This window comes from Pelophylax lessonae (genome assembly GCF_965119305.1).
Source record: "Pelophylax lessonae genome assembly, chromosome: 7".
Classification (NCBI taxonomy): Eukaryota; Metazoa; Chordata; class Amphibia; order Anura; family Ranidae; genus Pelophylax; species Pelophylax lessonae.
Window position 1 is genome coordinate 149,746,607 of NC_138774.1, and position 72,089 is coordinate 149,818,695.

General features: G+C 40.9%; 1 protein-coding gene across 1 annotated transcript; it reads left to right on the forward strand.

Annotated features, from left to right (window-relative positions):
- Window positions 1-35,245: 35,245 nt before the first annotated feature.
- LHFPL1 (LHFPL tetraspan subfamily member 1) lies at window positions 35,246-54,333 on the forward strand. The gene is made up of 4 exons (XM_082264320.1): window positions 35,246-35,379; window positions 44,754-45,465; window positions 49,949-50,047; window positions 54,171-54,333. Exons 2-4 carry the CDS (start codon window positions 45,084-45,086, stop codon window positions 54,287-54,289), a joined length of 600 nt encoding a protein of 199 aa, XP_082120446.1. The 5' UTR covers window positions 35,246-35,379; window positions 44,754-45,083; the 3' UTR covers window positions 54,290-54,333.
- The last annotated feature ends 17,756 nt before the right edge of the window (window positions 54,334-72,089 follow it).

The following is a 72,089-nucleotide window of genomic DNA, read 5'->3' on the forward strand; positions in this document are numbered from 1 at the left end:
TTTTATCATCATATTATGTGGATCATATTGCAGGCATTGTGAAGACAACCTAACATTTGTCTTCAAGGCATGCATTGTAAAGACAATTTATATTTTTTCTTCAGGCCAGGTTCACAGTTGTCCATTGTGTTAATGGGCATCATAGTGCCCCAGCCAGATTGCCTTGGCAGGCAGGGTAACAATCTGGTGTCTGTTATTACACATGGGAAGTGTTACTGAGCAACATTAGGCATCGGAGGTTGTGTAACCTCTGCCAGTCATGACCTAAGTTGGCTATGCAGAGATTTGGCCCTGGGCAAGAGTGCTATCTTCTCCTCCTTTCCTTAATTGTATTTTGCTAAAGGTAAAAATAAAGAGAACAGAGCACATCCATCTCTTTGCATGCAAGGTCTGTATAGTATGTTCTGCACATTTATTGGTTCTTCATTCCAAAATGAGTTTACATTCTGCAACTACTTAAATCACATATTTATATTTGAAGCTTGGGATAGCTTTACTGTATATCTGAGTAATGCAAAATGAGAAGACCCCCTGACCTTTTTCTAACCATCTATTCATTTTCTGCTATGTAAATTAGAAAACAAGGGGAAAAAGGGGGAGGGAGCAAAAGGATTTTTCCTGGTACCGTCAAAAGCATTCCAGCCAAGTAAAATCCAGTTTCTTTATTACATAATATTGAAAGATATACAAAAGATAAAATTAAGGTAATTCATTAAAAATACATCCATTTCATTAGCCTTAACTGTGCATTAGATATTTTACCCAAATTCATGAATATAGCATTATATGCAGATGGAGTGTACAGTTGGTCAATACGCGACATGTTTTGCAGTTATCCTGCTTCTTCAGTCTGATTTTTTTTAACTGTCTGATTTTTAACTTTAAAGTGTTTTACCTTTTGTTCTTCCTCCAGCGAAATTACCCCAAAATACACAATGCGGCAGCTTACATGAGGTGATGATGTAATGCCCTCCATCAAGTTATAGTTGCATGTACTGAATGAAAAACGATATCATAGGAGAAGGTCTCCCTCATACACAGAAGCAGCAGGTATTTGGCAAGGGCAGAAATATAGGAAGAACATGGCCTACTTAAGTGCCGAACCCAAATTATGCCTTAGCTATAGCCTGCTGTGATCACAATCTGTTCTTGACAGGCTGGAAATGTACAAGTGGAAAGGATAATGAGAAATATTTTTTGTAAAAAGCTCAACTTCTTTTTGAAATCTCTCTCTCGGATGTACTCTTCTGCGGTGCCTAAAACAAAAAATAGCTTATTGATTAAAAGTAAACAAGCCACTCTTTATTACATCTATAGAGTATAGCTTTATTGTCTTGTAAAGCAGAAATCAATGTTAGTCAAATAACAGTTTATTATAATAGACTGTGTTTTTGAAACAGGGTAATAAAGTGGAGAAGTTAAGGCCATGCATTTCATTCTTGCCAGTAATATTACATTAAAGTATATCTGAAAGTCAAAACATTTTTTAAGTTTTTGCAAGGTCTCAGGAGTGAATGGGGAGCGGGTGTGTTACATTTGGTGTTATCGCTCTAACTCTCTCATACTAGTCACTGGAAGTTTAACATGGCACCTTATAGCAATAAAACTCTCTGAGGATCTGAAAAAAAGATTTTTTTGCTCTACATAAAGATGGCCTAGGCTATAAGAAGATTGCCAAGACCCTGAAACTGAGCTCGAGTATGGTGGCCAAGACCATACAGCGATTTAACAGATTCCACTCAGAACAGACCTCCCCATGGTAGACCAAAGAAGTTGAGTGCACGTGCTCAGTGTCATATCCAGAGGTTGTCTTTGGGAAATAGACGCCAGCCTTTCTGCAGAGGTTGAAGGGGTAGGGTGTCAGCCTGTCAGTGCTCAGACCATATACCCCACAACATCAAATTTGGACTGCATGGCTGTTGTCCCAGAAGGAAGCCTCTTCTAAAGATGATGCACAAGATAGCCCACACACAGTTTGCTGAAGACACGCAGACTAAGGACATGGATTACTGGAACCATGTCCTGTGCTCTGATAAGACCAAGATAAACTTATTTGGTTCAGATGGTGTCAAGCGTGTGTGGCGGCAACCAGGTGAGGAGTACAAAGACAAGTGTGTCTTGCCTATAGTCAAGCATGGTGGTGGGAGTGTCATGGTCTGGGCACTGGGGAGCTACAGTTCCTTGAGGGAATTAATGCTAACATGTACTGTGACATACTGAAGCAGAGCATGATCCACTACCTTCAGAGACTGGGCAGCAGGGCAGTATTCCAACATGATATAACGACCCCAAACACACCTCCAAGACAACCACTGGCTTGCTAAAGAAGCTGAGGGTAAAAGGCGATGGACTGGTCAAGCATGTCTCCAGACCTAAACCCTACTGAGCATCCATGGGGCATCCTCAAACAGAAGGTGGAGGAGCACAAGGTCTCTAACCTCCACCAGTTCCGTGATGTCGTCATGGAGGAGTGGAAGAGGACTCCAGTGACAACCTGTGAAGCTCTGCTAAACTCCACGCCCAAGAGGGTTAAGGCAGTGCTGGAAAATAATGGTGGCCACACAAAAAATTGACACTTTGGGCCCAATTTGGACAATTTTAACCTAGGGATGTATTCACTTTTGTTGCCAGTGGTTTAGACATTAATGGCTGTGTGTTGAGTTATTTTGAGGGGACAGCAAATTTACACTGTTATACAAGCTGTACACTCACTACTTTACATTGTAGCAAAGTGTCATTTCTTCAGTGTTCTCACATGAAAAGATATAATAAAATATTTACAAAAATGTGAGGGGTGTACTCACTTTTGTGAGATACTGTATATATACAGTATATATACTTTTTTGTAATTTGTTCCATCTAAATGTTCCATCTAAAAAGAAGATCATTATATTTTACCTCTGCAGTAGTTGGTGAGTTCTGTCTTCACTTTCTCGAATAGTTACAGGGCCCTAAGCATCTTTAGCATCGGACAATCCACCTTGTGTGTCGGATGCCCCAATGCCCATGCGTGTTGTGGTTCCATTCAGTGAACCCTCTGTCCTGTAATTGTTTAGGAGCTGGTGGATGAAACCGGAGAAAGAAAAGCAAAGCTAGAAGTCAAAGTCTGTTTGTGAAATATTCACTTAGCCGCCATACCGATATGGCATGTGGAGAATTCACATTTTCCAAGCTGGTCCATGGTAAGTTTTTAAAAGTGACAATTTCCAGAGTTCTTCTTTAAATCTTGAGCTATTGGTACTGTAAGGGCCAGTTCACACCACATGCAGTCCGGTGCGTTTTTTTTCTGCATGGAAAGTAGGTTATATGGTTTGCAATGGCATAGTTTACACCAGTGTTTGCAGTTCCAGTGTGTTCCAGTTCCAGGTTAAAAAGTAGAACATGCTGCATTTTTCCTGCACTGTGCTGGACTGTACTGGAAAACTGTAAAATGCATCAAAAACACACTGGAACTCACTGGAATGCACCTAAACGCACCAAAAACGCACTGGAACACACATGTCCTTATTTAAGGTTAAAAAAAATTGGGGGAAAATGCAATGGACTGCATCAAAAACGCACTGGAACGCATAACAAATGCATCAAATCCGCACATGCAGAAAAGCATCTGTAACTCATCCGGACTGCGTTTCTATGGTGTGAACTGGCCCTAACTCCTAATCTGTTTTTTTTTATGTAGCAATGTTTTTTTTTTTTTTTATATTTATATATATATATATATAAAAAAAGAGTGTAAGTAAAAAACTCATTGGTGTTCACAGTTTATATTTCTGCATTTTACAGCAGCAATGGTTGGACCATCAACTCCATCATGACGAGGAGTGGCATTCCTCCAGTATGATCGGCTTGGCCTCTGAAGATCTCATCAACAGATGCACTCAGCTTCTTCCAGAGAACAGTATCCGTCCTTTCCTAATGTTCTGTATCTTATAATGTAATATTACCTATGGGGAAATAATAATGAATCCACTACTACAACCCCCTAGTTGTCTAGCTGTAATTTGTATCTTCTTGCTTCAATTTCCTGAGTCTTTGACACAGGTTTGCAGATCAGGAGTTCTGAATTCACTTCACTGGCTACATGCTTGTTGTCTTATGGTGCGTTTTGATAAAAGATTAATTCGGTAGTTTGAATGGTTTTCATGGTACTGTTTTACCTAATAATAAAGCTGCTCTAGGGAATTTCAGTATTCATATTTTACCAAGAAACAAGAAAGTAATTCAGCAATTTCCCCAATTTATAAAGCATTGTGCTTTTTTTCTATTTTGGCTTAAATTTGTGTGACGGTGTCAGGTTATAGAAAAGGATGAGGATATCAGGATATAGAAAAGGGTGAGGATGAAAAAGGATGAGGATGTCAGGTCATAGAAAAGGGTGACGATGTCAGGTTATAGAAAAGGATGAGGATGTCAGGTTATAGAAAAGGGTGACGATGTCAGGTTATAGAAAAGGATGAGGATGTCAGGTCATAGAAAAGGATGAGGATGTCAGGTTATAGAAAAGGATGAGGATGTCAGGTTATAGAAAAGGGTGAGGATGTCAGGTTATAGAAAAGGATGAGGATGTCAGGTTATAGAAAAGGATGAGGATGTCAGGTTATAGAAAAGGATGAGGATGTCAGGTCATAGAAAAGGATGAGGATGTCAGGTTATAGAAAAGGATGAGGATGTCAGGTCATAGAAAAGGATGAGGATGTCAGGTTATAGAAAAGGGTGAGGATGTCAGGTTATAGAAAAGGATGAGGATGTCAGGTTATAGAAAAGGATGAGGATGTCAGGTTATAGAAAAGGATGAGGATGTCAGGTCATAGAAAAGGATGAGGATGTCAGGTTATAGAAAAGGATGAGGATGTCAGGTCATAGAAAAGGATGAGGATGTCAGGTTATAGAAAAGGATGAGGATGTCAGGTCATAGAAAAGGATGAGGATGTCAGGTTATAGAAAAGGATGAGGATGTCAGGTTATAGAAAAGGATGAGGATGTCAGGTCATAGAAAAGGATGAGGATGTCAGGTCATAGAAAAGGGTGAGGATGTCAGGTTATAGAAAAGGATGAGGATGTCAGGTTATAGAAAAGGGTGAGGATGTCAGGTCATAGAAAAGGATGAGGATGTCAGGTCATAGAAAAGGGTGAGGATGTCAGGTGATAGAAAAGGATGAGGATGTCAGGTTATAGAAAAGGGTGAGGATGTCAGGTCATAGAAAAGGGTGAGGATGTCAGGTTATAGAAAAGGATGAGGATGTCAGGTCATAGAAAAGGATGAGGATGTCAGGTTATAGAAAAGGATGAGGATGTCAGGTTATAGAAAAGGATGAGGATGTCAGGTCATAGAAAAGGATGAGGATGTCAGGTTATAGAAAAGGATGAGGATGTCAGGTCATAGAAAAGGATGAGGATGTCAGGTTATAGAAAAGGATGAGGATGTCAGGTCATAGAAAAGGATGAGGATGTCAGGTTATAGAAAAGGATGAGGATGTCAGGTCATAGAAAAGGATGAGGATGTCAGGTCATAGAAAAGGATGAGGATGTCAGGTTATAGAAAAGGGTGAGGATGAAAAAGGATGAGGATGTCAGGTTATAGAAAAGGATGAGGATGTCAGGTCATAAAAAAGGATAAGGATGTCAGGTTATAGAAAAGGATGAGGATATCAGGATATAGAAAAGGGTGAGGATGAAAAAGGATGAGGATGTCAGGTCATAGAAAAGGATGAGGATGTCAGGTTATAGAAAAGGGTGAGGATGTCAGGTCATAGAAAAGGGTGAGGATGTCAGGTTATAGAAAAGGATGAGGATGTCAGGTCATAGAAAAGGGTGAGGATGTCAGGTTATAGAAAAGGATGAGGATGTCAGGTCAAAGAAAAGGATGAGGATGTCAGGTCATAGAAAAGGGTGAGGATGTCAGGTCATAGAAAAGGGTGAGGATGTCAGGTTATAGAAAAGGATGAGGATGTCAGGTTATAGAAAAGGGTGAGGATGTCAGGTCATAGAAAAGGATGAGGATGTCAGGTTATAGAAAAGGATGAGGATGTCAGGTCATAGAAAAGGATGAGGATGTCAGGTCATAGAAAAGGATGAGGATGTCAGGTCATAGAAAAGGATGAGGATGTCAGGTTATAGAAAAGGATGAGGATGTCAGGTCATAGAAAAGGATGAGGATGTCAGGTTATAGAAAAGGGTGAGGATGAAAAAGGATGAGGATGTCCGGTTATAGAAAAGGATGAGGATGTCAGGTCATAAAAAAGGATAAGGATGTCAGGTTATAGAAAAGGATGAGGATGTCAGGTCATAGAAAAGGATGAGGATGTCAGGTTATAGAAAAGGGTGAGGATGAAAAAGGATGAGGATGTCCGGTTATAGAAAAGGATGAGGATGTCAGGTCATAAAAAAGGATAAGGATGTCAGGTTATAGAAAAGGATGAGGATATCAGGATATAGAAAAGGGTGAGGATGAAAAAGGATGAGGATGTCAGGTCATAGAAAAGGGTGAGGATGTCAGGTTATAGAAAAGGATGAGGATGTCAGGTTATAGAAAAGGATAAGGATGTCATGTCATAGAAAGGATGAGGATGCCAGGTCATAGAAAAGGATGAGGATGTCAGGTTATAGAAAAGGGTGAGGATGTCAGGTCATAGAAAAGGGTGAGGATGTCAGGTTATAGAAAAGGATGAGGATGTCAGGTCATAGAAAAGGGTGAGGATGTCGGGTTATAGAAAAGGATGAGGATGTCAGGTCATAGAAAAGGATGAGGATGTCAGGTCATAGAAAAGGGTGAGGATGTCAGGTTATAGAAAAGGATGAGGATGTCAGGTCATAGAAAAGGATGAGGATGTCAGGTCATAGAAAAGGATGAGGATGTCAGGTTATAGAAAACGGTGAGGATGTCAGGTTATAGAAAAGGATGAGGATGTCAGGTTATAGAAAAGGATGAGTATGTCAGGTCATAGAAAAGGATGAGGATGTCAGGCCATAGAAAAGGATGAGGATGTCAGGTTATAGAAAAGGATGAGGATGTCAGGTTATAGAAAAGGATAAGGATGTCAGGTCATAGAAAGGATGAGGATGTCAGGTCATAGAAAAGGGTGAGGATGTCAGGTTATAGAAAAGGGTGAGGATGTCGGGTCATAGAAAGGATGAGGATGTCAGGTCATAGACAAGGGTGAGGATGTCAGGTTATAGAAAAGGATGAGGATGTCAGGTTATAGAAAAGGATGAGGATGTCAGGTTATAGAAAAGGATAAGGATGTCAGGTCATAGAAAAGGGTGAGGATGTCAGGTTATAGAAAAGGATGAGGATGTCAGGTCATAGAAATGGATGAGGATGTCAGGTTATGGAAAAGGATGAGGATGTCAGGTCATAGAAAAGGATGAGGATGTCAGGTTATAGAAAAGGATGAGGATGTCAGGTCATAGAAAAGGATGAGGATGTCAGGTTATAGAAAAGGATGAGGATGTCAGGTCATAGAAAAGGATGAGGATGTCAGGTCATAGAAAAGGATGAGGATGTCAGGTTATAGAAAAGGGTGAGGATGAAAAAGGATGAGGATGTCAGGTTATAGAAAAGGATGAGGATGTCAGGTCATAGAAAAGGATAAGGATGTCAGGTTATAGAAAAGGATGAGGATGTCAGGTCATAGAAAAGGGTGAGGATGTCAGGTTATAGAAAAGGATGAGGATGTCAGGTCATAGAAAAGGATGAGGATGTCAGGTCATAGAAAAGGGTGAGGATGTCAGGTTATAGAAAAGGGTGAGGATGTCAGGTTATAGAAAAGGATGAGGATGTCAGGTTATAGAAAAGGATGAGGATGTCAGGTCATAGAAAAGGATGAGGATGTCAGGTTATAGAAAAGGATGAGGATGTCAGGTCATAGAAAAGGATGAGGATGTCAGGTCATAGAAAAGGATGAGGATGTCAGGTCATAGAAAAGGATGAGGATGTCAGGTTATAGAAAAGGGTGAGGATGAAAAAGGATGAGGATGTCAGGTTATAGAAAAGGATGAGGATGTCAGGTCATAGAAAAGGATAAGGATGTCAGGTTATAGAAAAGGATGAGGATATCAGGATATAGAAAAGGGTGAGGATGAAAAAGGATGAGGATGTCAGGTCATAGAAAAGGGTGAGGATGTCAGGTTATAGAAAAGGATGAGGATGTCAGGTTATAGAAAAGGATGAGGATGTCAGGTCATAGAAAAGGGTGAGGATGTCAGGTCATAGAAAAGGATGAGGATGTCAGGTCATAGAAAAGGGTGAGGATGTCAGGTGATAGAAAAGGATGAGGATGTCAGGTTATAGAAAAGGGTGAGGATGTCAGGTCATAGAAAAGGGTGAGGATGTCAGGTTATAGAAAAGGATGAGGATGTCAGGTCATAGAAAAGGATGAGGATGTCAGGTTATAGAAAAGGATGAGGATGTCAGGTTATAGAAAAGGATGAGGATGTCAGGTCATAGAAAAGGATGAGGATGTCAGGTTATAGAAAAGGATGAGGATGTCAGGTCATAGAAAAGGATGAGGATGTCAGGTTATAGAAAAGGATGAGGATGTCAGGTCATAGAAAAGGATGAGGATGTCAGGTTATAGAAAAGGATGAGGATGTCAGGTCATAGAAAAGGATGAGGATGTCAGGTCATAGAAAAGGATGAGGATGTCAGGTTATAGAAAAGGGTGAGGATGAAAAAGGATGAGGATGTCAGGTTATAGAAAAGGATGAGGATGTCAGGTCATAAAAAAGGATAAGGATGTCAGGTTATAGAAAAGGATGAGGATATCAGGATATAGAAAAGGGTGAGGATGAAAAAGGATGAGGATGTCAGGTCATAGAAAAGGGTGAGGATGTCAGGTTATAGAAAAGGATGAGGATGTCAGGTTATAGAAAAGGATGAGGATGTCAGGTTATAGAAAAGGATAAGGATGTAAGGTCATAGAAAGGATGAGGATGTCAGGTCATAGAAAAGGATGAGGATGTCAGGTTATAGAAAAGGGTGAGGATGTCAGGTCATAGAAAAGGGTGAGGATGTCAGGTTATAGAAAAGGATGAGGATGTCAGGTCATAGAAAAGGGTGAGGATGTCAGGTTATAGAAAAGGATGAGGATGTCAGGTCAAAGAAAAGGATGAGGATGTCAGGTCATAGAAAAGGGTGAGGATGTCAGGTCATAGAAAAGGGTGAGGATGTCAGGTTATAGAAAAGGATGAGGATGTCAGGTTATAGAAAAGGGTGAGGATGTCAGGTCATAGAAAAGGATGAGGATGTCAGGTTATAGAAAAGGATGAGGATGTCAGGTCATAGAAAAGGATGAAAATGTCAGGTCATAGAAAAGGATGAGGATGTCAGGTCATAGAAAAGGATGAGGATGTCAGGTTATAGAAAAGGATGAGGATGTCAGGTCATAGAAAAGGATGAGGATGTCAGGTTATAGAAAAGGGTGAGGATGAAAAAGGATGAGGATGTCCGGTTATAGAAAAGGATGAGGATGTCAGGTCATAAAAAAGGATAAGGATGTCAGGTTATAGAAAAGGATGAGGATGTCAGGTCATAGAAAAGGATGAGGATGTCAGGTTATAGAAAAGGGTGAGGATGAAAAAGGATGAGGATGTCCGGTTATAGAAAAGGATGAGGATGTCAGGTCATAAAAAAGGATAAGGATGTCAGGTTATAGAAAAGGATGAGGATATCAGGATATAGAAAAGGGTGAGGATGAAAAAGGATGAGGATGTCAGGTCATAGAAAAGGGTGAGGATGTCAGGTTATAGAAAAGGATGAGGATGTCAGGTTATAGAAAAGGATAAGGATGTCATGTCATAGAAAGGATGAGGATGCCAGGTCATAGAAAAGGATGAGGATGTCAGGTTATAGAAAAGGGTGAGGATGTCAGGTCATAGAAAAGGGTGAGGATGTCAGGTTATAGAAAAGGATGAGGATGTCAGGTCATAGAAAAGGGTGAGGATGTCGGGTTATAGAAAAGGATGAGGATGTCAGGTCATAGAAAAGGATGAGGATGTCAGGTCATAGAAAAGGGTGAGGATGTCAGGTTATAGAAAAGGATGAGGATGTCAGGTCATAGAAAAGGATGAGGATGTCAGGTCATAGAAAAGGATGAGGATGTCAGGTTATAGAAAACGGTGAGGATGTCAGGTTATAGAAAAGGATGAGGATGTCAGGTTATAGAAAAGGATGAGTATGTCAGGTCATAGAAAAGGATGAGGATGTCAGGCCATAGAAAAGGATGAGGATGTCAGGTTATAGAAAAGGATGAGGATGTCAGGTTATAGAAAAGGATAAGGATGTCAGGTCATAGAAAGGATGAGGATGTCAGGTCATAGAAAGGGGTGAGGATGTCAGGTTATAGAAAAGGGTGAGGATGTCGGGTCATAGAAAGGATGAGGATGTCAGGTCATAGACAAGGGTGAGGATGTCAGGTTATAGAAAAGGATGAGGATGTCAGGTCATAGAAAAGGGTGAGGATGTCAGGTTATAGAAAAGGATGAGGATGTCAGGTCATAGAAATGGATGAGGATGTCAGGTTATGGAAAAGGATGAGGATGTCAGGTCATAGAAAAGGATGAGGATGTCAGGTTATAGAAAAGGATGAGGATGTCAGGTCATAGAAAAGGATGAGGATGTCAGGTTATAGAAAAGGATGAGGATGTCAGGTCATAGAAAAGGATGAGGATGTCAGGTCATAGAAAAGGATGAGGATGTCAGGTTATAGAAAAGGGTGAGGATGAAAAAGGATGAGGATGTCAGGTTATAGAAAAGGATGAGGATGTCAGGTCATAGAAAAGGATAAGGATGTCAGGTTATAGAAAAGGATGAGGATGTCAGGTCATAGAAAAGGGTGAGGATGTCAGGTTATAGAAAAGGATGAGGATGTCAGGTCATAGAAAAGGATGAGGATGTCAGGTCATAGAAAAGGGTGAGGATGTCAGGTTATAGAAAAGGGTGAGGATGTCAGGTTATAGAAAAGGATGAGGATGTCAGGTTATAGAAAAGGATGAGGATGTCAGGTCATAGAAAAGGATGAGGATGTCAGGTTATAGAAAAGGATGAGGATGTCAGGTCATAGAAAAGGATGAGGATGTCAGGTCATAGAAAAGGATGAGGATGTCAGGTCATAGAAAAGGATGAGGATGTCAGGTTATAGAAAAGGGAGAGGATGAAAAAGGATGAGGATGTCAGGTTATAGAAAAGGATGAGGATGTCAGGTCATAGAAAAGGATAAGGATGTCAGGTTATAGAAAAGGATGAGGATATCAGGATATAGAAAAGGGTGAGGATGAAAAAGGATGAGGATGTCAGGTCATAGAAAAGGGTGAGGATGTCAGGTTATAGAAAAGGATGAGGATGTCAGGTTATAGAAAAGGGTGAGAATGTCAGGTTATAGAAAAGGATGAGGATGTCAGGTTATAGAAAAGGATGAGGATGTCAGGTTATAGAAAAGGATAAGGATGTCAGGTTATAGAAAAGGATGAGGATGTCAGGTCATAGAAAAGGGTGAGGATGTCAGGTTATATAAAAGGATGAGGATGTCAGGGTATAGAAAAGGATGAGGATGTCAGGTTATAGAAAAGGATAAGGATGTCAGGTCATAGAAAGGATGAGGATGTCAGGTCATAGAAAAGGATGAGGATGTCAGGTTATAGAAAAGGGTGAGGATGTCAGGTCATAGAAAAGGGTGAGGATGTCAGGTTATAGAAAAGGATGAGGATGTCAGGTTATAGAAAAGGGTGAGGATGTCAGGTTATAGAAAAGGATGAGGATGTCAGGTTATAGAAAAGGATGAGGATGTCAGGTCATAGAAAAGGATGAGGATGTCAGGTTATAGAAAAGGATGAGGATGTCAGGTCATAGAAAAGGATGAGGATGTCAGGTTATTGAAAAGGATGAGGATATCAGGATATAGAAAAGGGTGAGGATGAAAAAGGATGAGGATGTCAGGTCATAGAAAAGGGTGAGGATGTCAGGTTATAGAAAAGGATGAGGATGTCAGGTTATAGAAAAGGGTGAGGATGTCAGGTTATAGAAAAGGATGAGGATGTCAGGTTATAGAAAAGGATGAGGATGTCAGGTTATAGAAAAGGATGAGGATGTCAGGTCATAGAAAAGGATGAGGATGTCAGGTCATAGAAAAGGATGAGGATGTCAGGTTATAGAAAACGGTGAGGATGTCAGGTTATAGAAAAGGATGAGGATGTCAGGTTATAGAAAAGGATGAGTATGTCAGGTCATAGAAAAGGATGAGGATGTCAGGCCATAGAAAAGGATGAGGATGTCAGGTTATAGAAAAGGATGAGGATGTCAGGTTATAGAAAAGGATAAGGATGTCAGGTCATAGAAAGGATGAGGATGTCAGGTCATAGAAAAGGATGAGGATGTCAGGTTATAGAAAAGGGTGAGGATGTCAGGTCATAGAAAGGATGAGGATGTCAGGTCATAGAAAAGGATGAGGATGTCAGGTCATAGAAAAGGGTGAGGATGTCAGGGTATAGAAAAGGATGAGTATGTCAGGGTATAGAAAAGGATGAGTATGTCAGGCTATAGAAAAGGATGAGTATGTCAGGTTATAGAAAAGGGTTAGGATGTTAGGTCATAGAAAAGGATGAGGATGTCAGGTCATAGAAAAGGACGAGGATGTCAGGTTATAGAAAAGGATTAGGATGTCAGGTCATAGAAAAGGATGAGGATGTCAGGTCATAGAAAAGGGTGAGGATGTCAGGTTATAGAAAAGGATGAGGATGTCAGGTTATAGAAAAGGATGAGGATGTCACTTATCATGTCAGGTCATAGAAAAGGGTGAGGATGTCAGGTTATAGAAAAGGATGAGGATGTCAGGTTATAGAAAAGGATGAGGATGTCAGGTTATAGAAAAGGGTGAGGATGTCAGGTTATAGAAAAGGATGAGGATGTCAGGTCATAGAAAAGGATGAGGATGTCAGGTCATAGAAAAGGGTGAGGATGTCAGGTTATAGAAAAGGATGAGGATGTCAGGTTATAGAAAAGGATGAGGATGTCAGGTTATAGAAAAGGATGAGGATGTCAGGTCATAGAAAAGGATGAGGATGTCAGGTTATAGAAAAGGATGAGGATGTCAGGTCATAGAAAAGGATGAGGATGTCAGGATATAGAAAAGGATAAGGATGTCAGGTCATAGAAAAGGATGAGGATGTCAGGTCATAGAAAAGGATGAGGATGTCAGGTCATAGAAAAGGATGAGGATGTCAGGTTATAGAAAAGGGTGAGGATGTCAGGTCATAGAAAAGGGTGAGGATGTCAGGTTATAGAAAAGGATGAGGATGTCAGGTTATAGAAAAGGGTGAGGATGTCAGGTTATAGAAAAGGATGAGGATGTCAGGTTATAGAAAAGGATGAGGATGTCAGGTCATAGAAAAGGATGAGGATGTCAGGTTATAGAAAAGGATGAGGATGTCAGGTCATAGAAAAGGATGAGGATGTCAGGTCATAGAAAAGGATGAGGATGTCAGGTTATAGAAAAGGGTGAGGATGAAAATGGATGAGGATGTCAGGTTATAGAAAAGGATGAGGATGTCAGGTCATAGAAAAGGATAAGGATGTCAGGTTATTGAAAAGGATGAGGATATCAGGATATAGAAAAGGGTGAGGATGAAAAAGGATGAGGATGTCAGGTCATAGAAAAGGGTGAGGATGTCAGGTTATAGAAAAGGATGAGGATGTCAGGTTATAGAAAAGGGTGAGGATGTCAGGTTAGAGAAAAGGATGAGGATGTCAGGTTATAGAAAAGGATGAGGATGTCAGGTAATAGAAAAGGATAAGGATGTCAGGTTATAGAAAAGGATGAGGATGTCAGGTCATAGAAAAGGGTGAGGATGTCAGGTCATAGAAAAGGGTGAGGATGTCAGGTTATAGAAAAGGATGAGGATGTCAGGTTATAGAAAAGGATGAGGATGTCAGGTTATAGAAAAGGATGAGGATGTCAGGTCATAGAAAAGGATGAGGATGTCAGGTCATAGAAAAGGATGAGGATGTCAGGTTATAGAAAACGGTGAGGATGTCAGGTTATAGAAAAGGATGAGGATGTCAGGTTATAGAAAAGGATAAGGATGTCAGGTCATAGAAAGGATGAGGATGTCAGGTCATAGAAAAGGATGAGGATGTCAGGTTATAGAAAAGGGTGAGGATGTCAGGTCATAGAAAGGATGAGGATGTCAGGTCATAGAAAAGGATGAGGATGTCAGGTCATAGAAAAGGGTGAGGATGTCAGGGTATAGAAAAGGATGAGTATGTCAGGGTATAGAAAAGGATGAGTATGTCAGGCTATAGAAAAGGATGAGTATGTCAGGTTATAGAAAAGGGTTAGGATGTTAGGTCATAGAAAAGGATGAGGATGTCAGGTTATAGAAAAGGATGAGGATGTCAGGTTATAGAAAAGGATGAGGATGTCAGGTCATAGAAAAGGACGAGGATGTCAGGTTATAGAAAAGGATTAGGATGTCAGGTCATAGAAAAGGATGAGGATGTCAGGTCATAGAAAAGGGTGAGGATGTCAGGTTATAGAAAAGGATGAGGATGTCAGGTTATAGAAAAGGATGAGGATGTCACTTATCATGTCAGGTCATAGAAAAGGGTGAGGATGTCAGGTTATAGAAAAGGATGAGGATGTCAGGTTATAGAAAAGGATGAGGATGTCAGGTTATAGAAAAGGGTGAGGATGTCCGGTTATAGAAAAGGATGAGGATGTCGGGTCATAGAAAAGGATGAGGATGTCAGGTCATAGAAAAGGGTGAGGATGTCAGGTTATAGAAAAGGATGAGGATGTCAGGTTATAGAAAAGGATGAGGATGTCAGGTTATAGAAAAGGATGAGGATGTCAGGTCATAGAAAAGGATGAGGATGTCAGGTTATAGAAAAGGATGAGGATGTCAGGTCATAGAAAAGGATGAGGATGTCAGGATATAGAAAAGGATGAGGATGTCAGGTCATAGAAAAGGATGAGGATGTCAGGTCATAGAAAAGGATGAGGATGTCAGGTCATAGAAAAGGGTGAGGATGTCAGGTTATAGAAAAGGGTGAGGATGTCAGGTTATAGAAAAGGATGAGGATGTCAGGTCATAGAAAAGGGTGAGGATGTCAGGTCATAGAAAAGGATGAGGATGTCAGGTTATAGAAAAGGATGAGGATGTCAGGTCATAGAAAAGGATGAGGATGTCAGGTCATAGAAAAGGGTGAGGATGTCAGGTTATAGAAAAGGATGAGGATGTCAGGTTATAGAAAAGGATGAGGATGTCAGGTCATAAAAAAGGATGAGGATATCAGGTCATAGAAAAGGATGAGGATGTCAGGTCATAGAAAAGGGTGAGGATGTCAGGGTATAGAAAAGGATGAGTATGTCAGGCTATAGAAAAGGGTGAGGATGCCAGGTTATAGAAAAGGGTTAGGATGTCAGGTCATAGAAAAGGATGAGGATGTCAGGTCATAGAAAAGGACGAGGATGTCAGGTCATAGAAAAGGGTGAGGATGTCAGGTTATAGAAAAGGATGAGGATGTCAGGTTATAGAAAAGGATGAGGATGTCACTTATCATGTCAGGTCATAGAAAAGGGTGAGGATGTCAGGTTATAGAAAAGGATGAGGATGTCAGGTTATAGAAAAGGATGAGGATGTCAGGTTATAGAAAAGGATGAGGATGTCAGGTCATAAAAAAGGATGAGGATGTCAGGTCATAGAAAAGGGTGAGGATGTCAGGTTATAGAAACGGATGAGGATGTCAGGTTATAGAAAAGGATGAGGATGTCAGGTCATAAAAAAGGATGAGGATGTCAGGTCATAGAAAAGGATGAGGATGTCAGGTCATAGAAAAGGATGAGGATGTCAGGTTATAGAAAAGGATGAGGATGTCAGGTTATAGAAAAGGATGAGGATGTCAGGTTATAGAAAAGGGTGAGGATGTCAGGTCATAGAAAAGGATGAGGATGTCAGGTTATAGAAAAGGGTGAGGATGTCAGGTCATAGAAAAGGATGAGGATGTCAGGTTATAGAAAAGGATGAGGATGTCAGATCATAGAAAAGGATGAGGATGTCAGGTCATAGAAAAGGATGAGGATGTCAGGTTATAGAAAAGGAAGAGGATGTCAGGTCATAGAAAAGGGTGAGGATGTCAGGTCATAGAAAAGGATGAGGATGTCAGGTCATAGAAAAGGATGAGGATGTCAGGTTATAGAAAAGGATGAGGATGTCAGGTTATAGAAAAGGATGAGGATGTCAGGTTATAGAAAAGGATGAGGATGTCAGGTCATAGAAAAGGATGAGGATGTCAGGTTATAGAAAAGGATGAGGATGTCAGGTCATAGAAAAGGATGAGGATGTCAGGTTATAGAAAAGGAAGAGGATGTCAGGTTATAGAAAAGGAAGAGGATGTCAGGTCATAGAAAAGGATGAGGATGTCAAGTATTGTATTTACTTTGCTTATAATTTTTATTTCTTTATCAAATTATGTTTTTTTTTTTGTAATCCTGCAAATTTTTCTGATTTTCTGTTTTTCAGTCTTGCTTTCCAAAAATGTCTACCATGCACCCAGTTATTCCTTCAGACCTGCTTAGACCAGTAGCTATGTACCAGAAAAATATGCTCTCTATGTATTTAGGTCCTACATAATACATAAACAACTTACCACTGACAAGCAGTACAAAGGAGTACACCTTGTATATAGTTTATTTCATTTTTACTTTTTTTCACTACTGTACTTTCTTCTCTTAACTATTTGGGCTTTTTTCTCCATCCTTTAACCCGCATATGTGTGTTGTTGTATATATTTCTTGAGTGTTGTGTATATTATATTTTGGTATATTTTTGAGGTTCACTAATGTGTGTTTGCCCTTTATGTAGATAAATTAGAGTACATTATAAAACCTTTATTTATTTATTTTTTTAAATAGTATGATGCTGATCACACACATTTCAGTCTGATTGTACAATTTCCATTCAGTTTTCTTTAGTTTCCACACATACATTTTGGGATATTGATACACTTAAAAAAATTTTTAATTTTCACCCATTTAAATTGTCTATATTTTTGCAAAATTGCGCATTCTACTAATTGTATCTTGCAATAAAACAAAAGTCTAATTTCTGTTGCATTGGGGTCATTTATCAAATAAGAAAAATGGAAATTTTCTTTGTTGCCAAAGTAGGTGCCAGAATTAAAATACTGTAGATTATGATGTATTTATGTATTTATTTATTTTTTTACAAATATTTGGCGAATACAACATTGCTAATTTCACTGCAAAATAAAGTTCACAAAAATCACTTCACTCCAGTGCCATCTTAAGAGCATTAAAGGGCCCCGGGCAATTCAGTGCACTGAGGGCCCCCGCCTACACAATCACCCACGAGAAAAAAAATGCAAATTATCGATAAGGCAATATTTATTGGTACAGCAGTGCCAGGCTAATGACAGCTTCCAAGTTCGGCGGCCGGTTCCAGTGAACACACACACACGGACAGGAGTAGACTCGACTGTCCTATGTGTGCCTGTTACCAGTGGAAGCGGACAGGCATTCCTGCAGTTGTGGGCTCCCTCTGCATGGCTCAAGTGGCCTAACAGCAGCGCAGGGCCGACAGGCGCTTGCCACCTGCTAAGTTCGGCGGTGGGATACACTCGAGAATCGGGACTAATGCTTGTCTGGAGCTGGGTCGCTGGGCAGGTGGGGCCCCCTGGGCAAGTGGGGCCCCCGGGCAACTGCCCAGCGTGCCCATTCGGTAAGATGGCCCTGCTTCACTCATCCCTAATGACATTCAATGAGAATCTATTTTTTGGTGAATTTTTGTTGAGCTAGTAATACTCACATTTAATGAAACATCTTTTTTGATGTTGAACAAATCCAAACACTCATTCAAGAGGCTTCTTCATTTCAAATGAGTGTTTACAACATATCCCGGCATTTAGAGCCAACATGGGCAACTCATTTAAACTAAGGAAGATAAGTGGTGAAATTTCTTCAACAAATCCAGTTGAATCATTTCCAAGAGGTCTGTGAAATAGTGTTGGAAATGTAGAAGATAATAGTAATGAGCTATAATGTGGCTCATATGAGATGGGGGATCAGAAGAGGACATACTGTATAGGTCAGCTGCTGAAATAATTAAATGGAAATCACCACAGGATGTTTAGAATGGAATACCGACTACGGGGAATGTAAACAGGAGCTGTAGAAATGATCTGGAAGTGTCAGACAGTACCTGGCACCAAGCTCAGCAAATGAGATTTGTATTGTCTTGCAGAAAGGGTAGTGCTTTTTATTGTGGCTATCGTTCATCCCAGGACTTCGCCTTTTCTTTTTCAAAGTGTTTGAACAAGTTTAGTTGAATGAATTATAGTATTAATGGGCTTATATAATAACATAGCACAAGAGCACTTATTATTTAAAGTAAGCCAAGACAATCTGTGAGAAATCAAGTTTTATTAGCTAACACTGGACAGATTAGTGTATTCTGATTATTTTAATCTAACAGAGCATTTCTCTTTGTATCATATTAAAAAATATAAAAACATTTCAGAAACTAATCAAAGTTGTTAAAGTGAGCCAGCCCTGGAACATTCTCCAGGTCCTGCTCACAAAAAGTAAAATGACTGTATGAATTTAAATTTGTTTCAATTGAAAAGAAAATGATCTAGGTATGCGTAAAAGCAGAACTAAACACTCTCAATCAACCATTTTTAATCCTTCTGCTACTAGCCTTAGTAAATAGATAGGAAGGTACAGTATATTATATGTACTTGTTTTGAACATTTTTTTACATTTCTCCAGTTTTTTTCTGGTTACTGGCCTAGGCCAAATCGATTTCTCAATAAATAAAGCATGGGACATGTATGAATTGGTGAGTTTGCCCTGAATATTGAAAATGAATTAAAAAGCTTTTTTCAGTTTGTGGTGCTCAGATGTAGTTTAGTTCTGACTGAGACACTGATTAGAGGCCACATGAAGATAATCTCTGCCACACTTTAACTGGGTCAGCAAAATCTATATTATAAAGATAAATGGGCTACCCAGGTGACTATTTTGGATGATCCTTATCAGATTGCCAAAAACCTTTAAGTTCTCTAAAATCAAGAAGGTTCTGCTTATGTGCACAAGTATAAGGGTTAATTGATTCACCAAGACTTTTATCCCATACTTTATACATGACTCTAAGGTTAAACAGAATTCATCATGTAAGGGCCTGATTCAAATGCTGTACACATTTTGATTGGACATTATTCTTAGATGTACCTATATCTATGAGATCCTACCCGAGATTGCCAAGGGACAATCAGGTTGTAATCTTTGCAGTAAATTTCACTTAGGCTGAGTACGCTTAACCTCCCTGGCGGTATTCCCGAGTGTGGCTCGGGGTGGGATTTCACTGCCATAAGCGGTAACCCCGAGTCACACTCTGGGTACCGCCAGGGAGCATCGCTGGATCCTTGTAGAGGGTTACTTACCTTGTCGCCGGGATCCAGCGATGTGTCCCTTTGGCATACGGTGGCCGGATCTTCCGCCCGATGCTTGTGAGCCCCGGCTTCTGCCTCCTGCGACGTGACGCTCGCAGGGGGGTGGAACCGGCGGCAATATATATATACTTTAACTTATTTATAGTTATTTATTATATTATAATTTTTGATTTTGTGTTTCAAACTTTATCATACCCGAGATGTTATAAAGAATAAAGCACAGTAAAAAAAAATCATATGTAAATAGTTGGTTTGGGCTGCTCGTCCTTAAGAATTACTAGCAAAATAACTGTACTGCTTTCAGCAAATAAAATCGGAAAGAATCATACCGCCAGGGAGGTTAAACACAAACTGGGTGTGATCAAATCTCCAGCTGTACAGCAAAAGGTGTTTCCAGATTCCTTGGGTATCGCCATTCTGACGTGAATGATGCTTGCAATATCCAAGCCACTGTAAGCATTTACTTCAATACCTCCTCATGGTGGACTCCCCTCACAGGGGATCTTCACTGTATCTGAGCACCACAAATCAAAAACACTATTTATTTCATTTTTAATATTCAAAGAAAACACGCCCATTTAGCCATGTCTTAATGTTTTATTTTGTCGAGAAATCACTTTGAAAAACACTCCCCTAGCATTTCTGCTTGTGGCCATCTTGAGTAAGGGCATATGATTCATATAGCATTTACTTCCTGGAATGCATCATGAATGCCGGAGAGCTTAGCTGAGAAAACCCCTCCTCCCCCCCTGAAGACTCTTGGGTTTGCCTAAAAAGTAACCCAGTTGTTGACCCTCCTGATGACTCCTGGGATGTATGACATCATGCCTAGGCAAGAAACCAGGAAGTAACTGAAGAAAAAAAAAAGTTTAAAACATGTAAATATGATATACTTTGCTATCTATTTAATCTAGCAGCATGAGGATTAAAAATAATTAATGTTGATTGACAGGGTGACGCTCGGCTTTAAGGGGAACAAGAGCAGCACAGCCCACATGATGGCTGACAATAGCGTTAGCTGCCGAATCACCACTCCTTGTTGCCAACACTTTTCTGATATTTGTGGTATGTTGAAGTGGTACTTTAATACCCAAGGTCGAGGTAACTTGAAACGTATTAATGCACTGTTATATTGCTGTTCAAGACTTTGAGTTTTTCGTCTTGTACTCATGAACATGCTGATTAATTAATGTTCTTTTGTGAGGCCCTTAGTAGAGGAATTATCTGCAAACCACAGTCTCAGAGCCTACTCTTAGCCTGGCTTAGCAGAATCACTTTCTCAGCCATCTAGTCAAGCTTCCATCAAAGTGCTAAAGTGTTTGCTGCACAGCGGAATATAATCTTACAATATATAGAATATATAGAGGCTTCATGATACGAAACTCTTTTAGTGCCAGAATTACCATTTAGCTCCATTGTTGGGGTTTTCACTCAAACCAAGACCACATACAGCAACTTTCATTTGTAAAGCATCAGATCAATTATTATTACTTCACATGGTATGCTTCATAGGAACCCAAGGAGTTTGCCCTTTAATAGAGGCGAAAGAAACAATGGATAATAAATACTCCTCTTGGCACAGTTATATGGTTGGCGTGAAAAAATAAAAAATCAATACTCAGACCTACCTTCTTCAATGTAAGAAAAAACCTTTAGAAAATGTTATCTAATTTTCTTTAACAAGGAAAAACCTGACCCCTAGTGGTAATTAGATAAATTCCTGTATCAACATTCTACTATCTTTTCTGCTATGGATTTTGTTGCCTCACCCCCAAAACCATTAGGTTTAAACTGGACCTTTACCGATTACATGACCCTGTTCTCATTTGGTTCCTTTCCCCTCTCTATTACAGAACTGGAACACATTTTATTATTAATGGCAACTTACAGAACTTCCTGCTTTCTCATCCAAGTGAGAAATACGTATGTAACCCCTAGGACTGCCAGGACACACATTCCCAGTAAGCAGTTTTACTAAGGCTGCAAGATTGTGCACAGAATGGGTATCCGCTCTTTGTCAGTGCCTGGAGGCACATCTGCACACGTGCTGGGGGTTCTTGCACATGCGCACAGATGGGGCTTTGTTGTGTTGCAGATAATGGAGATCAGTGGCATCTGTTTATACGAGTGAGAACCCAGATGTGTGTGCTGATTTAGAGCAACCTGTAGGACCCTAAAAAGCTTCCTTCATTTACTAGTGAACTTCTTTCATCTGGTCAGGAAGGGGGTAAAATCTTCCGGGGCTTAAGTGGTTAAACACCATTCAGAGTCATGATGCCCATTCATGACCCCATAAATAGCCTCAATCTTGATGGTTCTCCGTATGTGCCTATTCGGAAGCACATAACCTGGCATCGGTTGGTAGATTCCCCATTCCCTATTAAGGTGGCCATTGTTTTCAATGGGGCCCGTTTCCACTGCCGCGGCTTCAGTTGCGGCGACTTCAAAAGTAGTTCGTGCACTACTTTTGAGCCGTCTTCAGTGCGACTTCCCTCTATATATGAGGGACAAGTCTCACTGAAGCCGCAGTTTACTTTCACTAAGAAGTCGTGCTAGAAGTAGCACGACTTCTTAGCCGCACTAGTGGAAACCTAGCCTAAAAGAAAGCGAGCAGGGAGGGGGTACCAGCATCACCAGAAGTTGTGTTCCAGGATCACCAGATTCCAAACATAAGGAAGTGTGGTGGACTGGTACAGTATAACAATTCTTAGAAGAAAAAATTGAACTACTTAGAAGCTAGCCTGTTCTACTATAGTTAAAGGGTATCTAAACCCAAAAGTACACAAAGTAAATGGCTGCATTATTTTTGAGGATGTTTCCCTTTTTTTTCACCTGGTGATCCTGCCACTAACATGCTTCCTTTTGGGTAAAAATACTCACTCACTAGATATTTTTGTTTCTTTGGGGAGGGGTTGTTTAGTTCTCTCAAACTGCAAGAGTGGCACAAGATGGCATCTCTTACACCTGCTCACTCAGTAAGGTTGGATTTAGGAGTGTTTTCTGAAAGCCTGTGCACCCACAAAATACTACTACTTACTATGTCATAATTGACAATCTCATGAATACATATAAACCTCAGAAGGAAGGATCATTTAAAAAAAAAAAAAAAAAAATTAACATTTCCATCCCATATACTTTTCTGCACACAGACACACAAGTGATCACCTTTTCTGCCTAAGCCTACCTTAAAGAAGAACTTCATTGAAACAAATGAATGCTTTGGTCAGGACTACGTAGCTTACAACATAATGTACAGAATGCAGGGGCCAAGAGCCCCACCTTCTTACATCAGGATCCCCAAAGTCACTCCCACCTTACAAATGGGTCCCCAGAGACACCCCCCCTTTAATCAGAGTTGCCAAAGCCCCCTCCTTACATCAGGGTCCCCAGAGAAACCTCCCTTACACCAGGGTCCCAGAACCCTTATCCTTTCATCAGGATCCCCAGATCACCACAACTTTAATAAGAGTTCCCAGAGCCCCCCTCCTTTCATAAGGATCCCCACAGACACCTCTTTACATCAGGATCCCCAGAGTCCTGTTAATTACATCAGGTTCCCCAGAACCCCTCTCCTTACATCAGGGTCCCTAGAGGCATCCCTTTTACATTGGGGTCCCCAGAGCCTTCTTTCTTATATCAGGATCCCCAGAGACACCCACTTACCATCGGATCACCAGAACCCCCTTCTTATATCAGGGTCCCCAGAGGCATGACCTTTATATTGGGGTCCCCAGAGCCCTATTTCTTACATCAGGTCCCCCAGGGCCCTCTTCTTCACACCAGGATCCCCAGACACCTTCCTAACATCAGGGTTTCCAGAACCCTCTTCCTTACATTAAGATCCCCAGAGTCACCCCCAAATTACATCAAGGTCCCCTATAGCCTCTTCTCTTTCATCAGAGTCCCCAGAGCCTCCCTCCTTACATCAGGGTCCCCAGAGCCCCACTCCTTACATCAGGGTCCCCAGAGCCCCCCTCCTTACATCAGGGTCCCCAGAGCCCCCCTCCTTACATCAGGGTCCCAAGAGCCCCACTGCTTACATCAGGGTCCACAGAGCCCCCCTCCTTACATCAGGGTCTCCAGAGCCCCCTTCCTAACATCAGGATCCCCATAGTCACCTCCCCAACATTGAAGCAAGGGCTCCCTAAGCTCCTCACCCCCGTTGCTGCAGAGTCCACTCTTTTCTCAGTGCACCCTGCAGCCGAAAGTGAAAGCTGGAAGGTGGGACACTGGGAGCAGGTCTGTACAAGGAAATTCCTTCCTCCTCCTCTGTAGCTAGGTGCGGAGCAAGCACTTGGTTGGTTTCTAGGACACTGGGTGGTCCTAGCAACCAACTACTTGATCTGACAGCAGGAGTGGGAGACGGCTTTGCAGCAGCGGTGGCCCTTGGGCTCGATTATGTGTTTTATATATCCTTCACTTGACATTTGGCATTCGTACAGGATACTCTGTGGGGAGTGGGGGGGGGGGGGTGTTAAACCCCACTGGCCTCCCATTATATATGCTCTTGTCACTCACCATGCTGTATCCATGGAGAAACAGTGTTGTCATCCTAGGACAGGATGTTTGCTAAGACTTCATAACACCTCCACCTTTCATCACCATAACATGGGTGGGCGGGATGTTCGGTAGTCCAGAGAGAGAGCTATGAACAATGCTAACTGAAATCAGTGTAGCAGAGACAGAGAGCACAGGAATTTATCAGCTCACAAGAGTTCTGTCAGGATCAACCGTTTTTTTTTTTTTTGCATTTATCGAACAGGTTTAAATGGTATATTTACAGGGAGCAACTAGGAAAAGTTTAATGCTAGGTTTTCTTTAAAGCCTGTGTTGTAGATTTATATATTTCCATTACCAAGGAGAGTTTTCAGGATTTATTTTAATATTGTAAGACCTACTGAAATCTGATGACAGTAAAGCTGTCCACTCACTGATAGTTTTTATTCATTCATCCTGCAGGCTGAACACAAAAAAATGCTATATAATGTGGACGGACTTTTTTCCACCCAGCTCCTTTGATTTATCAGCCAAGGGATGGTGGGAATGGGGTGGCCAACAGGGCCACCCACTGAGTAAATTTCCAAAATTCCTAGTGGCCAGCTTTAGAGTTTTGTCCTGGTCACTGTGAATATAGAAGCCAAAAGATCAGTTTCCAAGAGTACAGAGAGAAGTACCAGACCAAAATGCACATCCAGATATACTTTGAGGTGTCTGATTAAACTCTATAACCTTTCCAAATGTCCCTCTTCATCGGGACTAAAGAAATGCTGAAGGCTGAATGCATGAAAATGTAAAATCCAAAAGGGATTTGTTTACGTAAAGAAATTACTGCCCCAGTCACAGGTCTGATATCTGAACAAGCGACCAAAGCAGGCATTTCTAGTTTAGGGGATCAGCATGACAAACAGGCAACTGGCATCTTCAGAAAAATACATTTTCACTGTTTATATCATGGTGGGTTTCCTTTGAGATTTCTTTTTAGTAAATGTGTTTACCTGTGCAAACAAGATATATTACCTAGTAGTTGAAGCATCCCTTTTCTTCTGAATAAAACATATAGATTGAGTGTAGTAAGTAAAATAACAGAGGCTGTATTCTGAGTTAGCCAGTGAATAGTAATGTTTTGTGACTATTTGTCTCCCTCCAGTGGTAGTTTTTGCAAAATGCAGTTTTATTAATTATATATATATATATATATATATATATATATATATATATATATATATATATATATATATATATATCTGAGGCACTTTTCACTGTCTCACCAATAAAAACAACCTTGGCATACTGCAGCTCATACTTAAACTCAGTGCTTACATTCCCAAAACAGGTTTCTTGCGTTCCTAATATTTAAACAGTAACTCCATTTTTATTTTTAAAAATTAAGATAGCATATATAAATGCGACACAAATCATATTGTAATAGAATGTTATTTAAAAATACCTTTCCTTTTAAATCTGGAGGACTGTAATTTTCTGTAAAATGTAATGCACTACGGCTACCTGGAGGCATTCCATACACAGGTGGACTCTTGAAAATGTCATTTTCTGATTGTGTGATTGGCTTACTGATTTTTTTAGAAGTCTGCACTAAGATACAATTAAAATGTTGAGCATCCCCTGCAACAGAAATGTCACTTATGGGGAGATACGCTCAAAGAAAAATCACATCTAAAGGGATGCATAACCTACAGCTTTCCTCATTGGAGCTCTGCAGGTGCAGCAGCTGATTTATAATGATAGAACCAATCCCATACAGATTCACGAACACAGACAAACGAACAGCTATTCCTTCAGAATAACAAAAGGAAGGAATCTGCAACAAAGTTTGTAAAAATCCTTGCAACATGCAAAGATTAGTAATTCTTTACCTTTTTTCATTCAGGCACAGTTTAAAAATATGCACAATCTTGAGGCACCCCATTCTAAAATGTAAAAAACTAAACCAAAACTTTTCCTTGGCGCAACAACATCCAACATCAGAGGTGATTTATTCTTTCAAAGCAAACACACCTTTTCACACTGGTAGTGACTAGTATTCCAATGTTTCTCTTCTCTCGTTTCCCTGCCTCACTCAGCTAATGTGACCCCAGTGCTGACGGAGAGGAGCATGGGAAGGGAAAACAAGTATGCTGGGCAGGCTCCCAACATCCTATTTATTAACTGATGACATCATTGGTTGTTAGGATTCCAGTGGCTAGAAGGTTGTAATGGTGCACAAAAAATACCTGTGGCTTTGTGTAACTAAAAGGCAGGCCTGATCCACCTGCTGGCTTGTATACAATTTTTGGGCAAATATTTTTAGGCATTTTTGCCAAGGGACCCCTGAAGAAATTTGAAGGAATTTGAAGGCACCCGTGTTGAAAAAGACTGGCATAGATCAACCAGAGGGGAATGTTTGTGTCATAACAAAAGTGGAGTTACTCTTTAACGACTTTAAGACCGGAAGGATTGTGCAATTTTTATTTTTTGCGCTATAAACAAAAAATGTGACAATTTTGAAAACAAAAAAACAAAATTTTTCCCCTTCTGCTTTATGACATTCTAAAAAAAATAAATTAATTAAAAATTAAAATTTTTTTGAAATTTTAGGCCAAATTTTTTTCTGCTACATATTTTTGGTAAAAAAATTGCAATAAGCGTATTTTGATTGGTTTGCGCAAAAGTTATCACATTTACTAACTACGGGAAAGATTTATGTCATTTTTATTGTTTTTTTTTTTTTTTTACTAGTAATGGCGGCGATCTGCGATTTTTAGCAGGACTGCTACATTGCGGTGGACAGATCGGACCCCTAACTGAAATTTTTTACACTTTTTGGGGACCAGTGACACTAATACAGTAATTGTGCTAAATAATATGCGCTGTTACTGTATAAATGCCACTGGCAGGGAAGGGGTTAATACTGGGGGTGATCAAAGGGGTTATTGTATGCCTAATATGCTTACTGACTGTGTGTGTGTCTGTGGGTGGGGGGGGGGGGGAATGGGGGTTTCCGTGACAGGCACAGACAGATCACAGTTTAAGCTTAGCTGAAACTGCTGATCTGTGCCTGCCTGTCTGAGAGAAGATCCGCCTGCTTTGTTTACATAAGCAGGGGGGGTCTTCTCTCCGTTTCCCGGATGATCGCAGGAGGACAGCGGCAGTCGCTGCCGCTCCTCCTGCGGCTCGCCTCCCACTGTGTCTAAACACAGCTGGACGCAGCCGAGTCGCACTGCCGTAGTAATATATATTACTGTGGGCGGTCGGCAAGTGGTTAATGGTCAGTAATGTGTAATGCATAGTGCAGAGATCAGGAGTAAGTAATGCAGATTGCAGGGATCAGTAACATTTAATGCATAGTGCGAGGAGTAGATCATAGATCAAAAGTCACTGAACAGCTCCCTCCAGTCCTGCACTGGCTGAGGTAGCTTTGTGTAGATACTTGTGCAGTACTTCCGCACTGCTCACTGTGCTGCTACTGCGGCACAGTGGTGGCTCGTTATCGTCTGGCGACGTAGGTCTACGTCACCAGACATTCCCCTCTCTCGGCGGCGCGCGCCCGCTGTATTCAGTTACAGCGGGAGTCGGGCCAGGGGAGGAGCGGCGGTGATCACCGCTGCTCTTCCCCGATCGGCGGGGATCTACTGTGGAAATCCACCCACTTGTGTAAACAAAGCGGGCTGATCTCCTAAGTGACAGGCAGGGTCAGATTGCAGGGTTCAGCATAGCTGAACCTGCGATCTGTCCCTGTGTCACTCAGTCACCTCCCCCCACACATGTCAGTAAGCACCAGGCATACATTAACCCCTCCCTCTCCAATAAAAATGAACCCCTTCCCTGCCAGTGTCATTTTTACAGTAACAGTGCATATGTATAGCACTGATTACTGTAGTAATGTCACTGGTACCCCCAAAAGTGTCAAAAATGTCAGTCAAGGGTCTGATCTGTCCGCTGCAATGTCACAGTCCCGCAAAAAAAAATTGCAGATCGCCGCCATTACTCGTTAAAAAAAAAAAAACACCAAAAATGACAGAAATCTTTCCCTTCGTTAGTAAACACAATAACTTTTGCGCAAACCAATCAAAATACGCCTATTGCGATTTTTTTTACCAAAAATATGTAGCAGAAAACAAATCGGCCTAAAATGTTCAAAAATTTAGATTTTTACATTGGGGGGGGGGGGGGGGGTTCATATAAAAAAATGTGAAAAATATTGTTATTTTTTCAAAATTGTCGCTGTTTTTTGTTTATAGCGCAAAAAGTAAAAATCGCACAGGTGATCAAATACCACCAAAAGAAAGCTCTATTTGTGGGGGAAAAAAGGACGTCAATTTAATTTGAGTACAGTGCAATAGTCCGTTAAATTAACGCAGTGCCGAATCGCAAAATATGTAATAAACAAGCAAAAAGTTGGAGGAGCGGTGGGCTTGAGCACGATATGGCCATATGGTGGGACCAAATCCCCATTTTTATTTATGGATTGTCTTCATATTTGATAGTCATTTCTTTTGCATGTGTGCGCTATTCTTTTTTAATATGCGAATCGCAAAATATGGCCTGGTCAGGAATGGGGAAAAATATTCCGGTCTTAAAGCGGTTAAAAATACGCTCATTGAAAATTTTTTGGTCAAAGACATGTAGCTAAATACATTTTGGCCTAAATATGTGACAAAAATGTAATATATTGGATATTTTTTAACTGTCAAAGTAGAAAAATATTGTTATTTTTTCAAAATTGTCGCATTTTTTTATTAATATCGCAAAAAATAAAAATCGCAGAGATGATCAAATACCACCAAAAGAAAGTTCTGTTTGTGGGAAAAAAAGGACGTAAATTTTGTTTGGCTACGGCGTTGCATGACCGCGGAATTGTCAGTTAAAGTCGCACAGTGCCGAATCGCAAAAAGTGGCCCAGACGTAAGACAGCAAAATCCTCCTGTGGTAAAGTGGTTAACCTTGTACACTCCACACTGTACACTGACTCTTCAGGGCCAAACTGCAGGTGCCCCCTTTACACTTCAGGGTCCTCTCATTAGGTACCCCCTCTAATACTTCAGGGTCCTCTCACTAGGTACCTCCTTTACAAATAGCTGACTCCTGGATCCCTAGAACCTTCTCCGGAGTGGTCCCCTCTGACACTAGGCAGACCCCCAGGGGCAGTCCACAGTACTCACGACCTTTGTAGGCTTTTCTGGAACTGGACCCCTCTCTCTCTCTCTCCACTGGTTCTCAGCACACCGGATCCCTCTGCAGCTCAGCTTCACTGTCTTTGGATTCCCAGGCCGCCACCCAGGACAACCGCTTCCTCTGACAGGAGGAGAGACAGCGGTACTCTCCCTCCTGTAACTCTGCTTCCTGCCAAAGACACCGTGTCATGCGCCCCCTTCAGACTTATACCCACTCCCAGAATCCTCTGTGGCAGAATCTGCCTTCTGGGGTAGTTACAAGCCTGAATGTGTCCCTGATTTGGGTTTCCTCCACTGCCCAATGAGAAGCCTTTCATAGAGCCAGTGGGGAGACTCCCCTCTCAGCAGACACACCTGGGAACGATGACAACCTACTGAAAATCATGGCCCTGCTGTTAGGCAGCCAAGACCCATATACTTTACCTAGCACCTACCTGTAGGGTGCTACACATAGGCCAGTTATGACAGGTGGGCATATCTATTCCACAAAGGTTATTGGTAGGGTGGCATCCCTAAGAGTAATCCATTACTAGACTGCATTGTAACTCTAATGAGTACACTAGCATTACTAAAAGCAAATATCAAGTCACTATCGGTTACAGCAGTTCATTGCTCTATGCACTGTATTATTAAATAATGAGAGAACATCTAAGCTACACCATCGCTTTGAAGACGTGTGTAAATCTTCCCCTTAGCCTCTCAGATCTTATTAAATATTAAGAAGCTGTTTAAATTTCTCGGCAATTATGACCATAGTCCACATGGAGCCAAAATAGCTTTTCTTTCTTGCTTTATTCCCATCCATTAGCAGAATCAATATATGAGAAATAAAAGAACAGTCTGCACATATTACTATGTGTAAGCATATTAAAGTGCCCTTAGGTTCATCCTATTCAGCCTTTGTGTAGCTCTAAATGTTAATAGGTTTTGTTAAGGCTCTTGTCCAGACCAGTTAAGTTTGTTTATGTACCAACTATTATGTTCATATACAAAAATAAGTCCCATAAAACTCACAATCATGTTCTCATTGAAAGAATGATCTTCCAGGGACAGGGTCGAATGTTCATCACTGGAGTCTGTGAACATACAGTAAAGACTTTAGTGTTGAAAGGAACCTACCTCTGCAAGGATCACCACTTTTACTGGTCTTACCCATATTAGAATAGTGTTATGCCTCGTACACATGCAACGATTATCGGCCGACCGATCGTCCGACTTTTGTCCAGAGTGGTGTTTTGTTTGTTGGAATGTGCCTAGACTGCACACAAATTTTCTCAGCCAACAAAAATCTACTTCAGAAGTGATGTCATGTGCTGGTTTACTTTCCGTGTGTTTTTTCTTCTCTGAGCATGCCCAGTCTTGCTCATCAGATTTTTGTCTGCCGAAAAGTCGGAGTCGGTTGTCGGAAGCATCATACTAACAAGCCGAAAATCGGCCGATCGGACGTTGGCCGAAAATTCACGCCCAAATATCGACGCGTGTGTACGGGGCTTTACTCTTCTAATAAAGTCATATGATGATTGGGGACGAAATGTGTAGCTTATAAGTACATGTACACATATATGTATAAATACAAGGAAAGCTGCCTCTTTGCCTTGGCCTCCTATAAGCACTGGCCCTTTCTTCCTAATAGTAATTCTTTAGGCATGTCTCATATAAGAAAAAATGTTCTACCTCAGTACAATAGTCATAAGCCACTGTCCCAGTACCATAACTGCTGCATAACGGGCAGAGTTAGAGCTTGTTCACACTTGACTAAATTTCTAATGCTTAACAAACGCTAACCACATAACGACCACCCCCCGCAGATACACTGTGGCAGGCAGCCGCTGCTGGGCAAAGTGACGTAGGGGTACGTCACTCGCTCAGCCGCCTGTGGGGGGCTAGCGCGCGCTGCCGGAGGCCCGCTCCCGCCCCCGCTCGTTCACTGAGATCCCCGCGCGAGTGACCGCCGGCTCCGATGTCTGCCGGTCACTCGCGATCTCCCGCAGCAGAGGGAGAAAGACAGACGGCTGATGTAAACACAGCCGTCTGTCATTCTCCCTGATGTAAGCACAGAGGCTATACGATCCTGCTATGTAGGATCGTATGTCTCTGTGATTACATCACAAGCCACGCCCCCCACAGTTAGAATCACGCCCCTAGGGACACACTTAACCCCTTGATCACCAATAAAGTTAACCCCTTCCCTGCCAGTGTCATGTTGACAGTAACAGTGCATATTTATGGCACTGATTATTGTAGTAATGTCACTGGTACCCCCAAAAGTGTCAAAAATGTCAGTCAAGGGTCCGATCTGTCCGCTGCAATGTCACAGTCCCGCAAAAAAAAATTGCAGATCGCCGCCATTACTCGTTAAAAAAAAAAAAACACCAAAAATTACATAAATCTTTCCAGTAGTTAGTAAACGCAATAACTTTTGTGCAAACCAATCAAAATACGCGTATTGCGATTTTTTTTACCAAACATATGTAGCAGAAAACAAATTGGCCTAAAATGTTAAAACATTTTGATTTTTACTTTTTTTTTGAGAATTTCATATAAAAATGTAAAAAACATTGTTATTTTTTCAAAATTGTCGCTCTTTTTTTGTTTATAGCGCAAAAAATAAAAATCGCACAGGTGATCAAATACCACCAAAAGAAAGCTCTGTTTGTGGGAAAAAAAAGGACATTAATTTGTTTGGGTACAGCGTCGCACGACCGCGCAATTGTTCGTTAAAGTCACCCAGTGCAGAATCGCAAAATAGGGCCTGGTCTTTGAGCAGCCAAATCTTCTGGGGCTTAAGTGGTTAATGAGCTTTAGTATGGGCGTTAGACTGGGGTTTTACGAGCATTTTACAAGAGTTAAAAATGCCCCCCAAATGCCCTATGAGCAGTTTTGAAGCATTTGATGAGCGTTAAAGCATGTTAAAACCGATCCACAAATGCCTATTTCATTACAGTAAATGAACTAATCTTAATGCCCCACAGCTACAACTACCTGCCAGAATGTTTGTGAAGCGTTACCATAGACGTGAATGGGAGGCGTTCACATGCTTTAAACGCCTCCTGACTCAACCTGAGGCTTACATTTTTTAAATGACGTAACGCTAATGTTTAATGTTTTGATAGTGTAAACAGCACTGTGTGCTGTCCATTGAATCATTTGCATAGGCGTTTGAGGAGCATTTTTAACACCTCTCAAACGTCTGCTTAGCCTTAGTGTCATGTTTTAAGTACACAGTGTAGCAGTATTTCCAGCATCAGTGCTGAGTATGGGTCTGCCATGGTTTACCGTTAACACCAACAGCACATTTAAGCCTGTTGTCCAAGTGTGAGATCTGAGACAATGAACAGTCCGGCATCTTTGGTTTTTAGTTTTATTGTAGGAACTTTGTTGGGAGAAGGGAATGAGTGGGATACTCCTCTGGCTCAACTAGTTACAGAATTGGGACACTTGAGAAAAAAATGCCGTCTAGCGCTGTCTTGGCGCCGGATGAATGCCGACCAAAGCTTACTAGCGCTTGTAAATCTGACTTGGTGTCTGTGAACTGAAACTTGACTTCTGATGCTTCCTCACAGCTCAAAAGTCCTGTGCACTGCTCCCTGTAGACTTCTCTGACTGAGGTAGCCACTAGCAATGATGCTGCAACACTTAACACTTTACACTTCAGGGCCCAACCGCTGGCACCCCCTTTACTCTTCAGGGTAATCTCTGTCACCCCTTTTACTATATTCATGTACTGGCTAGCTAGCTCCTGGATTCCTCAGACCTTCTCCGGAGTGGTCCCCTCTGCTAGGCAGACCCCAGGGGCAGTTTGGAGTACTCACGACTCAGAATGCTTTCCTGAAACTCGACCCCAGCTCTGCTGGTCCTCAGCACACCTGGATCTTCTCTGCAGCTCAGCTCAGCCCTGTATCCTCTCAGGCAAGCTGCCTGGGACACCAATTCTTCCTGACAGGTGGAGAGACAGCCATCACCTCCCTCCTGGGACTCTGCTTTCTGCCAAAGACGATCTGTCATGTGCTCCCCACAGACTTATACGGCCTCCCAGAGTGCTGTGTGGCAGAATCTGCCCTTCCAGGATGGATACAAGCCCTGGTGTGCTATTAGTCAGCTTTCCTCCACTGCCCAATGAGAGCCCTCATTGGGATACAGTGGGGAGACTCCCCAACACAACAGGCACACCTGGGAACACATACCAGCCTAGCTAAAAACATGACCCCGCTGATAAGCAGACAAGGCCCCACTATATTTTATCTAGAACCTACCTTGGAGGGTGCTACAACAGTTTATAATGTTTTGTTGTTTGCCTGTTGATTTTGTTTTGTGGTCCACCTAGTGGTTAATTTGTGCATCCCTGCCCCACATTAATCGATAGACTTGTTTGTTGGTGTTTGGAAACCTGTGAGGTTTCTATTCCCCCATTATCCCTTACTCCAAAAAGAAGTAGTCACATGCATCCTGAGAAGCTTAGGCTCTATTTCAGGAGCACATGTGAAGAAGAAACAGCTGCAAAGTCCAGCCATCACCTTGTCACATATGAACGGTGGACAGCTACATCCCTGTTGTCTAAGAGCCGGTTCACACTACCGCGACCAGAAAGTCGATCCATGAAGGATCGACTTTTTAGCGTGACTTTGAAGAGACTTGTTTAGAGACTTGTAAGAGACTTGTAAGAGACTTGTGCACTACTTTGAAGAGACTTACATGATAGGCGACTTTGTCTGTGGGGAATGCCTGGCTAATCTCTTTCTTCTTCCTGGAAAGTCTGATCAGTTGCTTCAAAATAGATAAGGATCCGACTTGGGACACGACTTGTGTGCCCTCAAGTCGTCCCAAGTCTCTTGTCATCCCAAATTCAATGTAAATGAATGAGAACCGTCTTAATATGCACTACTGAAGTCTCTCCGACTTCAGAAAAGGTTCCTGTACTACTTCAAGGCGTCCTCTATCCGACTTGTGCACATAGACTTCAATGGGAGTCACCTCTAAGATTCATTTACATTGAATTTTGGATGACAAGAGACTTGGGACGACTTGAGGGCACACAAGTCGTGTCCCAAGTCGGAGTAGTGTGAACCGGCTCTAAGTGTCTGCATCACTGGCAAGAATCGGATGTACTTCCACTCAGTCTCTGCCACAAACTTCAACAACAGAAGACACTATTGTTATATCTAATGTATTCTTACTGTAGGTTTCTTTCTATTCCCAGTTTCACCTCACCCTGTTCATTTCAATAGAGCCTCAGAAATTGTTCGCACAGTCTGGTTTATTGGAGGATAGGAAGGTTAGCTGCATGTCAAATTACACACAGGGAAACATTTAGTGAGGATAGAGCAGTTAGTGTCTTCTCTCTTTACAGGAGTACAAGTCTTTTGATGTTCAACCATCTCAGAAAGTTGTGAGGTACGTCTACAACACACTTTTTTTTGCTCCCGCACTCACTTTGCAAGTACTGGCTTTTCCACAATGCATTACGGAGAATGTGGAAACATTCACTAGATTAGATCTCATCTCACATAGGAGCTCACAATATAATTTCATAAACATAATTTTGGATGGAAGCCATTTAACATATCTGTATAGCCACTAGTTTTTGGAAGTAAATGAAATCAGATGTAGGGAGTGCATACAATCTCCATGCAAGTAGTGTCCTTGGTGGAAACTGAATCCAAGGCCCAGAGCTACAAGACAAGTGTTCTGATCACACTTTTTACGGTGTGATAAAGAATGAGACGATGGGTTAATCTTTGATGTGGCCTAATCTATACACATTTTAAACATTTGGGTAAAATTAGAGTTGCCCTTGGTGACCAGATTGCCCTGGAAAAGTCAGCAATCATATTTTAAAGTTTGTGTAGGTAAGAGCTCCTTTTTACCAGTTTTTAAAGCCTGGAAGACCGAACGCAAAGGAATAGGAAAAAATATTATTTAAATTAGTAATTTTCTCTCTTTAGAGATTAAAACAGTAAATTACATTTTAAACATTAGCACATAGCTTTAAAATATTCAACTTTTGTCAGCTTGTACAAATGTGTCCTCCCTTTACAGAGTAGCTACCATTCCTGCTTATTGTTCTGTTTTACATACTGGAGAAGGCAGATTCCCAGGGCTGTCAGACGCACCTCTTAGGTTCATCATCATTGTAGTTTATTGGATTTTCTTTGTGACAAACTCCACCTCTCTTTGCAAGGTGAACCGACTGCTCTGGTTATCGCAGAGGACAAAGCCAGTATTCAAAAGCAGTGATAGGGCATTCCGGTAAGAACATTCTTTAGTAAATTCATTATTTCCCTTAATTATAGTTAAGCTACAAGAGTAATATTAATAATAATGAATTGCTACTCTAGTGTGTTATTATACTTTAGTGTGAGTTTATTATATTCAATGCAATAACATAAATAATAATGCTGTGTTTCTATTTAACTTTAGCTGTATAATTTAACAGATTATATTACTTTTTCCTTGTATCACTAATCTGATAGTGTTAGTAGTTATTAGTCTCAATGTATTTTGAGATAGATTGGGGTCCATCCTTCCTGCATTCTTCTTCTGAAAATGCTAGTTGCTTGGATGACATTTTGATCCACTAGCTTCAGTGTCTTCTGAGCTACTGATCTGGAGCAAGTTTGCAAATCAGACTTTCTTCAGATCTCCCGATCTGCATGTTTGTTTCAGAGAAAACCCAAAGTATTGAAGCCAATGGATAAGAATTATAACAATGTAAATGGCATTTTCAGATGCAGATAAACAAGAAGTCAGTCTCAGAATTTTTCAAGTTACATTTTCAGTACTGCTGACATAGGTAATATGCTGTCTGCCACATTTGGACTCAATAGTATACCTCGGTATGGGATCGTTGGGAATTGTAGTTCCCCAGAAATGATCGTGTCACAAGATGCTTGATTTTGTTGCACTTCCTTAATGTGTATAATTAATTTTCAGGAAACCACTTACTGTCTAAATGACAGAAAATGCAATTATTAAAGAACATCTCCTGTAGAAATATTGACATGCAGCAATCCACTTCTAATTACTTATCAATAGCAGTGTGAATATGGAATGAGAACACCATTTCTATGCTTATCAGAAAAAAAAAATATAATATATATACTGTATATATATATATATATATATATATATATATATATATATATCATATCTCTCTCTCTCTCTCTCTCTATATATATATATATATATGTATATATATATATATATATATATATATATATGTGTGTATCAAATACAAAAGTCTAAAGTGTCAGGAGACGTATTTATTAAGACATGCAATGTAAATTTACTGGGGAACATTTGCCCTATTTATAAGGCATGTTGGACATTTATTTGCATATTTGCCAAGTTAACTAATATTTATCATCGTTCATGAGACTCATTTTACATTAGGGATCCTTAAGGGGATTTACTTGCCTTCCATTTTGTCACTATCATTCAATGCATCAACCTGTCTCCAAATCCCAGAGGTTTAGTTGTACATTCTGAGTTTGAGGAACATGTGATATTTTCTATGGCTCTCAAAATACCACATGGAAGTGCGCACAGCTGGTGTAGGAATAATCAAAATCAGATCTCGCACAGTACTTTGGGGCACTCTGTGTGCAGCAGGACAGAGGGGAAGCATTTAGATAAGAAGATCAACTTAAAGCGGAGTCCCGCACATTTGTTTTTCTTTAAATAACCCCCGTGACAGTCGTGCTTGTACATTAAAATCAGCATGTGCTGTATATTATAGTTTCTGCCTTTGTGCAAGTCTTAGGACTTACTTGGAACTCCTGATAAAGCAAACAGCCATCCTGATTGTGGGCATCTAAAGCCTGCTGGGACTCTCTTATGGGATTAGGTGCAGCTGGGTACCCAGCATGCACCTTCTGTTCTCGCGCATGTGCAGTGCCCCCATCTTAGTTTTCTCATGCAGTGCACTAAAAGCACCTCTGCTTTTCGATGTTGCTCCTGTTGCTGCCCCCCAACAGATGCTACCAGTACCTTCACTGCCGTCAAGTACCAATACAAAAAAAGACTGAATTCCCCAATCAAAAATGGCCCCTATCTCTGCTTAGCATCGCGTTATTTCCAGTTGTGAATCAACACAATGCTAGCAGCAGAAGGGCGGATGCCCATTAACTCCTGGGATTGATGATGCTCATTTCCCAGGAGTCTATGGGTGGGTGGAAATGACGTACCTCACCGCGGCGAGGTAAAGCAGAAGAGGAACTTTCTGCTTGCCAAATAAGGTGAACAGCTTAGAATAAAAGGTCCGATGAGCCATTAAAATGTGATCACGAACACGGGGGGGGGGGTGGCAAACTTTGAAAAATAGGTGGAACTACGCTTTAAAGGATGTGTCCAAGCATTACCTTACTTTAACCCTCAATCTTCTTCCCCACCTCTAGATCTGCCTGTGGGCCCCCCTGGCCAGCTTGGCACCCTGCCATGCCAGGGTGGCTGACTTTGCCATGTCAAGGTGACCACACTGGATTTCTGGCAGTTTATTGGTTATTTTTCTGTACATGCAGCATCTTTCAAGGTGGGGAAATGTACATGTATTGGAGAGATGTTTTTTTTTGTATTGACATACACATTCCTACAGTAAAATGAACCTGGTAATTATCCCTTTTATGGGCAAAGTACAGGCCGACTGTTTTAGACAGATACAACATAAGGTTCATTATCCCCTGCGTTACTGAAAAGGTCTATCATATGATGAGCGAATGTACTTAACGAATGTTACATGCATTGGTCCGATGCGGTGCCAATTCATTCTGAATGGCATCCCAATGCATCTTGCCAACAAACAGGTATTGTATTACAGTGCACTGCAGTGCACTACCAGAAATGCTACATGCATCTCTTTGGTATGTTATTCAATCCAGTCAAACGAACAGGCTGCCTTACCACAATGCATGCTAATGTGCAGCATATATAACGCAGCAAAATAGTATTAGTGAGCCCTCGATTGTCAGCTAACCCCTTTAACACAGTATTTTGACATGTGTGACATACACCATATTACCAAAAGTATTAGGACGCCTGCCTTTACACGCACATGACCTTTAATGGCATCCCAGTCTTAGTCTGTGGGGTTCAATATTGAGTTTAATAACAAGTATTTGTCTGAGTTTTTACTTGGTGAACAGCAGCTGCATCACATATTCATATATTTATTTGTTTATTATTTTCACTTAGCGCGGGTTTTAAATTGCTGATACTATATCAATATTGAGTTGGCCCACCCTTTGCAGCTATAACAGCTTCCACTCTTCTGGGAAGGCTGTCCACAAGGTTTAGGAGTGTGTCTATGGGAATGTTTGACCATTCTTCCAGAAGCACATTTGTGAGGTCAGGCACTGATGTGTACGAGAAGGCCTAACTCGCAGTCTCTGCTCTGATTCATCCCAAAGGTGTTCTGTCGGGTTGAGGTCAGGACTCTGCAGGCCATTCAATTTCCTCCACCCCAAACTCGCTCATCAATGTCTTAATGGACGTTGCTTTGTGCACTGGTCCCACTCTTTTGATAGAGGGGGGATTATGATGTGGGGTTGTTTTTTAGGGGTTGGGCTTGGCCCCTTAGTTCCAGTGAAGGGAACTTTAAAGGCGTCAGCATACCAAGACATTTTGGATAATTTCATGGTCCCAACTTTGTAGGAACAATTTGGGGATGGCCCCTTCCTGTTCCAACATGACTGCGTACCAGTGCACAAACAAGGTCGATAAAGACATGGATGAGTGAGTTTGGGGTGGAGGAAATTGACTGGCCTGCACAGAGTCCTGACCTTAACCTGATAGAACAACTTTGGGATGAATTAGAGCGGAGACTGAGAGCCAGGCCTTATTTCCAACATCAGTGCCTGACCTCACAAATGCGCTTCTGGTAGAATGGTCAAACATTCCCATAGACACACTCCTAAACCTTGTGGACAGCCTTCCCAGAAGAGTTGAAGCTGTTATAGCTGCAAAAGGTGGGCCAACTCAATATTGAATCCTACGGACTAAAGTTCATGTGCGTGTAAAGGCAGGCGTCCCAATACTTTTGGTAATATAGTGTATCTAGGGTAACCTCAATTAAATCAAAGGGTTGGAGAGAACTGGGTTAAATAAAAATGAATTTGTGGAATCTGGTGAGTTTTACATATAGTTTAAATGTTCCACTAATGTGTGCTCATTCAGTCAGATCTTCTTTTAATAGTTTTATATCATTAGAACTCCCAGTAGTGCCCTTAATGTAAGGAAACCCCCTCAGTAAAGTTTCCTGGTAAGATAATTGTTATTTTATTAACAGTGCTGTAATGGTGTGATACTGAGAAATTGAGTTTGTAATGCTACTATTATAATGTTAATGAGATGTAGTTATTTTGGATATAGATTTTCTGGACACATGCTGTTCAAAAAGGTATTTTTATATTTAATTTTAACATTTTCTTTGTATATTTAAAAAATCAGACGAAAAAAAGAAAATAGAAAGAAATACAGAAGTAGATGCATATAAACTTCAGCAAACGCATATAATACTTATTGTACAGGGATAGAAATTGAAACAAGGTCATCTATTTCAGACTGTCCCTTAGCTGCAACATCAGTTATGGTGAAAAAAAAAGAGATTTTAGGAAGAACAGGTCCCAGGTGTGTATCACTGTGTCAGTGATTGTTAATATATTGAGATTTTACCACACCTAGTTTGATGAGGAAAACATAAGCCCTTCCCAGGTGTGGCATTATTCAACTAGCTACTTTCCACATATACTTGCAAATATTTTAAAAAAAAGTTGTCTGGTTTGGTATGGGTGCTTGTGACCTGCTGGCAACGCCAATGTTCTTGGGGAAAAATGATGGCGATGGGGGAACAGGTCCACAAAAAAAAAAGATGGACCACACCATACCCCCCCCCCTCGGATCACACTTAGCCAATGGCATGGCTTTTCCTTTCGGCCAATCGGGAAACGGGTCTCAGGACCCGCTTCCTGATTGGCCAGGAGGAGGATCCATGTGACAATAGCGAATATTCATTTGCTATTGTCACACAACTGGGTGGGCTCAGGGCGCAGTGCTCTGTGCCCTGAGCCCACCCTTTTTTGCAGCCATGCGTCTGGTGCCCTGCATGCAGATTAGGGGGCCGGATGCATGGATGGGGGGGCGGTGCCCCTGCGCCCCCAATGGATGGGCCGCCACTGTTTAGACATAATGCCCTTGTTACTTTCCTATCTGCCAAATGAAATAAAGTACTGTATACATAGAATCATATGCCCAGCCACTCTGTACATTGGCAACCTTTGAACCAGTACACTACAATCAAGCCAAAAAACCTAGGAGTAATGTGCTTGCCTAAGATGCTCCTCAGGACATGGAAAAGTCATGCCAAAAATGAGTAGCTTTTGTGATGTTGGTTTCTGCAAAGAATGTGCTATGACCATCATAACATTACCATACTAGGTTATCCTATAATCCAATCTCCGAAAACCTTACACATCAGGCTACTCAATGTAAAAATGTTTGAATTTTGGCAACCTGGAGCAATCTATACTTTCTCAATCTCTTATTTCATGGTAGCACTGGGCTGTTGGTTTTCACCTCCTGGCAAACTAGCTGTTATTGACATAGGAGTTTTGGTGACAGAAATTTTTACGACAAATTTCAGCACAAATAACTTTTATAATGCTTATCATTTTTTCGAAGTGCGAATATGATGCTTATTTTACACCTAGACCTAAAAAAAAAAACCATTTATCACACGCCAACATTTTCTTAATAAGTAATAGTCAACCACAATGCAACACTAAATCTAATCCATAAAGTGTAACTAAAGGCAAAACATTTTTCTTTTTTCATTTTGAATAGCATAAGGGAGGGTTATAACCCCTGCTCGTTTTTTTTTTTTTTTCCATCTGTGTCTCACTGGGGAGATTTCCCCTCACTTCCTGTCCCATGAAACAAAAGAAAGAAAGAAAGCCATAAGCAGGAAACTAATGCAGCCATCACATCTAAAAATTGGTAAGCTGCATTAAAAAAAAAGTTTGCTTTTGGGTTTAAAACTGCTTTAAGGCACACAGATTTATTGTGATAACACCTTCTTTGTTTTGCTTTCCTTGTTTGTCCACCTATGGACGTATGTGGCTAAATTCAGACATCGAAACATAGAGGTCCTGGCAATGTCGATCACATTACTTTCTTTCAGGGACAAAATACTCCTTGTCATTTTTGATCAATGCTTTATTTCAGCACATGCATGAGAACAATTAGAAAAATAAATTATTCCAGCTTGTTACAGCAGGTACATGAGATTATAAGGCAAGTACATTAGCTTAAATAATGAGTTACATCCCACATTGGGTAGGCACAAAATACATCATAAATTAAATAATTGTAATATACAATTTGTCCAGAAGCTAGATTAACTGTCTCTTAAACATAATTTTATCATAAATTGACATAAGTTGACACCTAATTTTTATCGCTCCGCCAATGTCTGATAGAGATCAAAAAATAAATTCTAGTCTGAAAATTTTAGGAAGTTTAAGCAACAATTGTCATGTCACATGGACTTTATAAAACATGAATGGTTCAGGAGTTGATAAAAAGAGGAACTTTTGGTATAAGTTATCACAGCATATTTGAACCATGAAATAAACTGTATAATGAAAACCAAATTGTTCCTGAACTTTCTCTATAACAAGACTGTGGAGAGATGCCCCTTCATACATGGAGGCATAGGCCTTGCAACTCAAGAATTCCAACACATAGGATAAGGAGTTTGGGGAACACTAAGAGGAGTGATGGGGTTCCTCATAGTTCTAGACACATGAAACTATCTTTCCTTTCTCCTAGTTGGTAGTCTGCACAGTTGAATAGTAGTATGCCTACATATAAAACAGACCCTTAATTACCTCCAATAATAAATTCTAGTATTTTTTTTTCTACAATTAACACATGACAAGGATGGGAATAATACAAAAGGGTACATTCCAGTGTGCCTGGGGCAGTGTAATATCTAGTAAACAAACTCAAGAAAGAAAAAAAAAAAAACAAGGTAATTGGCGCAAGTAGAGTTTACTGAATCACTAATCAGACTGTGGGTATGGGGGAATGACAGTATGGGGAGAAATTGGTACGTAAAGTTTCTGTAGCTTCTGCCCACTGTAGTGGCTGCTTGGGGAAGAGGTAGAAGTTGCTCTGGATGGCCTGAAGAAGAAGCACATGCTTCGCAATGCATCGCCATTCACGTCTTCCCAGCCCAACCAGTGACGTCACGGTTTGTCTGTGCCTACTTCCCGTGGGTTCCACGGATTCCGAATACTGCGGCAACCAACGAAGAATCCCCCACGCCGTGAGAGCCAGCGGGGAGACCATTACATAGGACCCCCAGGATCGCGATACAGGACTCCTATATGTAGACTACATGCTTTTAATAAGCTTACCATTGGAAATACGTTTTTTTACACCTTTATTAAATCACCGTTCTGCTGCACTTCAATCAAACTCAAGAGTCCGAGTCAATAGTCAGCATAAGGTGTCAGGGTCAGGATCAATTGTTAAAGTCAATAGTGTAAGGGAATTCCAGTACAGTGACTGGCTCATAGATATGTGCATGCACATAACATCCCTCAAAAGAATAAGCATAAGCGCGGGAGCGTATCCACAGTTTCTGGCATCTGACGGGCTATTTAAGGGATGCTCTCGCTCACTGTCAGTGCTGACTGGTCTTCAACTTATCCTGTGTCCTGAGTGTATCCTGCATCTGATTTCCATTGATGACCCGGCTTGTTACTGACCTGATGCTGGATTCTGCTTGTACCTCTGCCCACCTGTTCCTTACCTCAGCTTCGTTCCCGCCTATGCTTCCGCACCTTGTTGCCTGCCTGCTACTGACCTCAGCTACTTTTGTGATCTCACTCCCGCTTCCAGCTTGGCTTCATACTACTTCTGAGTGTCCATTTTGGCTGTCCTCCATAACCACTTCAGTCATTGCAGTGTGTTACTGCCTAAAGCCTGTTGAGAGCTACGACAAGCCCCGCTTCCAGAACCTGCAGTACATGCATAGTGCCCCTTTAGCCTCGGCTGGTCCTGCGTGCATCACATCTGCTCCTGGTCTGCTGTCCTGTCTGAATTCTAGTTTGTTATCCACACCTGCTAACACTCATGTTCCTTCTGTCCCTCGGCACCGTTTGTTCCACCTTCAGTGGGGCCTGGGCTTGAGATACAAGAGAGGCCATCCTCGTCAATTCAGTCTTCTACCAGGGTATGTGACAATAGTCAGCATCAAGAGTCAGAGTCAATAATTATCATCAGGTATCAGAGTAAATAGCCAGCCTTAGTCAATTGCCAGCATCAGGAGTCATGGTCTATAGTCAGCATAATCTCTCAGGAGATAGAATCAGGAGTCAATAGTAATAGTCAACAATCAGAGGAAGGTGTCAGAGTCAAAGGTCAGCATCAGTAGTCAAGGTCAATAATCAGTGTCAGATGCAATAGCCAGCATCAGGAGTCAATAGTCAGCATATGGTGACAGAGTCAACAGATACTCTGCTTCCCATCTTCTTTGCCCTGTCTACCTCTCTCTTTAGTCTCATTTTTAATCCCTCATTAAAATATGTCATTATATGTAATCAAATCTCTACATTTGAAAAAGTCATAACATTCCAATTAAATGAAAAATCAATGTGCAATTTAATTTAGTAAAATTCCCAATGTATGCTATTTAGATGACCAAAAATGACCCTAATTTATGTGCTCCATTTTCTATTTTGGTGCAGCCTCCATATCAGTATTTTCCAGTGATCTTCACTAAAATGGAGGACGGAGCCCATGAATTAGAGACATTTTAGGTGAATAGGTACAGTTTCTTATAAGGGTGTGTGTGAGAGCTTTAGGGGGCTCCATGTTTCATTTAAAGAACAATCCTTTTCAAAAGGTCAGTACACTTAAAAAGGATTTTTGGTAGATGCTTTAGGCATTAAACTACATGATGAGTTCCTATTACCACCCTCCATGAAGACATAATGTCTATTTTTTAAAATTATGGTTTTTATCATATGTATTCAATAAAGGGATTGTATTTTAGGATTATGATCCTTGAGGTGTCTATAAAGTCAATGAATTATAGCAATTTCTATCTCCAGTGTGAGATGTGGTGCACTTTGTGTCGTACAATTGGGCCTCTAAGTTGCCCCCAGAGACCCTGAAATTTTTTGGAGTGTCCATATCACTCTGTACCCCATTAGGGAAATCTCTATACTTCCACTTACTTAGGACTCCCTTTATGGGGGGAAGGGCAGAAAATGTATCACTGAAATACTGATATTGAAGTAAACTGTATCTAGAACACACAAAAAGCAAGGGGTCAACTTAGTCAAACAAGCACAACTTGTATTTGGGTAGCATGAGCCTTTAATTTATCATATTCTATCATTCCTTGCAGTTTATTCAATACTATAGAAAAATAAAAACACTTTGCAAGTAATAGTTATCTATGGCAGGTGGCAGCTGTATGGCATTTATCTCTATAGCTCTAAGAAAGACTATAGAGTATATCTCTTTGACCGATCCTAGAGACTCTGCACCTGCAGTGAATTTTCTATGAATTGCTATGGAGTAATTTAACCCAGTGTCCTTATGTTGCCCCTCAACAGGAAGAATCTGCTTTAGTGGTTACAATAAAAGAGTTTTTATAGGACAATGCTGGAAAGAAGAGATGCTAATATTCTCTGAGACTGCAGAACTGCCAGCCAGTGGAGGATGAAGACAATTATGCCTTAGGATGATTTCTCTACAGACGTGCATATACTTTAACTCTTGACATTAGGGCAAGAAAGAAAAAGATTAACCCAGCTCACAGCAGAAGATCATTGTGCTACTTTAGGACTCTGGAGGAGCAAGGAAAGACAAAGGAGTACTAACAATGCAAACCCTTGGAGAGTTTATTTCTAAAATATTTTAGCTGTGAAGGACAAATGTAAAAAATGGCAAACAGCTTGACTGCACTTGGTACCCTCTGGGCACTGCTGTCATTTCTCTCAGCAGCCACAAGCTGTACAAGCTTTTTCATGCCCTATTGGCTCTATGGCTTCCAAATGGGAAAACCGGTTTCATTCAGCACTTTTCGCAGGTGCACCTACCCAGTTCAAACAGACGAGAGGAACATGGTGATGTTGGAAGAGTGTGGAAGATATGCTAGCTTTAGTGCCATCCCCAGTCTATCCTGGCAGATCTGCACCCTGGTGACTGGTATTGGCTGTGCTTTACTGCTGCTAGTGTCCATAGCTTCTGTTTTAGGCTGCTGTATTGGCGATCTTATTTCCAGAATGACTGGGAGGTTTTATGGTGCAATACAATTTATTGGAGGTAAGACTTTTGATACGCTTTGTATAATTAAAGCCTAGTAAAAATGCTGTCCTGTAGCTATGACACAGTTATCTTTAATTATTATGACTGCTATAAATTGATGATAGATGAAAAGAAGATTGGTTGATTTATATATTTAAAGTGTATGTAAAGGCAAAATACCTTTGTATTGTTTTTTTTAAATTGAGTATGGAAAGGTTAAACCCTTGGCAAAGTCTTTATTGCAGTCCGTGTCCCCAGTGGGGAGATTTACTCCTTTATTTGACCTCATGACCATTGTCACTAAGACAGGAAGTGAGAAAAAAAATCTTAAATTTTAGAGTTGTCACAAGGGCAAGAGCTAAGGAGAAATTTTCCAAATGTGGGCAACTATTCCAGTGGTAACTGTTCAAGATGGAACTGCCCATCACATTATGGAAATTTCCTCCTACACTTTTACTTCCGGCTGCCTCTCCAAGGAAGGAAATTAAGGAAAACCTCCCCAGCAGCAACCAGAGAAAAAAATATACTGATAGGGACTTTAACCCTTATCTTGCCTACCTTAATTTAAAACAAGAAAGAAAGTTTTGCACTTACATGCTCTTTAAAACAAACCTGCTACAAACTTAGTAATTTGAAACTGAGCATATGATGCATAATTATGGGTCATTTTCTGTGAAAAACAAGTCATTAGCACACCAACAAGCTTGATTCAAAGAGTAAAGCTCTAATTTATTGCATGACTACATAGTAAGTTAGTGTTTCCTGAATGTGCAGGGACCCTCCACGAGGTATGTGCCACACTAATCCCCAGTGGGTACAAAGAGATAATACTCCACACAGCCCTATCATCCCACTGTGCTGAGCTAAGTGTAACCTACAGCAAAACTCCCCAGGAACATGATAAAGTGCAGGCACATGTGAGCCATATAACACATACAAGTAATTTGTGAAATCTTTGTCTTCATTTTATTATAGAAAATAAACAAGGCTGCATCTTCCTGACACCGGCCTTTGGTACTTAAATAAAATGGGATATGTGACATGGGGCCAAATACAAATACAGCCAGCTTTTTCTGATCTTGGTCACACAACAAACACCTCTGGGGCTCCTGGTTCACCTTGACACATCTTGGCATTATTTACATGTATCTCAATTTTTGTATTTTTTTGCCATTATACAGGTGTATTAAAATGAACCTGTCACCTTTTTTTAAATATTTAAAGGTGAAAATCTTGTATGTGTACATAGAAATTAATTCTACTTTATTACTAATGTGTCAGCATTCCCTGCTTTGATGCTAAACCCACCACTAACCCCCATCTAATTTGTGCAGGGGGTTAATGCATAGGTGGAGCTAAACTCTAGGAGAGGGACTTATTCTTATGCCTCGTACACACGCATCGATTATTGGCCGGGAATTTTTGGCCAACGTCCGATCGGCCGATTTTCGGCTTGTTAGTATGATGCTTTCGACAACCGACTCCGACTTTTTGGCCGAATAAAATCTGGTGTGCAGGCTATAAAATTTTTGTTGGCCGTCAACACAACGGCCGATTTTCCGTCAGTCAGTACAGATTTCGGCAGACAAAAATCTGATGAGCAAGACTGGGCATGCTCAGAGAAGAAAAAAACACACGGAAAGTAAACCAGCACATGACATCACTTCTGAAGTAGGTTTTTGTTGGCCGAGAAAAATTATGTGCAGTCTAGGCACATTCCAACCCACAAAACACAACTCAGGACAAAAGACGGAAGATCGGTCGGCCTATAATCGTTGCGTGTGTACGAGGCATTAGAGTCAGTGAAGTCAAGGCCTTGGAGACAAAGCAAAACCAGGATTATATGCACAGTAAAGAAGCTTTTCTGCCCAATCCTGGATGGGGTAGGTATCTTTTTGTCTTTTCCCTGTGGCAAGACTTTCCATCTGTCTATGTACTTCTCGGTGTGGAAGGCCCAGTTTGCAACAGGTTTTCCTAGAAACTACCAAAAGTGTAGGTATGGTAGTTCAGATGGGTAAATCTATATTATTCAGCTGACAATACAAGCAATTGTAAAAGAGTAACGTTCAAACTTTAATGAAGCCTGAAAACAAGTACATCACCCATCCCAACTTAGCATTAAAGGCTCCCATTGGCTTTTAGATTGACTGATTATCAGTAGGTCTAAAATCAAATTTTCCTGTAGATAATCTGCACATGTGTGGGCACATTTAAGAGAAAGAGGAAGGAACTAATACATATTTCGTAACATTTTAGACAGAGTCAGGAGTAAGTGTTTGTGTTAGGTTTTTATTTCTGCTCGTGACTCCACTGGGGAAGATATACCCTTATTACTTTTCCTTGTATAAGGAATATATGTATAATGTATAAGGATATAATGTATAAGGAAGTATATGAGGCATTTATATAATATATAATGTACAGTATAAGGAAGTATATGAGGCATTGGTGTTAACAATCTGAGTTTGTTGAGAGAACTCTATGTAATCCCTTTGTGAGGTTTTCAAAGAGTATTTCACGTTAAAGAACAACCACTGTCTGTCCAAATGTTCTGGGTGCGGTCAATAATGATAGACCATTAAATGTTAATATCCTCTCTAATACTGATGATTTTTACTAAAAGGGTAATTTACTGAATGAGTCACTTTTTATTCTTGATAAAATTAATCTGTATTTGTTTACAACATTAATTTATCCTTAGAAGTTTACATTTTATTTTCCTCTTCAATTGTTTGGGGTTTTGAGTAACAAAGTTTAATTTCACTGAGAATAAGAATTACGTTTCTTTAGTAATTAGTCTCAGATGCCAAAATGTTTAAATTTGCTTGACAAAAACAATACATTTTTTAAAGTTTACAAAAATGTAGGTCTCGTGCATACGGATATTTAGATGCTTATAAGTCCTCAAACATAAAATCCCCATGCCCATGGAGCCACAGGTAGTGTGCACAGCAGGCCACACTAAGGTATATGGCCTTACATGATACAGGAGAATGCCCATATGGCCTATGTTTCCAAACGCTGAACATGCCATAGGTGCGGGTGCATCAGGGTTTTTATACCAGTACAGCCACGTTCAGACATTCACTTATATGGTCGACTGTACATGCCACCTGCAGCTTCCCAGGCATGGGAAAACAATGTGAATTTACGCTTGAGCGCTTTTTTTTTTTTGCATAATCTTTATTTAACATTTTGAGTTTTTTTTAACACAAAAAATAGAATCAGTAGAAATGAGAAACAAAAAATAAGGAAAAATATCAAAGTATTGAAAAACCGCCCGAAGCCTCAGTACTCTCCCCCAGCTCTCCCCAGCTTCACTAGTGTGGGGCACCTGGCTGTGACAGCCAGGTGCGCACTGCGCATGCATGAGTCGAACTGTGCGTCCTGAATGGCCAGGAAATCTTCTAGGACCTGTGACATGTCCCAGAAGATTGCAGGGAGGGGGGGAGGGGGAGAGTCTAGGCAGTCCGAGCAGAAGTAGGAGCAGGTACCTGTCAAAACTAGGTTCCCACTCCTCCCCCCCAAAAAATGACATGCCAAATGTGGTATCTTGGGATCAGGAGTCCTTAAAGTGGAACTTCCACTTTTGGGTGGAACTCCGCTTTGAGAAAGAAAACTGCAAAACGTTGAACACAATTTGTTTTGATGCATCTGGAATTTATGGAACTGATTTAACCCATTGGTGCAGGCGCCTCCCGGCCCTTTAAGGGGTTTAAGATGCTGGGAGGTGGGATGGGGTTTATGATCATGTGACTGCTGTGATTGGCTCTCACAGCAGTCACATGATCGTAAAGCTTCCAATCGCAAGCAGGGATTGGGAGCTTGCAGGGCCCATGCTCTTGACAAGGAAACCCCAAAACTCACGGGTTTCAGTAACATTTTGACTGTGAGTTTTGGGGTTTACTTGTCAGTCTCGGCACAGCTGTTTTTGCAATATTGCACGCAAATATGCGGCCGCTCGGCTCCAAGGCCCACCCGCCAAAGGCTGCTGTTGGATTTTAAGCAGTGACATTTTTCTATGAATGCCACTAAACACAAAAGCTGAACACCAAAACTGAATGCCAGAAAGTTTTCAGAATTAGGATAAAAGGTTGGAAACCTAAAGTTTTGATTACTTTTCTCTGTCTACATATAAATGTGTTTTTAGGTAAAATGGAAGAATTTTGTCTAACCTCAGTAACAGTTCTGTGGTCTTTGCTTGAGGTGACATCAATTGTTCGGCCTGACTAACCTGCTTAGCATTCTGTTTTTTCAATTGGGTGGCATTTCCTGGACTAAAAAATTCTAATTTTAAACGTTTTCCTTTTTTGTTTGCTTTGTTTCCACTACAATGAAATATTTGGCGTTTCTTAAGCGCCAAATATGCCTCGCAAAGAGCATTTTGCATAGATGTAGCTATGTAGCTGTGTAATTGGTTGTAATGAATATTGCAGATTGCTGTGTAGCTCACACTGAGTAAACAAACATGCTCTTTTTTTCCTTATTTGATTCTCTGTAGGACTCCTCATTAGCTCCGGATGTGCCCTGTATCCACTGGGGTGGAACAGTCCTGAAATCCAGCAAGCATGTGGCAACGCGTCCAGTCAGTTCCAATTAGGTAACAAGTGACTCACAATCACCAATCGTGGCCTGTGAATGTGTGTACGAGGAGCACTAGCCGTGCATCAGAGTAAAACTCATTATAGCTGAGAGGGATTGAAATCAATACAGCTGACTTTCCATTTGTACAATACAAGATACAAGATACACTGAATATTTACATGGCTTCAATATGTAATTAACTCATCCCCTGCTGAACAGACTTTTTAGTATTGCAGTGTCAGGAACAATGTATCTGCTAAAACTACTGTATCCCACAGCAACCAATAAAATTGTTTTTGTTAGATAATGAATGAGTTTTGACTATAAAGCACTGTACTTAACCACTTAAGCCCCGGAGGATTTTCTTGCTAAACGACCAGGGGGTATTTTGCGATTCGGCACTGCGTGAATTTAACAGACAATTGCGCGGTCGTGCGACGCTGTATCTAAACGAATTTGGCGTCCTTTTTTTCCCACAAACAGAGCTTTCTTTTGGTGGTATTTGATCACCCGTGCGATTTTTACTTTTTGCGCTATAAACAAAAAAAGAGCGTACATTTTGCAAAAATAACAATATTTTTCACATTTTTTTATATGAAATTCCTCCAAAAAAAAATGTAAAAATCAAAATTTTTTAAAATTTTCGGCCAATTTGTTTTATGCTACCTATGTTTGGTAAAAAAAAGATTTCTGTCATTTTTGGTGTTTTTTTTTTTTACGTGTAATGGCGGCGATCTGCGATTTTTTTGCGGTACTGCGACATTGGGGCGGACAGATCGGACCCTTGACTGACATTTTTGACACTTTTGGGGTTACCAGTGACATTTCTACAGTAATCAGTGCTATATATATGCACTGTTACTGTAAAAATACACTGGTAGTGAAGGGGTTAACTTTATTTGGGAGGGAGGGGCTGTGTGGGTCCCTAGGGGCGTGCTTTCTACTGTGATTGGCTGTGGCTTGAGCTGTAAGGACACTGATCAACGGATCTACATAGTAGATCCATGTGATCAGTGTTTTTACAGCGAGGAGAATGACAGGTGGCTTGTTTACACAAGCTGCCTGACATTCTCCCTCTCCCCCGCCGATCGCCCAGTGACCGGCGGACATCGGGTCCGCTGGTCACACGCGCGGGGGGGGGGGTCCGTGACCGCGCGGGAGCGCGCCTCCGCGGGCGCGCGCTCGCTCCCCAGAGCCTCACAGGCGAGCGACGTAGACCTAAGTCACTCTGCCTGTGAGGGGATGACTGCCGCAGTAAATATACTGTGAGCAGTCGGCAAGCGGTTAAAGCGTAACTCCCCTATTGTTGAGAAAAAAAACATTCCCCTCTGGGTAATCTCTGTACATTGCAGGAATTTAACAAAGTTTGTTACAGATTCTTACCTTTTGTTATTCTGAGCTGAGTGGGTCAAATGGGAGTGGTTTCATAATTATCTGTCAGCTGTGGCAGCTGCAGGGCTCGAATGAGCAAAGCTGCTGGGCCTGCACCCTTTAGACGTGTTCCTATTGGAAGTATCTCACCAAAAATGACATTTTTGTATCTTAAGCAGACTTCTGGGAAAATCGGTGAGCCAATCACACAAGCAGGAAATTATGTTTTTAGGGTGTGGTCAGTACATTCTGTGTACAGAACAGCTCCAGGTAGCCATATTGCATTGCATTTTCAGAAAATTAAAACAGATGCAGATTGAAAAGGAAAGGTAATTTTTGAGTAACATTCAATTTCAATATGATTTGTGTCGTATATTGTTTTTTCTTTATTTGCTAATTTTTTCCCCCACAAAAGTGGAGTTACTCTTTAGGCTGAACCCAAGCCTTATCTTCAGCCTTGCAGAGTTGTACAGGCTCCTTTCCTACAACTAAACTTTTTACTCTGATTTCACTGCACATTGAGAGAGATTTACTAAAACTGGTGCAGCTGTGCATAGCAACCAATCTGCTTCTAACTTCAGCTTGTTCACTTAGGCTCCGTTCACATCTAGGCGTTTTGGGGCGTTTTTGGGGCGTTTTTCTGCTCTAGGATCAGCTCTCAAAACGCCCAACAAGACAAATCCTATTCATTTCAATGGCCCCTGTTCACATCTGAGCGTTTTGACGCTGTATACAAAATGCCCAACGCTCAAAAAAGTACATGAGCTTCTTTTTGGGCAGATTACAGGCGTTTTCCATTGATCTCTATTCAATCTAAAAACGCCTGCACAAAAATCGCGGTAAAAATCGCGGTAAAATCGCGGTAAAAAACGCCGCAAAAATCGCGGTAAAATCGCGGTAAAAAACGCGCGAAAAACGCTACGCTCAGGTGTGAATGTAGCCTTAAGCTTTGACAATAAAACCTAGAAACTGATTGGTTACTATACACAGCTTCACCAGATTATGTGTGCACCAGTTTTAGTATATCTCCCCCCATTGAGTTTCTTGCAATATTATTTTAACCTCCTTGGCGGTATGATTCTTTTGGATTTTAGGTGCTGAAAGCGGTACCATTATTTTGCATGTAATTCTTGTGAATGAGCAGCCCAAACCAACTGTATACATTTATTATATATATGTATGTACACATATATTATGTATACATATATTATATATATATATATATATATATATATATATATATATATATATATATATATATATAAATAAATGTATATAGTTGGTTTGGGCTGCTCATTCACAAGAATTACGTGTATGTATATATTTATATATATATATATATATATATATATATATATATATTTTTTTTTTTTTTTTTTTACATAAAAAGTACAGTAAAACTGCAGGAAAGGGCACTGGGGGGCAAACTAATGTGATTTTTTTTTTATTTTGAATGGTATCAGTGTCTTTTTACATTTGAATTTGCCGCCGGTTCCACCCCCCTGCGAACGTCAGCGTTTCAACACATTTGAAATTCATCCAAACATTTTTATTTGGGAGAAAAGATGCAGAGATCATACTACCACCAAGTCTCTTTTGGTGTTGGTGAATATGGCAGGGAGATCTCCATCCATTGCCTAGAGAAGTGCTTGTTGTGATTTGAACTTAGTTCCTTTTTATAAAAATGTGATAACATAATGTCCATCTTTTGCATATTAGTAAAAAAAAAAACAAAAAAAAAAAAACATGATTTTAAGATATATGAGCTATTACAAAAAGACATTGCGGTTGATTTACTTAAAAGCAAATATGTTGTTCACTTTGCAAGGGGAATTTCCCCAGAGTATAGTGATTGAGGTGAAGCTCTGGTGACTTCTATCATTTGATCATGTGCAAGCAAAAACTATGTTTTTTAATCTTCATTTTATTTATATTTGCCATGATTAGGTATTCGTTGCATAGTGAATACTCACCACATTTGCTAAGGTCAGGGGAAAACTCACTTGCAATGTGCAACTTCCTTTGAAAAGTGAACATTTTGTGTAAAATTCTAAATCACAGTATATTTGCTCTGTAAATGATGTATGAAATGAAAATTTCTCAACTGGATATTGCCTTTTCCGATTCTAAAAAAAAAAAAGAATAGGTGATTCAAGTGGCAAAATGATGCAGAATAGAGAACATAAATATTATAATATATGCAAGCAATGAAGTGGAAGGGAAGCTTAGGTAAAGTAGAAGGCTATTACACAACATTAAAAATTAATTCTTGCATTTGCCACCCGGGTACATTATTTCTGTCCTCTGTAAGACATTAAACTTCATCTGCATAATTACTAAAGAGTCTGGAACACCCTGGACACTGTCAATGGTTCCCTTAGGGCTGGTACATTAATGTGATTCCAAGCTCAAACTGTTCTTGGCCATGCAAAAGTCTCTAGGTTAGTTGTAAAACAAATCTAGAAATGTTAACTCATTCAGAAGCCAAAAATCACAGATTTATCTGTAGAGTTAAACCAAATGAAAGACAAAACTTTTCAACCATTGTAACCCATTTTGACTTTAAATCTGAAAGCACTAGTGTCATTTTAGCTTGAGCTATTGCATTTTGTAAACAACAGGTTTATAACAAGGTGAGAACCTGAAAAAAAATGAGACAATGAGCTTACTTGTCCTATATATTCTGTTAAATCTGTCTACCTATAACTGATAAGTGACCAATATCTTTATTATAAAATGTAACACATTTATTTTGTCTTATGTTCCAGGCACCTGCAAGCTTGGCTGGGCATATTATTGTACAGGAGGTGGAGCAGCAGTTGCAATGCTCATCTGCACATGGCTGTCATGTTTTGCCGGAAAGAAGAACAAGCCATCCCAATACTGACAATATACAGATATTAAAGGATTGCTGTTCATTACTTACTGACACTGTACACCTAGCAGCTAAAGTCATTAGATATTTAAACTAACTTATGAAAGTGCCCCAACTGAAGTGTATGTAAACCCACAACTTTATTTCAGTTTTGGATAGAGAAACGAAGTGTTAAAACCCCTTTCAGTGTATTTTGTGCCATCTGGCCCCTGTTAGGAAGATTTTCCTTCTCATCCGGCCATGAAGATGAGCCAAGAAGTAAGTGAAAGTCTCTAAAACATAAGGGAAATTTTCCTCTTAAGCTAGCCAAAGATGGATCATATTTCGGCTGGACCCCAAGCCAAATTTTGATCCATGTGTGGCCATTGAAATTGACAGAAGTTGATCTACCAATCAATCAAGAAAGGGCTACTGTATTGGGTGACATTTATTATACATAGAAAATAAGAAAGGTATACATGTGAGATCTACAAGCACACAGACAGAATAATGAGCTAATGTGTTCAAAACCACACTTTCCTGACATCCAATATACTTACTGGTGATTAGAGTACTGTTTGTCCATAAGGTTTTTTTTTTTTTAAAGAACTAGGCTTTCCTTAGCCTGGCAAATCATTTACTGAGAGTGACTTATGGCTAGATGTCTGCCTTTCCTTAACCACTTAAGGACCGGAGGATTTGGCTGTTTAATGACCAGGCCCTATTTTGCGATTCTGCACTGCATTACTTTAACGGACAATTGTGCGGTCGTGCAACGATGTACCCAAACTAAATTGACGTCCTTTTTTCCCCACAAATAGAGCTTTCTTTTGATGGTATTTGATCACCTGTGTGATTTTTATTTTTTGTGCAACAATTATTATTTATTTTATTTTATTTATTTATTATTTTTTGCGTTTTTTAAACAAAAAAATAGCGTCAATTTTGAAAAATATGCACTGTTACTGTAAAAATGACACTGGCAGGGAAGGGGTTAACATTACTGGTGATCAGTGGGTTAAATGTATCCCTAGGGATTCTAACTGTCAGGGGGCGTGCCTTGTGAAGTAATCACAGAGACATGCGATCCTATATAGCAGGATCACATAGCCTCTGTGATCACTTCAGGATGAATGACAGGCGTCTGTCTTTCTCTCTCAGCTGCGGGAGATCACGAGTGGCCGGCGGCAACCGGAGCCGCCGGTCTCACACACACTGGCTCCCCAGCTGACTAGCGGGGGCACACTGGCGGCGACGCGTGCTCGCCCCCCTAGAGTCTTCTGAGCGAGCGACATAACATAACGTTGCTTTGCCCAGGACCGGCTGCCTGCCACAGTAAAACTGCGGTGGGCGGACGTTATGTGGTTAAAGTAGAATCTAGGCAAACTTTTTTTTTTTTCCATTTTGGACAGAGTAAGGGAAGGCAATAGCCCCTGTTGGTTTATTTTTTGGTTTATTTTTTGCCATCTGTGCCTCATTGGGGGAAATTTACTTTTTTCCTGTCCCATATCTAAAACAGGAAGTGAGAGGAAATTTATGGGATCCCCAGGTCACCAAAATTGGTGTCCCCATTGGAAGATTTCCCCTCTATTACTTTTCTGGGGATAACCCAAAATTTGGGGTTTTCTTTTACTTTCACTTTCGATGATAAAGGCAAACAGGACAAATAGAGAAGAGAGGGTGAATCTCCCTAATGGGGTCACAGACAGCAATAAAAACTGGAAGGGGTTCTAATCCCTCTCTGCTCTATCCAAAATGAAAGAAAACATTTTGCCTTTAGTTATATAGTACTTTAATCTCCTTACATCTACCTCAGAAAATATGGATCGCTGTGTAGTGAATTCAGCACTAAAGCCTTGTCATGCTGAGAGGGACAGTACATCCTCTATGGAAAGCTGTCCTACCTGGTCCACCAATGACTCTCACTTGTGTTCTAAAAGCATCCCTCTGACAATGCCTTCATAGAAAGTCATCTACATTAAACATTATTTCCATCTTTTGCTGATCTTTTGAGGAAAAATCCAGAATTGCAGGCTGTTGCTGCCTCAACTACATATTTGAATAAATGAACATTTATAACACCTTGGCTTTATAACAGTTGTTTTAACTTTTATCTCCACAAACCATTACTAAGAGAACTGGGTCTAACTAAATGGCTGTTGGGCTGCATATTCCTATTTAGGCACAGTAATTAGCAGCTATAATAAGAAAACTCAGGGAAGGCTATACAAATGGAGGTGCAATGGGGTTGATTTAATAAAGCTGGAGAGTGCAAATCTGGTGCAGCTGTGCATGCTAGCCAATTAGCTTCTAACTTCAGCTTGTTCAATTAAGCTTTGACAAAAACAATCTGGAAGCTGATTGGTTTCTATGCAGAGCTGCACCAGATTTTGATTTGCACTCTCTGGTTTTAGTAAATCAACCCCACTGTGTATTTGGCTGCATATATATTTCTGTGACTTTAATTGTGCTTATATATCAAAATTTTGTGTAATTCTTTTTTTTATTTTTTATTTAATGATAATATTAGTAACTGCTAAGAGTAATGCATGTTGAGACTTGAATTAGGTGGTACATTGTGGATCTGTGCTTACCAATGTTTGCTTTGTTTATTTTAGGGTAACAAGGTTATCTGACTGCACACATGCTTGTACCCTTGCCAAGCCCATTTATCACTATTTGTGCTCAATGATTGACATTAAATCTGCTAAAAAAAAGTGCCTGGCAGTAAAGGCTGGCAATCTGTTCCTGTGTAACAAAAGGAAACTGCAATCTCTATGGGCTGACAATATGAAAAAAGCAATGAAAAATGTAAAATATATCACACACAATAAACATACCCAAATGCTTGATTGCATCCCCAAGGGGAATCATATAAACATACTATATATAAACACCAGTAATAATGAAAAAAAAAAACTACCTTAAGGTCTCTTTCACACGGAGCGCACCGTATTTCGATCCGCTCCGGCATTTTTTTTTTTTTACGGACACGGATGACACTTGCGTCATCCGGTCCGTATGTCCGCATATCATCCCATCCGTTTGCGGATGATATACGGACATAATGTATGTCTATGGGATTGCAGATGTCAGCGGATGACACCGTTGACATCCGATTTTGCGTCCTTTGCATTTTTTAAACGGAAGAAAAATAGGGTTCTGTTCCGTTCCAAAAAACGAAACAGAACTGAAAGGACGCAAATCGGATGTCAGCGGATGGTCATCCGCTGACATCCGCAATCCCATTGACATGCATTATGTCCGTATATCACCTGCAAACGGATGGGGTGATATACGGACATACGGAACGCCCGTGTGAAAGAGGCCTTAGGGCTCTTTCACACTAGTAATCCGTCAAACGGACTCTACTTATATCAGCGGGGGATCGATCCGCCGATCCCCCGCTGGGATAACAGCTGTTCTCCACGCTGAGCAGGAGGATGACAGCTGTTCTCCACGCTGTGTGCGGAGACACAGCTGTCAGGTCCCCATGCATCTCTATGGGGGAAATGGATGAGAACGGACTGTCTGTCCGTTTTCATCCGACCCCAGCCGATCCGATCCACTGGATGGATGGAAAATAGGGTTTCCATCCCTCCAGATTTGACGGATCAGATCGGATCGGATGTCAGTGGACATGTCTCCGCTGACATCCGATGCCCCATAGACATGCATGGGGTGACCGTTCAGATCCGCCTGAAAAACGGTCCGCCTGTGTGAAAGGGGCCTTACACTTAAAAAAGATGAAGGAACATGTACAAATGTAAAAGTTTCCTAGTGGATTATAATCCGGTAAAATAAAGCATTATACTATGTACAATAATGTGACTCATTTATATACAAAAAGTATTAAATATTAATAGGTATTTATTAATAATAATTATTATTAATATGTACTTGTACAAACTGTTACCACAGAAGCAATATATGTGCCACCAAAACAAACATTCTATTATTTGGATGTTTGTGGAACCTAATAATAGAATACAAATCACATCTTGTCAAGATTTTTATCCTTTTTACCTTATTCAGCTATATATACTGTAGACCTAAAGGAGTCACATTAAGAATAAATGCAAAGTTCCAGACCAACAGCTACGTACACAGTTCAAATATATATGTTTACTGTTTTACAAACAAAAGGATTTGTAATTCTGCACAAAAAAAGTTTGCAATTTACACACATCTGCCACACTGCACAGCCAGGCAGATGACATATTTATTTCTATATGTGTTTTGGCTGTGTAGTATTTTCAGTGGCTTCAGCAGACAGAACTTTCTATTGATAGTTAACCCACAGGCAATGGTAATACGGTGTCTGGCTAGTGTAACAAACATCTTTATTGATGATCCATATACAAGCAGATGCATCAAGCATTACATGATCATTTAGGAGAGGATGATAGTGAAAGTGGTAACATGCAGTAAATGTGTCTTTTAACACACTTTGCCAGGATGTGCAGTAATGTGTGGTTAATTGTTTTTTAAAATGATATTCCAATAAACGATTACAGTAGGAGGCATTGCACCCCCTAATAAACACAGTAGGAGACATTGCACCCCCTAATAAACACAGTAGGGGACAATGCACCCCCTAACAAACACAGTAGGAGACATTGCACCCCTAATAAACACAGTAGGGGACAATGCACCCCCTACCAAAAACAGTAGGAGACATTGCACCCCTAATAAACACAATAGGGGACAATGCACCCCCTAACAAACACAGTAGGAGACATTGCACCCCTAATAAAACATAGTAGGAGACATTGCACCCCCTAATAAACACAGTAGGGGCAATGCACCCCCTAACAAACACAGTAGGAGACATTGCACCCCTAATAAACACAGTTGGAGACATTGCACCCCTAATAAACACAGTAGGGGACAATGCACCCCCTAACAAACACAGTAGGAGACATTGCACCCCTAATACAACATAGTAGGAGACATTAAACCCCCTAATAAACACAGTATGGGCAATGCACCCCCTAACAAACACAGTAGGAGACATTGCACCCCTAATTAAACACATTAGGAGACATTGCACCCCCTAATAAACACAGTAGGGGCAATGCACCCCCTAACAAACACAGTAGGAGACATTGCACCCCTTATAAAACACAGTAGGGGACAATGCACCCCCTAACAAACACAGTAGGAGACATTGCACCCCTAACAAACACAGTAGGGGGACAATGCACCCCTAATAAACACAGTAGGAGACATTGCACCCCTAATAAAACACAGTAGGGGACAATGCACCCCCCCCAAAGGTGCAGTTATGGTTTTTCCTTCATTTGACAGACTTTGGCAGCCCATTCTAAATTAATAGGTTGCCTTATCTCAAAGCACATTAATGCAGGACATACCGAAAATGATTGCACCAGAAAGGCTTGAGGGGGTGATGGGTATGCAACCTGCTATTTGCCACATATGCTGTTGCATCTGGGAGTACATGTCAGCTGGCATGAGCTCCTGTTGGCCTCTCTGATCCATTATTACAACCAAAATGTAATGTACCTTGACCCAGTTTCATACTGCGCTGATACCATAGCAAATACAGAAACATAAATGTTCCTTTGAGCTAGCAAAAGTTTGGTCATGTACCTACATTTTAGTGTGTTTTATAAGTCAGAGTTTATTTTTACTCTCAGTCTCTTGGTGCTGGCACATATACAAATGACAGTGTCACTAAACAATGTCAATGCAATTTATATTTTTCATGCAGGACCACAATAAATGGGCAGCATTATACATGGGAAACAAAGTATATACTATATTAAGAAAGAAGTATTACACTAATGATTTGAGATCACGTCACTTCACTGTAGCTATAATCCCTTAGCCCTTTTATTTGCATGTAGCTTTAACTCTCAGCTGTAGAGAATTTCTGATATGGCTTAATTATGTGTCAGCAGTACTGCCAGACATAAGTTATCATTAATAAAATTGTCAGTAATAATATTGTCCAGTGCTAGAAAACATGGATATCTTGTAGCATACTCAGTATTAACTAGAAACCTATTCTCATTGAGGGTGCTTTGAATGTAAAGTGGGAGATACATCATTAATGGTATATTCACTGGACACATTTAAAATGGAATCCAAGGAAATATAAAGGCTGTTCAGGGTTTGTTTAACCACTTAAGCCCCGGAAGATTTTACCCCCTTCCTGACCAGGGGGTATTTTGCGATTCGGCACTGTGTGACTTTAACGGACAATTGCGCGGTCGTGCGTTGCTGTACCTAAACGACTTTGACATCCTTCTTTTCCCACAAATAGAGCTTTCTTTTGGTGGTATTTGATCAACTGTGCAATTTTTTGATCATGCGCTATAATCAAAAAAAGAGCGACAATTTTGCAAAAATAACAATATTTTTCACATTTTTTTATATGAAATTCCCCCCAAAAAAATGTAAAAATCAAAATTTTTTTTAATTTTTGGCCAATTTGTTTTCTGCTACCTATGTTTGGTAAAAAAAATCACAATAGGCGTATTTTGATTTGTTTGCGAAAAAGTTATTGCGTTTACTAACTAAGGGAAAGATTTTTGTAATTTTTGTTGTTTTTTTTTTAACGAGAAATGGCGATCTGCGATTTTTTTATGCGGGACTGCGACATTGCGGCGGACAGATCGGACCCTTGACTGATATTTTTGACACTTTTGGGGGTACCAGTGACATTACTACAGTAATCAGTGCTATACATATGCACTGTTCCTGTAAAAATTACACTGGCAGGGAAGGGGTTAACTTTATTGGAGAGGGAGGGGTTAAGTGTGTCCCTAGGGGCGTGCTTCTAAGACTCCTTTCACACACTCCGTCCGTTGGACGGAGTCTGTTTTTCTCAGCGGGGGATCGAGCAGCCGATCCCCCGCTGAGCAGCAGGAGGACAGCTGTGTCTCCGCGCTGTGTGCGGAGACACAGCTGTCAGTTCCCCATGCATCTCTATGGGGAAAATCGGATGTCAACGGACCGTCAGTCCGTTCTCACCCGATCCCATCCGATCCGATCCGCTGGACGGATGGAAAATAGGGTTTCCATCCGTCCAGATTTGACGGATCGGGTCGGATGTCAGCGGACATGTCTCCGCTGACATCCGATGCCCCATAGGAATGCATGGGGGGACCGTTCAGATCCGCCAAAAAAACGGACAGGCGGATCTGAACGGTCTGCCTGTGTGAAAGGGGCCTAACTGTGCAGGGATGTGGCTGTGTGTGTAACAGCACAGATCAACGATCCTACATAGCAGGACCGTTAGATCAGTGCTTTTACACAGGGAAGAATGACAGGCGGCTTTGTTTACATTAGCCGTCTGCCTTTCTCCCTTCACAGCGGACGATCGCGAGTGACCGGCGGACATCGAGTCCGCCGGTCACAGGCACGGAGGTGTCCGTGAACGAGCCGAGGTGGGAGCGCGCCTCCGGCGGCAGCGCGCTCGCCCGCTATTGGCTCCCAGGCTAGTGACGTACCGGTACGTCACTTTGCCTGGCCGGGGCTGACCGCTGCAGTATATCTGCGGTCGGCAACCGGTTAAGATACATATATCAAAAATAGGCTTAAGGTATAAACCCTCATAAGTGTGTTTATGTAAAATGTGTTTATTTCTAAATGTACATAGGGTAGTCACATGTGTTTGTACTAACCAATTCCCGCAAACCGATGTACCCATACGTCAGCTTGAAGAAGTGGTTGTACCATATTTTAGAGCCGGTGGTCGGCTTTCTATTGACAACAAACGATGTGGCTCAGGACGTCCCCCCCCCCCCCGCTGCCTTCCGCCTCTCTGCCCGGGTCTCCCGTCCCACCAGGAGACCCGAGCGACCACCCGGCATGTCCACGGGCTGGTTACAGTCCCCAACGAAGCCGGATTCGGCTTTGATCGGGTCTCCGATAAATGTAACCCGGAAGAGACATCAAAATGTCACTTCCGGTTAACTCAGCTGCCAACAGCGTTGATTGAAAAAAAGTGACCGTATTGAAAACTGCCGATTTTGGCGTTTTTGGGGTCCATAAAGAGTACCTGTCACTGCCTATTACTGTCACAAAGGGTTTACATTCCTTGTGACAGCAATAAAAGTGATCAGACTGTTTTTTTTTTAAAGGAACAGTGATAGTGATAAAAACAAAAAATAAAATAAATAGGAAAAAAAAAAAAATTGAAACGACCCCGTGCCCGTGGGCTCACACACTTAAGTCGGGCTCGTAAATGTAAACGATGTTCAAATTACACATGTGAGGTATCGCCGCGATTGTCAGAATTAGAGCAATAATTCTAGCAAAACCCCTCTTCTGTAACTCTAAACTGGTAACCATTACAAGTTTTTAAATCGTTGCCTGTGAAGATTTTAAAGTACCGTAGTTTGTCGCCATTCCACGAGAGTTCGCAATTTTAAACCGTAACATGTTAGGTATCTATTTACTCAGTGTGACATCATCTTTCACAATATACAAAAAAATTGGGCTAACTTTACTGTTTAGCTGCTTTTTAAATTCAGCGAAGTGTATTTTTTTCTTTAAAAATGCGTTTGATAGACCGATGCGCAAATACCGCGTGACAAAAAATATCGCGAAGACCGCCATTGTATTCTCCAGAGTCTTTGTTTAAAAATATATATATCACGTTTGGGGGTTCTAAGTAGTTTTCTAGCAACAAATACTGATCTTAACTTGTAAACAACGTGTCAGAAATGGGCTTGGTCCTTAAGTGCTTAAAGCTTCCGTAAATATGAAATTTGAAAATTGTCTGATTGTGGAGATCCGCAGGAGCTTGAAGCAAAGGGAACTCTTTTAATACAAATATCACTTTCAGATAGGAAGTTGGCAATATGGCTAACCTATTCCTGCACCCTAATATTGGTTACTTATACATGTATCACATTTTGCAATCAAAAGTGAGGCTTAGAACATGACAGGCCAAAGTGTGGACCTCTTGGTGTAATTCACATTGATGCATCGGGTTTTTAAACAAGCAGTATACGGTCACCTTTAGATGGCTGCAAGTTGCCAAGGCAGGCAATGTATATTAGGGATATACCGATTATCGGCAAAGCCGATATATTGGGGGCTGATATGCACTTTCCCCGATATATTGGAATCGGCCCCTGAGGTTACCGATATTTCAGAAAGTGCTTGTACCGGAGTGATGCCTGGAGCTAGAGGCATCACCCTGGTACCGGCGTCCATAGTCGACGGTCGGCTGTCTAGTAATGACAACCAATGCGCGGGAAACCCGGGCATCCTACCTGCACGGCCGCCGAAGACCCGATCAAAGCCGCATTTGGCTCTGATCGGGTCTCCATGTAAAAACTCGGAAGTGATGTCATGACATCACTTCCGGGTACTGGCGCCAGATTAAAAATAAAATGACAGCATTCAAAAACAGCCAAACTTGGCGTTTTGAATGCTTTTAAGTGCAAAGGAGGGGTTTGGGGTCTTTTAGACCCCCAGTTCCCTCCACAAGAGTACCTGTCAAGTAAAAAAATAAATACATTTTTAAATGTACGAAAATATCGGCCCATATCGGCTGATAGCTGTTCTTTTTAACTGTAACTAGCTTTTAACGCTGTCTCCTCCAAAAACTAGAAATCCATGCTGATGAAGGTCTGCAGAAAAAGACTGTGATGGCAGCTCTGTGAGTACTACAAGCTATAATGTTGTGACACTGGACACAAAGTCTGTTTTTTTGGTAGAGAATGATTTGACCTATGTTGATAAGAGGCAGGCTATGTTCTTTTTATGTGTTTCTTTTATGGAAACACTGGTTAAGTTTGTTAGGTAATGCTGTAGTGCCTAATAAAGACCACAATGGGACTGAGCGCAGAACTCCTTCACTGGCCAGTAAATGTGGATGACCCCTATTTGCAGGCATTGTATTGGTGGTGTGTTAGTAAGAAGTGTGCAGCTACTCCATCTTTAACCCCTGGTCAGCCCACCATTTGTGCCCAGGAAGTACTCCAGTCAGGGACAGGGTTAAAAGTATTCAATTGGTCATTTTTTAATGGTTAGTCTGTGTTTTAAGGGCTATACTATTTGACTACTTTTCAGTTATTATTTTTGTACACTATAATAACAAAAGTTTTGGGACGTCTGCCTTTACACACACATGAACTTTAATGGCATGTAGGGTTCAGTATTGAGTTGGCCCACCCTAATCACCGCCGAGACCACATGCACATAATCACGTAGATCTGCGTGATTATGCGCAGCCGAGCCACACTTCTGCACTTAATCTGCATGGGGCGGTTGGTAAGTGGTTAATGGCACCCCAGTCTTAAGCCTCGTACACACGCAACGAATTTCCGCCGACCGGTCGTCCGTCTTTTGTCCAGAGTGCGTGTCTGTTCGTTGGAATGTGCTCTAGACTGCACACAAATTTTCCCGCAGGACAGAATTCTACTTCAGAAGTGATGTCATGTGTTGGATTGCTTTGTATGTGTTCTTTCATCTCTGAGCATGCCTAGTCTTGCTCATAAGATTTTTCCCCATCGAAATCTGTACTAATGAGACGAAAATCGGACGTGTTTTGACGGTCGACAAAAATTATATAGCATGCACACCAGGATTTTTTCGGCCGAAAAGTCGGAGTCGGTTGTCGGAAGCATCATACTAACAAGCCGAAAATCGGCAGATTGGTCGTCGGACGAAATTTCCCGGCCGAATTTCTACTCATGTGTACGGGGCTTTAGTCCGTAGGGTTCAATTCTGAGTTGGCCCACCCTTTGCAGCTATAACAGCTTGAACTCTTCTTGGAAGGCTGTACACAAGGTTTAGGAGTGTGTCTATGGGAGTGTTTCTTCTAGAAGAGCATTTGTGAGGTCAGGCACTGATGTTGGAGAGAAGGCCTGGCTTGCAGTCTGCGCTCTAATTCATCCCAAAGGTGTTCTATCGGACATGGATGAGCGAGTTTGGGGATGGAGGAACTTAAGTGGCCGGATAGAAAATCTTTGGGATGAATTAGAACGCAGACTGTGAGCCAGGTGTTCTCTCCAACAGCAGTGCCTGGCCTCACAAACATTCCCATAGACACACTCCTAAACCTTGTGGACAGCCTTCCCAGAAGAGTTAAAGCTGTCATAGCTGAAAGGGGGGGCCAACTCAGAATTGAGCCCTACGGACTAAGACTGGGATGCCATTAACCACTTACTGACCGCCCCACGCAGATTTACTGCGGCAGGGCGGCTCGGCTGCGCATAATCACATAGATCTACGTGATTATGTGCATGTGGTCTCTGTGTCTAATCACAGCGGAAGCCAGACTGCGGGAAGAGTGGGCACGATTGCTGCCGGCCACCTGCAGTTTCGGGGAAACTGACAGAAGAGCCGCCTGCCTATGTAAACAAAGCAGGCGGCTCTTCTGTCAGACAGGCACACAGAGATCATATGTTTCAGCTAAGTTGAAACACCGATCTCTGTGTGTCTTTCACAGAGCCTTCCCCCCACAGTTAGCAAACACTTTAGGCATACATTTAACCTCTTGATCACCCCCAGTAATTAACCCCTTCCCTGCCAGTGTTATTTTTACAGTAACAGTGCATATTATTTAGCACTGATTACTGTAATAATGTCACTGGTCCCCAAAAAGTGTCAAAATGTCAGTTAGGTGTCCGATCTGTCTGCCGCAATGTTGATGTCCCACTAAAAATTGCTGCCATTACTAATAAAAACAAAAACAAATAAATAAAAAGTCAAAAAATCTATCACGTAGTTTATAAACGCTATAACTTATGTGCAAACCAATTAATATGCGCTTTTTGGGATTTTTATTTTACCAAATATATGTAGCGGAATAAAAAATTGCCGTAAAGTGATTAAAAAATTTGACTTAAAAAATTTTTATATTGGGAATGTTTTATAGAAGAAATTGACGCTCTTTTTTTTGTTTATAGTGCAAAATCTAAAAACCGCAGAGGTGATCAAATACCACCAAAGTAAAGCTCTATTTGTGGGAAAAAAAGGACAGTTTTATTTGGGTACAGCGTCACATGACCGCGCAATTGTCAGTTAAAGTAACACAGTGCCATATTGCAAAAAATGGCCTGGTCATTAATAAGGGGGTAAAACCTTCCGGAGCTGAAGTGGTTAAAGTTCATGTGGGTGTAAAGGCAGGCGTCCCAATACTTTTGGCAATATAGTATATTTGCTATGCTGTTGATGGATTGAGCTACCTCTTTAATAAATACCATGGCCTTTGAAGTTATTACATTTATCTTGGTGTCTGTGTTTTTATTTACATACTTATTAGAGTGTAAATGTATGCCTTGGCTCTTATTCTTTGAATTCCAAGTAAAGTGAAAAATCGCAAATGTCAGGGATAAGTACCAGTACAATAATCTCTTCATTAAAGTATTCCATTTTACTAATTGTATTTTTTTTTCAAAATGTGTAATTTAAAACCCCATCTACTTCACTTCATGGTACATCATAAACTGGATATCAGTACCTAACCTTTGTTCATTGCTGTGTAATCTGAATTAGAAACTGTTTATTAGAAATGAATTAGAAAATGTTTCTTTGTTAAGGAAAGCCCTCTAGTGGCAAGCTTTCATTATTACAATAGCTTGCAATTTCTATGAACAGCTCATAACAATGTGCAAACACATTTTTTAAGTGAGCAATAAAATAATAATTCAATTTATATACAGTTTTTCTATAACCTAACACTTGATTTTGCATTTCTTTTTTTAACTGTATAATGAATATATTGTTGCTTTACATTTTTATTGGTTTCAAATCCTTATGTCAATTTATCTGAGTTCAATACAGTTCTAAAGATTCCACATAGACAGGTCCTGTTTCAAAGCAGAAAAGAGGCCTTATAACAAGGTGTTTCCTTTATGCTATGTGTTATATTCATTGAACTCTTAAGGGTTATTCACTGCCAATTTGATTTCCTGATAAGTTATCACAGGCCAACACACATTTTGGTGCCTTGAATGAAAGACCTGTTCCTGGGTATATTTGACCTGCTGATTCAAAAAATGGCTCCAATTTTTCCTTATCAGCCCTAGTTTGAGATCCATCATACATGCCTTACACCACTCTTCACTCTGGTCCCCTTGTCAAAAATCAAGATATAAATATATAGCAAAATACTTCAGAACGATCCAGGCAGCACCGTTATGAAGTAGCCATAACCCCTACAGTGCTCTATCTGCAAAAATGAAATGATATCAGAGGCAATATATACAAACGCATCCTATAAAATCATTACTATAATACAGTTAACAAATTACACTTTAGAATCCATTGTTTCCAATGTAAAATTACATTTTGAAGCATATAAACACTCTCACTATATCTGCTAACTTAAATACAAGAACACAAACTAGGTAACAAAAAAAAAAACAAGTTGATCAGCAAGATGTTTTCAAAAACGGACTAAAAAACTATATAACTTCAACCATATCAAAGAAACTAGAGCTGAAGCAGTCTAGCCAATGTAATTTTCTGAATCAGTGGCCAAAAACCCCCAATAACGGGTCTAAAAAGCATGGAATCAAGAAAGAAGATTTTTTTTATTTTTTTGTGGGCTATGTTATGATCAAGTCATACAGCTGTAAGAAAAAGTATGTGAACCCTTTGGAATTATATGGATTTCTGCACAAATTGGTCATAAAATGTGATCTGATCATCATCTAAGTCACAACAATAGACAATCGCAGTCTGCTTAAACTAATAACATACAAAGAATGAAATGTTGCCATGTTTTTATTGAACACACCATGTAAACATTCACAGGGCAGGTGGAAAAAGTATGTGAACCCTTGGATTTGAACTTGGTTGAACCTCCTTTGGCAGCAATAACTTCAACCAAATGTTTCCTGTAGTTGTAGACCAGACGTGCACAACGGTCAGGAGTAATTCTTGACCATTCCTCTTTACAGAACTGTACAGCAATATTCTTGGGATGTCTGGTGTGAATCGCTTTCTTGAGGTCATGCCACAGCATCTCAATCGGGTTGAGGTCAGGACTCTGACTGGGCCACTTCAGAAGGCGTATTTTCTTCTGTTTAAGCCATTCTGTTGTTTATTTACTTCTATGCTTTGGGTCATTGTCCTGTTGCAACTGCCATCTTCTGTTGAGCTTCAGCTGGTAGACAGATGGCCTTAAATTTTCCTGCAAAATGTCTTGATAAACTTGGCAATTCAATTTTCCTTTGATGATAGCAATCCGTCCAGGCCCTGACGCAGCAAAGCAGCCCCAAACCATGATGCCCCCACCACCATACTTCACAGTTGGGGTGATGTTTTGATGTTGGTGTGCTGTGCCTCTTTTTCGCCACACATAGTGTTGTGTGTTTCTTCCAAACAACTCAACTTTGGTTTCATCTGTCCACAGAATATTTTGCCAGTACTGCTGTGGAACATCCAGGTGCTCTTGTGCAAACTGTAAACGTGCAGCAATGTTTTGTTTGGATAGCAGTGGTTTCCTCTGTGGTATCCTCACATGAAATCCATTCTTGTTTAGTGTTATACATATTGTAGATTCGCTAACAGGGATGTTAGCATTTTCCAGTGACTTTTGTAAGTCTTTAGCTGACACTCTAGGATTCTTCTTCACCTCATTGAGGAGTCTGCGCTGTGCTCTTGCAGTAATCTTTACAGGACGGCAACTCCTAGGGAGAGTAGCAGCAGTGCTGAACTTTCTCCATTTATAGACAATTTGTCTTACCATGGACTGATGAACAGCAAGGCTTTTGGAGATATTTTATAACCCTTTCTAGCTTTATGCAAGTCAACAATCCCTAATCGTAGGTCTACTGAGAGCTCTTTTGTGCGAGGCATCATTCACATCAGGCAATGCTTCTTGTGAAAAGCAAACCCAGAACTGGTGTGTGTTTTTATAGGGTAGGGTAGCTGTAACCAACATCTCCAATCTTATATCATTGAATGGACTCCAGTTGGCTGACATCTCACTCCAATTAGCTCTTGGAGATGTCATTAGTCTAGGGGTTCACATACCTTTTCCACCTGCACTGTGAATGTTTACATGGTGTGCTCAATAAAAACATGGCAACATTTCATTCTTTGTGTGTTATTAGTTTAAGCAGACTGTGATTGTCTATTGTTGTGACTTAGATGATGATCAGATCACATTTCATGACCAATTTGTGCAGAAATCCATATCATTCCAAAGGGTTCACACACTTTTTCTTGCAGCTGTATAAAGCTACCCTGGGGGGCAGAGTGCCTCTAACTGTTTTAAGGTCTTAAAAAATAGGGGGGGGGGGAGGGGGGGGGGAAGACTTTTCTGAAGTGTCCTAAAATTTTTAATTTTCACCATCCTAAAGCACATCCCTATCCTCTAAAATTAGCCTTTAATAATTAATCTCAGAAATGAACCGTAGCTCTTATCCTCTCCCTGAAAGTAAACCTGTGCTGAGAGAAGTACAGAGATTGCTGACTTCTATAGCAAGCATGAATGGGAATGATAAGTGGGGATAAATATGACCACCCTTTCCAATTAAAATTGGGTGATTGTGTAAAACACAGGCTTTTGTGGCTGTCCCAGAGGGTTGGCACTAGAGATGGCCTTGTGGTTCGCCCGGCGGTCGGTTTGCGGCGAATTTTGCATGTTCGCTACCCGCCAAATTTGCGAACACATGGCGTTGTTCGCGGCGGCCATATTAGTTTACATTGGGGAGAACTTTGACCCATGACCATAGGTGTGCGCAGCCTATTGCATTAGGGTGTGCACCCCAAAGTTTAAATACACATGCATGTGTTTGCCTACATGTACATGGCCCCGATACATTACTCTCCCTGCTGGAAAAGGGAAATAGAGCAGAGCAGGTCCGAGGGAGATCTTTCCCATCTCCTCACTGGCAAACAGAGCGATAATGCTAATGTGCCCTAGGTGATTAGGGTGTGCCCAGGTACACCCGGCACACCCTGTGCGCACGCCTATGCCCATGACACAGCTGTCAGGTGGAACGGGACAGCCAATTGAAACATTCCAGCACATGGACAGTCCCCATACCCTATAAATAGACCTGACCTGGCAGCCTTTTCACATTCCGCTTTCTGCCAGTGTAGGGAGAGGTCTGCTGTACTCATGAGGAAGAGTTTGCTAGACAAATATAGCACTGTGAATATCCACAAAAGTCCTTTTCAGGGCTGGTATTTGGGTATAGGCCTTCTACAGTCTCTTTTCAGGTTAGGGAGAGGTATCCAGTCGGTGCTTTAGGGGCAGTTAGAGATCGGCTGCAGTCACACAAATCGCTCTGTTAATGTCCACAAAAGTCCTTTTCAGGGCTGGTATATCATTATAGTTCCAGTCTCTCTTCAGTATAGGAACAGGTTATTCAGTCTGTGCTGTAGGGGCAGTTAGAGATCGTCATCTGCAGTGACACAAATCGCTCTGTTAATGTCCACAAAAGTAATTTAAAGTGCTCCAATGTCGTTATAGGGTCTATTACAGTCTCTTTAGTATAGGGAGAGGTATCCAGTAGTTGCTGTAGGGGCAGTTATAGATCATCAGCAGTGACACAAATCGCTATGTTAATGTCCACAAAAGTAATTTAAAGTGCTCCAATGTCGTTAGAGGGTCTATTAAGTCTCTTTAGTATAGGGAGAAGTATCCAGAGGTTGCTGTAGGGGCAGTTAGAGATCGTCAGCAGTGACACAAATCGCTCTGTTAATGTCCACAAAAGTCATTTAAAGGGTTGCACATTTTTTGGTATTGCTGTGCAGTGCACTAAAAAGGGGGGGGGGGGGTAATCCACGGTATAATATACTTTGTAGAAAGCATATTATAGTGGATTATTAGTATTTTTGTGCACTGTGCAGCATTGTGACAGGTGTGGTGGTGAGACTGAGAGACTGAGCGTTTCTGCAGCAACACTGCATACAGTGACAAAATCACTTATAATGTATTATAACTGGTGTGATAGACCAATTGCCCCCCCCCCCCCCCCCAATACCACATATTGAAGTGGGGTGTTATCTGAGTATACCTTTAAATGTTTATTTGTGTCATGCAACAATATTGCCTCGTTTGCTGAGTGAAGTCTGGTACACACAGCGCCAAACTCACTGGCCAATTTTTTGAACTGGTGTGATACACCAATGGCCCCCCAATACCACATATTGAAGTGGGGTGTTATCTGAGTAAATTTTTACAAGTGTATTTGTGTCATGCAACAATATTGCCCCATTTGCTGAGTGAAGTCTGGTACACACAGCGCCAAACTCACTGGCCAATTTTTTGAACTGGTGTGATACACCAATGGCCCCCCAATACCACATATTGAAGTGGGGTGTTATCTGAGTAAACTTTTACAAGTGTATTTGTGTCATGCAACAATATTGCCTTGTTTTCTGAGTACACACAGCGCCAAACTCACTGGCCCAATGGCCCCCCAATACCACATATTGAAGTGGGGTGTTATCTGAGTAAACTTTTACAAGTGTATTTGTGTCATGCAACAATATTGCCTCGTTTGCTGAGTGAAGTCTGGTACACACAGCGCCAAACTCACTGGCCAATTTTTTGAACTAGTGGGATACATCAATCAATGGCCCCCCCAATACCACATATTGAAGTGGGGTGTTATTTAACAGTATAATTTTCTAATATTGTATTTTAGTCCTGCAAAAATTTGGCCTCTTGCTGTGTAAACAGTGCTACACACAGTGACAACAGTGACTGGCCAATTATTTGTAGAAATGGTGTGATAAACCTGTGGCCCCCCCAATACCACAGATTGAAGTGAGGTGTTATTTAACAGTATATTTTTCTAAGAGTGTATTTTAGTCCTGCAAATATTTGGCCTCTTCCTGAGTAAACACACAGTAACAACAGTTACTGGCCAATTATTTGTAG

Bases quoted from the DNA above. Each gene is read 5' to 3' on its own strand.
- LHFPL1 (XM_082264320.1), top strand. From the start codon at position 45,084: ATGGCAAACAGCTTGACTGCACTTGGTACCCTCTGGGCACTGCTGTCA. The intron at 45,466-49,948 runs GTAAGACTTTTG...GATTCTCTGTAG, and splicing joins TGCAATACAATTTATTGGAG to GACTCCTCATTAGCTCCGGA. The intron at 50,048-54,170 runs GTAACAAGTGAC...CTTATGTTCCAG, and splicing joins GTCCAGTCAGTTCCAATTAG to GCACCTGCAAGCTTGGCTGG.